A 72089-nucleotide genomic window follows, 5' to 3' on the forward strand; every position below is an offset into this window, starting at 1 on the left:
TTTTAAAATGTTAATTGCAAAGAAAATTCTGTGTGTAAACATATTAGCTAAAGTTAAAGAAGTATCATCCAGTTTTTCTGTGAACTGGACATTAAAGTAAAAGCATGACAGGTTTTTCTTAAAGCACCAACCTGCTCTTTAGCAAAAATTATAAAAGGTTAAAAAGAGTCTATAAAATCTTACCTTATGGCCAAACATTAAAAATTAGATAAATATGTCTACAAGGTTTTATTAAAATTAGGTTTAACATTAATAACACACTAATATAAAGATAAAATTTAGCTTATCTGGTATAAAAATCATATGAGAGGCCGGGCACGGTGGCTCAAGCCTGTAATCCCAGCACTTTGGGAGGCCGAGATGGGCGGATCACGAGGTCAGGAGATCGAGACCATCCTGGCTAACACGGTGAAACCCCGTCTCTATTAAGAAATACAAAAAACTAGCTGGGCGAGGTGGCGGGTGCCTGTAGTCCCAGCTACTCGGGAGGCTGAGGCCGGAGAATGGCGTGAACCCGGGAGGCGGAGCTTGCAGTGAGCTGAGATCCGGCCACTGCACTCCAGCCTGGGCGACAGAGAGAGACTCTGTCTCAAAAAAAAAAAAAAATCATATGAGAAGCACTGTTAAATGTACAATGGTATTTGGCTTTCTTTGGTTTAAAAACTAATAAAAATAGGTGCTAAAGGAAATTTCTCAGTAAAAAGGCAGTAGGGACTATAAAGTCCACTGCCAAGGCCCCCACATTTAAAACAAAAGGTCAATTATCTTAAAAATACGTGGTTTATCTTCCACTTTCCTTTCTCGCAAAAACAAAACAAAACAAAACAAAAACAAAAACAAAAACAAAAAAACTAAGAGTCTTTTAGCACATGTACCGCCCCTAGGATTTCCAGTAAACCAGCACCAGCCTGAAAATCACGTTCTCATTAAAGGATGGAAAGAAGAAAAACTCGACCCAGGCTGGGAACAACCCTACCTTGTGCTGCTAACCACCAAGACTGCTGTTCGTACAGCAAAAAAGGATAGACTCATCACACCCGAGTCAAGAAAGCGCCACCCCCTCCAGAGTCGCGGGCCATAGTTCCAGGGGAAAACCCTACCAAACTAAAGCTAAGAAAAATTTAACTCTTTTCATCTATTCTATTACTGTTTCTTCTTTCCTCATTCTATTGCTGGCCATCTAGTTATTAACATAACCAACTCAATTTTGCCTCAAACTATTGCATTTAATGCTTGCCTTGTTATACCCTGTGGGGACTTGCCAAGTCAAAGACAGCTTTCTACTTCAGAAAAGTACTTCTGTCCCTCCTGACTGTCCTCAGACTGGGCATTAGTAAACTAGGACCATTTATTCCAGGAAGATTTCGATAAAGACCCCAGTGCCAACCGGGAGTCTTGCCCCCGATGTACAGCTTTCATGCCACAGTTGGTCTAACGTTCTGTGGACCGCTGAAGAGCAAAGATGGACTGCCCCAACTGGTTTTTGTAATTTCCTAAAATCATACATTCATTTTACTAGAGGATCATAGAATTTAAAGACTTAAAACAAACTTTAGCAATTAAGACAGGATACCAAGATGCAAATGCCTGGTTAAAATGGATCAAATATTCCATCTGCATGTTAAATAAAAGCAATTGTTATGCTTGTGCACATGGCAGGTCAGAGGCCCAGATTGTCCCCTTTCCACTAAAGTGGTCCCCCAGTCGACCAGGTGTGGGCTGCATGGTAGCTTTTTTCCAGAATTCTACAGCCTGGAGTAACAAGTCATGCCAAGCTCTCTCTGCTATATCCCAAAGTCCAGCACCCTGTGGGTCAGCCCCCGAGGGCCATCCAGCCTCTGTCTCCCAACGCTAAGTTCACTTCATGTCTCTCACGACAAGGAGGAAACTTAGCGTTCCTTGGAGACCTGAAAGGATGCAGTGAGCTTAAAAATTTTCAAGAGTTTATCAATCAGTCAGCCCTTGTTCATCCCCGAGCAGATGTGTGGTGGTATTGTGGTGGACCTTTACTGGACACTCTGCTGAATAACTGAAGTGGCAGTTGTACTTTAGTCCAATTGGCTATCCCTTTCACCCTGGCATTTCATCAACCAGAAGGAAAAAAACATAAGACATCAAAAAGCGAGAGAAGCCCCTTATGGGTCTTTCGACTCTCATGTCTATTTAGATGCAAATGGAGTCCCACGAGGAATACCAGATCAATTTAAAACTGGAAATCAAATAGCTGCAAGATTTAAGTCAATATTTTGGTGGGTGACAGTTAATAAAAATGTAGATTAGATAAACTACATCTATTACAACCAACAGCAATGAGGTTTTCATGAATTAAAAGAAAAACTCACATTGGTCCCAGCCCTGAGGCTACCTGCCCTGACAAAACTCTTTACACTCTATGTGTCAGAAAGAGAAAATAATGGCAGTTGGAGTTTTAACTCAGACTGTGGGGCCCTGGCAAAGGCCATTGGCCTATCTCTCAAAACAACTAGACAGGGTTTCCAAAGGCTGGCCCCCAGGTCTAAGGGCCCTAGCAGCAATGGCCCTGTTAGCACAAGAAGCAGATAAACTAACCCTTAGGTAAACCTGAATATAAAGGCCCCCCATGCTGTGGTAACTTTAATAAATGCCAAAGGACATCATTGATTAACAAATGCTAGATTAACCAAGTACCAAAGCTTGCTATGCGAAAATCCCCACATAACCATTGAAGTTTGCAACACCCTAAACCCCACCACCTTGCTCCCGGTATTAGAGAGCCCAGTTGAACATAACTGTGTAGAGGCATTGGACTCAGTTTATTCAAGTGGGCCCAACCTCTGAGACCACCCTTAAACGTCAGTAAACTGTGAGCAACACATGGATGAGAGCAGCTTCCCCAAGCCCTGTAAAGTGACTCTGAAGAAGACGACAAGCCCTGCTGCAGTCACACCTGGAAGCTGACTGGTCCACACATGGCCGAAGCTTGAGGAAACTCATTGTGGAACTCATTTTCCTTAAAATTTGGACTTGTACAGTAGGGACTTCAACTGACCTTCCTCGGACTGAGGGCTGTTCCCAGTGTATACATCAAGTCACTGAGGCAGGACAAAAGGTTGCCATGGTCCTATTATTTTATGGTTGTTATAAGTGTACTGGAACTCTAAAAAGAACTAATTCGTATAATGTTATTCTATACAAGGTATGTAGCCCAGGAAATGACCAACCTGATGTGTGTTATGACCCATCTGAGCCTCCCATGACCACAGTTTTTAAAATAAGATTAAGAAATGATACGAGTAAAGTGTTAGCCAAAACAGAAAAAAAAAAAAAGGGTGCCCAAACAAGTCACCTTGAAATTTGATGCCTGTGCTGTCATTAATAGTAATAAGTTAGGAATAAGGTGTAGTTCTCTTAATTAGAAAAGAGGCTATATTGGCCAGGTGCGGTGGCTCAAGCCTGTAATCCTAGCACTTTGGGAGGCCGAGACGGGCAGATCATGAGGTCAGGAGATCGAGACCATCCTGGCTAACACGGTGAAACCCCGTCTCTACTAAAAAATACAAAAAACTAGCCGGGCGAAGTGGCGGGTGCCTGTAGTCCCAGCTACTCGGGAGGCTGAGGCAGGAGAATGGCGTGAACCCAAGAGGAGGAGCTTGCAGTGAGCTGAGATCCGGCCACTGCACTCCAGCCTGGGTGACAGAGCAAGACTCCGTCTCAAAAAAAAAAAAAAAAAGAAAAGAGGCTATATGGCAGAAAATAAGTACATCTGTCATAAATTAGGACTATGTGGAAATAAATGTAAATACTGGTCTTGTGTCATTTAGGCCACTTGGATTGAAAAAAAAAAAAAAAAAAAGAAACAAAATGAAAAGGATCCAGTCCATCTTCAGAAAGGAAAAAATGGTCCTTCCTGTATTAAGGGACAATGTGACCCTTTAGAGGTAGTAATAACCAATCCCCTTGATCCTTGCTGGGAAAAAAGGGAACAGGTAACCCTAAAAATTGATGGAGCTAGACTGGATCTTCAAATAAATATTGTGGTTTGAGAAAAAGTTTATAAATGCTGTCCTGAGCCAGTATTTCAAACCTTCTATGATAAACTAAAAGTGCCAGTACCAGAAATTCCAGGAAAAACAAGAAATTTGTTTTTGCAATTAGTCGAGCATGTAGCCGAGTCTCTCAATGTCACTTCGTGTTATGTATGTGGAGGAACTGTAATAAGAGATCAATGGCCATAGGAAGCCCGAGAATTGGTACCTACAGACCCAGTTTCTGATGAATTCCCAGCTCAAAAGAATCACCCTAATAATTTCTAGGTCCTAAAAGCCTCAATTATTGGACAACATCGCATAGCTAGAGAAGGGAAAGAATTCACTCACCCCGTAGGAGGACTTAGTTGTCTGAGACAGAAACTATATAATGGTACCACAAAAACAGTCACTTGGTGGAGTTCAAATCACACAGAGAGAAATCCATTCAGTAAATTCCCAAAGTTGCAAACTGTGTGGACCCACCCAGAGTCCCAGTGGGACTAGACAGCCCCACTGGATTATATTGGATATGTGGACATTGAGCTTACACCAAATTACCTGACCAGTGGGCAGGTAGTTGTGTCATTGGCATTATTAAACCATCTTTCTTCCTACTGCCCATAAAAACAGATGAACTCCTGGGCTTTCTTGTCTATGCTTCCTGCGAAAAGAGAAGCACAGCTATAAGAAATTGAAAAAATGATAAATGGCTCCCTGAGAGAATCATACAATGTTATAGACCTGCTACTTAGGCACAAGATGACTCTTGGGGATACCGGACCCCCATTTACATGATCAACCGAATCATACAGTTACAAGCTGTCTTAAAAATAATCACTAATAAAACCGGCAGAGCCTTGACTATTCTGGCCTGGCAAGAAACTCAGATGAGAAATGCTATCTATCAAAATAGATTAGCTCTCGACTACTTGCTAGGAGCTGAAGGAGGGGTCTGTAGGAAATTTAACCTTACTAATTGGTGCCTACACATAGATAATCAAGGGCAAGTAGTTGAAGACATGGTTAGAGATATGACAAAACTGGCACATGTGCCCATGCAAGTGTGACATAGATTTGATCCTATGGCTATGTTTAGAAAATGGTTCCCAGCGGTAGGAGGATTTAAAACTCTTATAATAAGAGTTATAATAGTAATAGGAACTTACTTACTGCTCCCTTGTTTGTTACCTGTATTTCTTCGAATGATAAAAAGCTTGATCGCTACCTTAGTTCACCAAAATGCTTCAGCACAAGTGTACTATATGAATCACTATGGATCTGTCTTGCAAGAAGACATGGGTAGTGAAAATGAAAGTGGGAACTCCCACTAATAAAATGAGTGAGAGTCTCAAAAGGGGGGAATAAGGGAGGAGACCACCCCTCATATTGTCTTATGCCGAATTTCTGCCTCCAAAGAAAGAAGAAGTAAAAACTAAAAGGCAGAAATGAAATCCATAGGCAGACAGCCCAGTGCCGCACCCCTGACCTAATCAGTTATGTTATCTATAGATTACATTGTATAGAAATGCACTGTGAAAATCCCTATCTTGTTTTGTTCCCATCTAATTAAAGATGCGTGCAGCCCCAAGTCATGTAACCCCTGCTTGCTCAATCAATCATGACCCTCTCACACACACCCCCTTAGAGTTGTGAGCCCTTAAAAGGGACAGGAATTACTCACTCGGGGAGCTTGGCTCTTGAGACAAGAGTCTTGCTGATGCCCCTGGTCGAAAAAACCCCTTCCTCCTTTAACTTGGTGTCTGAGGAGTTTTGTCTGCCACTTGTCCTGCTACAGTTTCACGTCTCCCTGTACCCTGGGTTGATCTGTCCACGACAGCATTGGTGGTAGGGCTACCCTGCCTCACTATGGCAGCAGCTAGCAGGCCTGCAGGCTCCTCCACAGGGAATGTGCTGAAATGTCATGATGTCCACTATGTCACAAAGATGACACTAGAAGGCAATGTCTTTCATTCTCCAATGGCCACTCTAGGTTGGTGTTGAAGCATGTGTGAAACCAGACCCTGGGCCCTTGATGGCCATACCCCCTTCACGTTTGGCCTTGCTCTCTCTCTCTCTCTCTCTCTGGAGTTTCTGTATTTTGCCCCCAACCCTTCACACCCAGTCCAAGTTTCAGCCTAAAGTGGGGGACTCAGGACCCTTGTATTTGGTGTCTTTCTACCTCCCCCACACTTGCTTAAAAAGCACAGGCTCCACAGCCACACGATCCATGCTCTAACCAGCGCTGTCCTATGTTTTAGCTGTGTGACCAGCACAAGTTGCTCAACTTCTCTGTGCCTTTGTTATTTTGAATGTAAAATAGTAGCTGCAGCTGTAGAGGAACAGATTCACTGGATGAGAGTGTAATGTTAAACGTGCCACGCAATATGAACATAATTTTTTATTATTTTAGGTGGCCAATTTTCAGAAGTGGGGTACATAGCTTTCCCTTCCTTTCTCAATTTTTCTTACCCCCCCATGTTTATTATAATTGAGTATTACAATAGTTAAGGATAAAAGGCTTTTACTTTTTTGAGACAGGGTCTCCTCTTACTATGTTGTTCATGCTGCAGTACTGTACCTATTCACGGGTGCAATAACAGTGCCCTGCAGCCTCAAACTTGTAAACCAAAAGTAAATTCTAAGCCCCACCCCCAACCAATGGCGTGGACTCCTCTTCTGGGCCAAGGGCATTCTAAAGTAAACCTGAAACACTAGTTCAGGCATGATGGGAATGGGTGGGAAGACAGGCCTCGTTACCCCCTCCTCCCTTTGGAATTCAGGCACAGTCGATCAGCATTAACATTAAAATAGAGACCTGAAGACTGACAAAAGACTCTTTGTAGCAATATGACAGCTAGCAGGCCCTGAAAAAATATGTATTTTACCCCCAAAATGTATTTCTTTGACATATTCTGAAATGGCGCTGCAAATCTGTCTCTTGAGGGGAAAATCAACATTCCATAGAGTTGATTTTCATCCTTTTCCAGGTCTTTTTCCTGATCCAGGAGAGAATTAACTAAGAGTCTAGTACCCAGTCTGATAAGAAGCATTTATAATCTATTCTCTCTGAAGCCTGCTACCTGGAGGCTTCATCTGCATAAGAAGAACCTTGGTCTCCATAACCTCTTATCTTAACTCACACAATCCCTTCAATTGATTCTAAATCTTTAGATAAACTTTCAACCAAATTGCTATTCAGAAAATCTTTGAATCCACCTAAGACCTGGAAGCCCCCCGCCCTTCGAGTTGTCCCACCTTTCTGTACTGAACCAATATACATCTTACCTGCATTCATTGAAGTCTTATGTCTCCCTAAAATGTACAAAACCAAACTATAGCCCAACCACCTTGAGCACATGTTCTCACAATCTCCTGAGTTCTGTCATGGGTCATGGTCATGCATATTTGGCTTAGAATAAATCTCTTCAAATATTTTACAGAGTTGAACTCTTTTCATCAACAAACTCTTGGGCTCAAGTGATCCTCTCACCTTAGCTTCCCAGGCAGCTGGAACTATAAGAACATGCCATCGTACCTGACTACGGAAAAAAGACTTTAGAACACTCAACTAACAAGGCCATTCTGACCCTGAAATTCTAGTGAAATTGAACTTAACACTGATCCAAAATGTAATACTTTTTCCCAGGATTTTTTTTTTTTTTAACTTCTGGATCTTTTTGGTTAACCTTGTAACCACTGGCTTAGATTTCCAGTTTCTGCAGAATTCTCATTATTTAATTTATAATATGATAATGAAGTTTATTTTTAAAATTATTTTTTGATAAATTATAATCATTTATTATTACGGCAGACACAGTGATGTTATATGTACACAATGTGGAATCATGGAATCAAACTAATTACCATATCCATCACCTTAAATACACATCATTTATAACATCTCCTCATTCCCCGCCACCCACCAGCCCCTGGTAACCACCATTCTACTCTCCGCTTCTATGAGTTTTAGATCCCATATGGAAATGAAAACGTGCATTGTCTTTCTGTACCTGGCTTATTTCTCTTAACATAATGTCCTCCAGGTTCATCCTTGTTGCTAGTAACAGAATTTCATTCTTTTTAAAGGCATTTTTTGAGTGGCATTCCATCATGTATATATAGCACATTTTCCTTATCCATCTGTTAATGGACAGTTAGCTTGATTCCATATCTTGGCTATCATGAATAGTGTTGTGATAAATATAGTAGTACAGATACCTCTTCGAGATACTGATTTCATTCCCCTAGAATACATAGCCAGTGGTGGGACTGCTGATCTTCCTTCCTTTTTCAACAGCAATCTGTCTCCAAAAAATACCCCACCTCCAAAAAGTACCCCACCTCCCACTTGTGCTCAAGGATAGCTGATACTGCTTTAATGGGGAACGACTATTTTTCTTGCCACAATTTGAGGCAAAGGAAGCACACACACTGAAATTTAGGTCCAAAGGACTGATCCTAGGCCCATATCCAAGTGCAGATTTTGACAGAGAAAGGTGAGAGGACAAATAGAGCAAGTGCGGGAGGAACTCGGGCAAGAGGGAGGGAGGTTGTGTAGAAAGGAAAATTAGCAGCACCAAAGCTTTCCTTCCTCTATTGCCAGTGCTTAGAGCTGGAAAACTGCAGGTAGGGCTGGAATGGATCCTGTTTGTCGGCGTCTGTTCTGCACTTTGCAATTTGACAGCAGGCTTCCCAGCAGACATGTGTCACCTTGCCTCAGCATTTTCACCCCCACACCTAGCACCCCCAGGAAAGGGCAGGGATGTGGGAGGTGCAGCCAGGGCCATGTACTCTGGGGGTAAACTTCAACCTCACAGAAGGAAGCCAGGCTAGGAGGACGCTGAAGGCCCTGGGTTCAGTTCCGCAGGGTGGAGAGACTCTGCTTTCCTGGGCCTTTCCACTAGTTCCAAGGTCTGGAAAGCTCCTCGTAAAGTGTTTCCATAATTTTCATTTTCTCTCCATTTGTACTTTGCCTTTAAAAAAAATTACTTAAGGGCAGCTATAATATACTAAAAAATATACCAAAAGCCCCATTTTCTTATCAAATGCCCATTTTTTTTCTGCCACTCAGAATTAACAACAGTGAAAGTCATGTCATAATTTCTCCAACTTCTTTTTAAATAACTGTTCTATTTAAATGAGGAAGGCAATCATGCTTGCATCTTCTGAGAAACAGTGTAGTTAAGGGTGGCGTCATTTGATTGTCACACAGCAGAGTCCTGGAGGACATTTTATAGCTTTTCAAGAATACCCACATTTTTGTCAGGGTCTTGCAGAGAAGGTTGGGTTCTCTGCAAAGGAGGTCAGGAACTCCCCATGATGCTACACATGCGAGCTGGGCCAGACATTCCCCTTTTCACAAAGTACCAACCTTTCTGAGCTGGCATGTGTGGACTCAGCTGTCTCAATATGCACTCCTCGTATTTGCCTCCTTCCTCTGAACTCCTGTGGCAATTACTCTGAATAAACCTTTTGTAGTTTCCGGATAATGATTTTATAATTACCTTGAGTCACTGAAGTGTGTTGCTATTTCTTATCATAATTTACTACTCTTGTACTACTTTAGAGTGTCTAATAAATGTTGATTTAATCTCTTAAAACAGTGGCTTCTAATGATTAACATTCCCCACCCACAGTAAAGGCTTCTGCCTTCAGCACTGCCTTCTCTCACTAGAATTAGATCCCTCCTGGCAACTGCCCACTCCCACTGCTCATTGAATGCTGTCTTCTAGAATGATGGGTTTCCAGCCATTCATCCTTGTGTTTCCCCACAGCTGGTGCCAAGAGTTCATTCCCTCAAGGTGTACCAAATGGAATGAACCTATTAAATCCCTCACTCTACTCACTAACAGATCACACCAAACCAGTAACGTGCCCTCTCTTAACGTCCATTTATATTCCTGTTTGGGAGTCATTCTGTGTTGCTGACCTCAGTCCGTTCAACCTGCATACTTAAAAGTACATAACTGGGCCTTCTCTCTTCCTCCCCCCATGCCACTATGTGAGGACACAGCAAGAAGGCTACCATCCACAAGCTAGAAAGTGATCCTTGACTGAGTGTGGTGGCTCACGCCTGTAATGCCAGCACTTCGGTCTCAGAAAAAAAACAGTGATCCTTCACCAAATACAGAACATGCTGGCACCTTGGACTTGGATTTCAAGCCTCCAGAACTGTAAGAAAATAAATTTTTGTTGTTTAAGCTTATAATTAAAAAAAAAAGAAAGAAACCTTCAAAAAAGTACATAACTGGGTGGGGTCAGCTTGTTTGTACTTCAGAAGATCCTCTCTGAATCATAAGTAATAGTTAGTTACTGAGGTCATTTATCAAAAGACAATGCTTTAGATACCTGTTCTTACAGGACAGTGAAGTATTAGAAAATCATGGGAAAAAGAAAACCACCGAAGAATTTTTTCCATTTTAAAATGCCACTGACTTTAAGACATTCTAGTTTTGAAAAAAAAAAAATCCTGAAATAGAATATGCACTTCAGAAGTGAAATGCAAAAAAATGCTGTATCTTAGAAATGAGATAATACAACTACTAAGCAAATAAAATAAACCTGTAGCATTCCTCCAATGAGATGGCCATGGGCCTGTTTTCTCTGTTGACTGTGTAAACACTCTGGACACATAGGTGAGAAAATCCACGTCAGCCATATGGAGGGTTAACTTGGAGGAATGATGGCCCACTGACACACCTGTGGGTCATCATGCCGCTTTTACAAAATTGCTCAGTGGAAAGCATAAATTGAAGGTTTAAAAACTACTAAACTTGTGTATACGGTTGTGAGAAAAAATGTCCATTCAGTCCTGCCAGAACACATCAATTTTATCTCTGAGTGTAGCCACAGGGATCCCCGCACTTCTATCTGTATCCAGGGAGGTTGTAACAACCTCACCACCCATCAAGCTCTCTATGGAAGGTGGAAGGCTGAGAGAAGTCCCCTGAGGAAGAAGACTGACATTGCACTGGGTGACTCTGATGCAAGCTGCAAACAAGGCGGAATAGGATGCTGAGGCTGAGGGGAAGAGCTTGTGCAAGGCCTCCCCTCATGCTAACTGGGCAGCAGCCCATGAGATGCGGGCAAGAATGGTCCTTATGATTCTCCTCCCCAACCAGTCTTCCATTTAGGTTCATTTTTGCTTCTGGCAAAAATACTCTCTTCATGGTTCTCAAATGTTAATGAATGTTCACCATCCATCTTCCTGAACCGCTTCAAAAAGAATCTTACTTTAAAGGCGCAAAGTCCTCAAGGTCGTAGCTTTCTAATCTATTCCTGAAAAATCGTTTCCATTTTGTGCTAGTTAAAAATGGAATGCATTTAAGGAAGGATTTCATGTTACTGATTAAATTGACCTTAAAAAATGGTTTGATTTGTAGCTCGGAGTGGACTGGGCAATACAACAAAGGACTATTTTGTACCCTAAGAAATAGATGTGAGGAAGGCACGATGATTTCCATTATCCTTCACTAAGGTCAATTTTTTTCACAAAAAACTAAAATGTTCATGTTCTATTTCCTTTAATTTACTCAGAATACTGATTCCCAAGATTTTAAAAGTGACTTACAATTTAATAGAACCTCAACCTATTTAATTTACATAGTGCTTCTGTAATTCTCAAACAAAATTTTACTTTTTCAACTTTTACTTTGGATTCATGGAATACCTGTGCAGGTTGTTACCTGTGTATATTGCGTGATGCTGAGGTTTGGAGTACCGATGATCTCATCACCCAGATACCGAGCGCAGCGTCCATTAATTTTTCAACCCTTGCCCCACTCCTTCCTCTAGGAATCGCCAGTGTCTACTGCTGCCATCTTTATGTCCATCAGTACCCAATGTTTAGCTCCCATTTGTGAGAACAGGAGGCATTTGGCTTTTTGTTCCTGGGTTAATTTGTTGTTTGTAATAGGATAATGGCCCCTAGCTAACTCTGTAAAGACAAGCTTGCTTTCTTTTATATGGCTATGTCAAACACGGTTTTAGATCTATCATCTATCTTCCCGGCATAACTGGTTAGGGAATTTGTCTGATTCTTCTTCCCAGCCATATGACCTTGTGCAAAGATCAAACTTTGGGCTAAGAGTTCAATTCAAACATCAGCTATTACTAGTGTAGCTGGGCCATCCTACCCCACTGGAATTATACAAGAATTGGGTATGACTCAGTTTCAGCACCTTTAACCTGGACACATCCCACCCAGATACAATTTCAAGGGAAACATGCCTACCCGTCTTCCTAGTTTTTTTTTTGCCCAGCAGGAGTGCAGTGGCACAATCGCAGCTCACCACAGCTTCGAACTGCTAGGCTTAAGCAATCCTCCTCGGTAGCTGGGACTTCAGGCATGCGCCACCGCATCCCGCTAATTTTAAAATTTCTTGTAGAGATGGGTTTGTTGTGCAGATTGGTCTTGAACTCCTGGGATCAAGCAATCCTCCTGCCTCAGCCTCCCAAAGCATTGGGATTACAGGCATGAGCCACCACGCCTGGAGGTTTTAACGTGTCAGGCAAAGCACACACCCGCAGCAAGTGGGAAATCCAGCTTCAAGACAATTTCCATTTCTTACCATCTTTTTCCACTTTGTCCATCTCTCCCTGCAACCCTCCTCCATCAATCATCCATTTTATAAAATGCCCATACTACCTTTTTCTATGTGCTTTACCTACTCTTACTCTCAGTCTGCATTTCATTTTGCTTACCTTTCTGTGACACTCATCCAATGGCCTATGGCCGTGTTTACACGGATTTGATATGCTTTAGAAGGCAATTACTTGTATTCATCATTGCCTCCCCTGGGCCCAGCTAGCACGGTACCTGTTACATAAAAAATTCATGTTTTCTGACTGTTCAGTAGATACCATTTTAAGCAACAACTCAAAGGGCCTTTTTCTTGGGATTATTTTAAAACGTTTCATTTATCCTTTAGTATTTCAGATGATGTCAGAAAATGAAAAATGGACATTTTCCTTTTTTACCTAAAGCCTATCACTTTGCAGGTCATTACACTTTGCTGTGAATGAGAAAAAACAAAACAAAACTACTCTGTGGTATGTTAACAAGAGCCAAGAAACTAGTGATTTTTTTTCTATTGCCATTTTACAACTAGTATATTTTACAAATGACCACATTTTATATATCAGCTTACCTTTTATATGTTATTTATTTTTTTGGAGACGGAGTCTTGCTCTGTTGCCATGCTGGAGGGCAGTGGCACCATCTTGGCTCACAGCAACCTCCGCCTCCTTGGTTCAAGCGGTTCTCCTGCCTCAGCCTCCTGATACCTGGACTATAGGTGCGCGCCACCACGCCTAGCTAATTTTTGTATTTTTAGTAGAGACGGGGTTTCACCATGTTGGCCAGGATGGTCTCCATCTCTTGATCTCATGATCCACCTGCCTCGGCCTCCCAAAGTGCTGGGATTACAGGCGTGAGCCACCGCACCCGGCCACCTTTTATATGTTATTTTACATAGTCTTCATTGGCTTAGCAAAGTCAGAAGTCCAATAACATAATGTCATTAACAACAACAACAACAAACGACCCAGGATGGGGGCAGTGGCTCAAGCCAGTAAAGCCAGCACTTAGGAAGGCCAAGGTGAGTGGATTGTTTGAGCCCAATTCGAGACCAAACTGAACCCCTCTACTTAAAAAAAAAAAGTAAAACAGTAAAAAACCCTTGGTTTTCTAGATAAACTGCCTGATACCATCACTGAAATTGTATCATTTTGTGTGTGAGTGATATTAATTTAAAAAAGACATAAACTTTGGGTTCTAAAAGGTGACTTACAGAAAACAAGGCACTTTAAGATCATACTGATATGGGTATCAGGATGGGGTGGAGAAAAACAGAAAATTGGCATTTACATTTTTACTAATAAAAAAAAGAGCATCAATAGCTAAGACTTATGTAATGCTTACTAAGTGCCTGCACATTTAACCGTAACCCTATAAGACAGGTTCCAATATATTCATTTTACAGGAGAGGAAACTGGGCACACAGAGGTTAAGTAATTTGCCCAAGGTCACATAAGAAATGAGTTGGGATTCAAATAGAGGTAGTCTAGCTACAAGTATCATGTACTTATCACATTGCACTATACTACACTGGCAAGAAACTAAGTTGCTTTCTTGAACAAATCCCTATTCAAATGGCATGCATATGATTCACTAGGAAAAATCAGACCCATCACCACCTGGCTGAAACCTTTGTTTCAGAAATAAGCATCCTATGTACTTGGAGATGATTATTACTTCTGGATTACTGTAATAAATATCTGTCAAAAATAGCAATCATCTCAGTCATCGTACAGACTTCTTTTCCTTCATTAAAGACATAAAGACTTCATAAAGACAAAAATAACTCTTCTGTATCAAAAAACTTACGAATGTCTCAAGAAAGTAATGGTGTAGCAGTGTAAGAGAAGTAAAATTCTGCTAGGGGAAACTAATGAAGAATTTCCCTCATTAAGCTTTTGGGTTGATATATTTCATTAAGACAGAATTAGTTCTGTGTGCTTTGCTTTTTAGTGCTAGTCTTAGAGGGAATGCAAGAAACCAAAAGTCTTAGGAGAAAAACTGCTTTCATAATTTCAAGTGTAAGCCACAAACAGGCTTTTCTATAAAGGCTTCAAAGCTTGAAGAGATGACAAAAGCAAGCTGTATTCAATTAGACAGTTCAATAAATATGCAAAAATAAAAAACACTTAGCAATCATGAGTATACTATTTGTATTCTGGAAAAAGCAACATATTTCATGCTTTGAATATTTTCTCGAGATTAGTTTTAAAGTTATTTCCTTTTGTAACATTCAAAAGTAAAACACACATATATAATTCCATCAAGGATTCTCTGTATGATTAACATTCTGTACTTTCCTAACAAGTCAAACATGACCACATCTATATTGGAAAGACAGCACTGAGAAGCAACAGCAGGAGAATGCATCATCTGTGTCTGTTTCAGGATTAACAGTTTTGTTAAGTTCAGCAGATAAATGTAACAATGATCATTTGTTTCCAAATACCCAGGTGTTTCTTACTGGCTCCTCACTAATCAATCACATACGTGATAAGACCTAAGTATTTAAAAAAAAGACTGCAGGTGACTCCTTCTCTCTGGTCCCTTTACCAAAGCTCCAAATCACTTATGACATTAATTACAATACTCTGCACTCCAAAAACTATGCAAACACAGGTTTGCTAAATTTTACCTACTTAGCAAACCTACTAAATTTTAAAGTAGAAAACACACTTACATTCTCATGATACAAACTTTAGTTTTCACATTCACTACAACGTTTTAAAATCACCCAAACATGAGAATTGAAAATATGTGTGCTTATTTGGGAGTCGATTACTGCATTTATTCTCCAGAAAAAAAAGCAGACCTGAGGCATCACATTACTGGAACATTTAAACATGATGACATGTTCTTATCTTCTAAACTTCAACGAAAGCTGCTTGTACGAACTATTTAATGCATATCTGCCCCATTAAACAAGCAAGATGTTTGATGTAGCAGAGAAGCCAGACGCTGAGTCACTTCATTTCTTTCTGTTGCTTCCAGTTGCTAGCATAGTTGCAACTCGTATAAATATATTTAATGTATCCATGTAGATATTCAGCATCCTAGAAAAGAAAATTATGCCCATTACATATGATGCAATTCTAATAGCGATGATGAATTCTTAATATACAAAAGAAGAAAAAGCAATACTATTTGTCTTAGTGATATAAAATGGAAATTAAAAATAAGATGTTTAACTGCCAACTAATGAAATCCTAGACCAGAATATAGTTAAGGTCTTCCTTTTGGCAGACTCATCTTTTAAATGTTAAACAGCAGTTTAAAAAAAATCATTATTTTGTTCTCTGACACTCTGCATATATCAACTTGCAAAGAAAACTAGGTGGCAGACAATGAAATAATCAAAACAAGACCAAAGAAACACTTTTATTAAAACCTGTTAGACACAAGTCTGGCATTTTTTAATATAAAAGACCCACTTCACCCCCTAAAGAAAACTTCCACAGATCTGTAAGCTTTATAGCAACTTTTTTACATTAAGTTTTATTTTTAGATAAAGAAAATCAAATTACTTTAAAAAAAATGTGACAGACACAATGAAACTGACTCAGGAAAATTGTTTAAATAAAATAACCTACTTTGGTAGACTCCAAGAAAAAAGAAAAAAAAAAACCATAATAACAATGCCAACTCAAGTTGCCTATCTCTGAAACTAGAATCTTTATACTGAAGAGTTTCTAATTTCTAGAAGTATAAAATAGGCTTTTCTATTAAAAATTGCAAGTCAATTATATACCTTTTCCAATAAATAATACTTGACTAATACATTTCTTCAGTTTTAAAGTCTGCAAAATACACTAACAAAATTAACTAACCAATAAGAGCACGTTATTTATTGTACCCTGAGGCTGGCTCACAAAAATAGACAAAATATTCTGATAATGGAATGCACTAAGTTGCAATATAATCAGAGGTTTTTTGGATAGTTTACTAAACAGAGAACAGACCAAACTGCAACAAAAGTAAAATAGGAAATCTGACAAAGCCATTGGTGTGGTTTAAGCTGTGACCCTCCTCCGCCCCCACAACAAAATATGATGAAATCCTAAGCCCCGGTACACAGGTAGAGCACGATGTGAAGATGGAGGCAGAGACTGGAATGATCCATCTACAAGCCAAGGAATGTCAAGGACTGCCAGCAGTAACAAGAAGCTGAGAGGCAGGGAACAGATTTTCCCTCAGGGCCCTCAGAAGTACAACCCGGCTAACACCTTGAGTTTAGATTTCTGGCCTCCAGAACTACAAGAGAATCAAGTTTTGTTTTAAGCCACCCCGTTTGCAATACTTTGTTAACAGTATCCCTAGAAAACTAATACGGCCATAAAACAAAACAGATCAAATACACACAAGCATCCTTATGTGACAGAGTAACAGTGTTAAGTAAAAAGCATTACTTACGAGTTAATGGGATCATATTTTTGAACTCCATACGCTGGTGACACTTCTGCACGCTTGATTACTTTCTGGGTATCATACAAGAGGAACATGCTGAAAAGAACTAATCCACCATACATTGCCACTGAGTAAAGAGTGGCACCGGCCACAGTGGTAGGTGGAAGAAACATAGATCCTGAAATCAAAATGCAAAAACAATTAAGATTTTTTTAAAAAAGGATTTCGAATAACTGAGTTTATGATTTATATTACTTAAAAAAAATCTCCTTGGTATACTGTGCAGGTAAGACGACATCTAGGTATACGTACTGTCTAATCTTATTTATATTAGTTCAAAATCCATGATACTCATTTCTCCAATGAGCCACTTGCCCATTTCACAGGAAGGTTCTTGCATCGCACCAGAACAATATTCATGTTCTCCAGACCAACTTTCCCATTTTAGATGTATTTGGTAAAGCCAGTAATAATGGTTGACCATGTTGCCATGATTTTTATATGATGCCAATAGTAAAATCCAGTCCAATTAGCATCAATCTTTAAAAAAACTTTTAAAATAAATGACTCGGTCAATTAGGATATTGGAGTATTTCAGGTTACAAGAAACTATGCACCAAGAATTAAGTGTTAAAACACAGCAGCTTACCCAGTGAGGACACAAAGACGAGACCCAGGCCCACTCCCAGGGGCGCACCCATGTTCAGAAACTTTTCACTGGGCGCACACATGGCCACAGTGGAGAGGCCTCCCACAATGCCAGCTGTGTACCATGCAGCTCTGATGAGAAGAGGACCCCCTAATATTGTCAGAGGAGCCACCACTGCACCCATCACACCTGGAGAAAGAGCAAGTGCTCATTAAGTATTTACTAAATAACAAGCAAAAGGAAAATATCACTTCTAACATGCCACTTTATATTATACCTTACTGTTTAAGCACTATGATTCAAAAAGTTCTGCCTTTTAGATGATACTACCCTCATCAAATTCTACAACTCAAACTGGTGACTACTCAAATTCTGTATCACAACATTAACACTATTCCTAATCAATCACACTCACAAGCAAACACTAATCTACTTATTTAATAACCATCAAATTCCATGCAGCTATTTGAATCTGATCTTACCACTAGTTTCTACAACATTCATATAATTGAGATAAAGAAGCTTAAAACAAGTAACTCAAGGTCAAACCTACTACTATCAAAAGCGAAAAGCATACGATGATAAACTTAAAGTGTGGGAACTTCTAAGACAGACACTGCTGTTGCTTTACATAATAAGGATTGCTAATAGCTTATAAATAATTTTAGTTGTCAGATATTTATAAATAATTTCATAAAAATTACAGTAAAAATTTTACCAATAATTTAACCAAGGTAAAGGAACTCCTTAACTGAAAAAAATCTTAGATAATGCATTATTTCAGTGCTAAGCAGAATAAGTTACCTTTTACTTAAATGCAGTTTGCCTCACAGACTAGGCACAAAGCTATCTTTATACTGAATTTTCAATACTAGTTTAAAGAGTAACATTTTTAGATCAAGCTATACGGTTAATAAGGTATACTATCTCATGATGATGAATAATTTAAAAATACTTTTTGCTCTAGGCAAAACAGTGGGTGAAATTTCTACACAGAACACTTCTATTAGGACTCCTCTCAGTTTTTTGTATTTTGCAGCAACATTGTTAGCACAACTTTCTCTATCCTCAGTTTTTAATTTTTCTAAATATACCAGACAAAAACAACTCTCAAATGATGCGTACTAGATATAAAGCCCTCCTGGTATTGAACAAAACACACAAAAGTCAATCTCTGCATATATTAGACTGTCAGAAGACACCAAGTTTCGTATTGAAGATGTCCATGGTCTTAGGAGCAAAATCAACCTTTCGAAGCAAAGGTCTGGCAAAAAGGCAGCCAGTAATGACTGAAGAAAATTGTGTTTTCTAAACATGAGGTTTAAATTCCATGTAGGTCATTTACAATTGGGAAGAGCCACCTAAAAAAGGTAGTAGTCAAGGTTGTCTCATAACAATTTAAAACAGAACATACCAGAATGTAGCAACCAGGCAAGATGTTTTGGGCCTGGACTCTGGTCATATGGTATTGATTGTACCAGCATTCCAGCTCCAATCATGGCTGCAAAGGTCACACCAATTGTCTGAAAGACAAGTACTATTAAGAAAAACTGATCCTTATATGAAAACAAAGCAGAAACCCACAGGTTTGAAGTCCAATTAGTTTTTTCTAATACATTAGTTGTAAAAATATTAAAGATAATAAATCAAAGCTTAAAGTCAGGTGTGGTGGCTCATGCCTGCAATCCCAGCACTTTGGGAGGCTGGGGCGGGTGGATCACCTGAGGTCAGGAGTTCGAGACCAGCCTGGCTAACGTCGTGAAATCCCATCTCTACTAAAAATACAAAAATTAGCCAGGTGCAGTGGTGCATGCCTGTAGTCCCAGTTACTTGGAAGGCTGAGGCAGGAAAATCACTTGAACCGGGGAGGTGGAGGTTACAATGAGCCAAGATCGTGCCACTGCACTCTAGCCTGGGCAACAGAGCGAGACTCCATCTCAAAAAAAAAAAAAAAAAAAAAAAAAAAAATCAAAGCTTTTATTTTTCTGCCACATTAAAAGCTCTGGGTTTATTTCACAGTTTTGGCTAAGTTAGCATGAGCGCCCCCTACTGCCACATATGAGGTTTTGCAGACGGCTTCAAATGCATGACTTAAGCTTGGACTGGCATCACATCTTTCAACAATTTTATTCTTGTTGGGCAGAGGTGAAACAAACACCCGTTAGGGACCCCAAGATAATTAACTCTTAATTAAAAAATATATTTTTGTATAGCACAAATAGGATTTTCTTTAAAATCAGTCAAGCATACAAATTAATTTTTTTAAAAAAGAAAGAATATATATAGCACATAGCTTTGAACTCCATATCTGCTAAATGAAGACTTGAAAAATAGAAAGTAGATATCACAGCACATGGAAAAGAAAAATGAGAAATAAAATTCTATACTTCTACCCTTCCAGGTTTATGGTTAATTTGGTCCTCATTCCTTTTCTTTGCCTATCTTAGATTTCCAGTGTTATAATGTTTAAATATTCCTCGTGTATGACAAGAAATGTACTAATGTGTAATGGAAAAAAGACAGTGCTAATCTTCAAGAAATTTAAATCAGAGATTGCAAACCTGTAGCCCTTGGAATCAGGCCACAGATGTTTTGTTTGGCAAACTATGTAAAAATAAAAAAATAATAAAAAAAAAGAAAAAAAAGAACATGGTGAATGGTTTTAGTCGAGAAGGCTACTCTAGATGTCAGTAACCTCTAGATGTCAACCATCTCCTGTGTGACACACCAGGCCTCCTCACTCACCTGTATCATCTGTCTCACCCATGAACATCAAATATTCAACCTCTAATATAAAGTACAGGTAAACAAAACAGTTGGTTTTGCCAAGAATGGGAAAATCTTAACACAAAAAAGCATACTGAGCTGGGTGCGGTGGTATGTGCCTGTAGTGTCAGTTACTTGTGAAGCTGAGGTGAGAGGATCACTTGAGCCCAGGAATTCAAGCCAAGCCTAGGCAAACACAGAGACCTAGTCTCTATTTTTAAAAAACATTAAAGAGAAAAGCAAAGCATATCAAGCTCCACTCCACCATTTTCTAATGAGAAATAATTACTACAAACTATTTCACACATCCTCTGTGGGCAGCACTTTTGGGATATTTACTGCAATTAAATTTTTTAAAGATCTTTTATGATCCAGTCTCACTCCAAACTCTTCATTCCAACCACACTGAACTGGCAGGGCTGCCAATATGACCCAAAGTTTCAGCCTCCTTAATTCAGTCCATCATGCCTAAGAATACCTCCACTTCCATATCTGGTCGACTTACTGAAGTATTGTCTCATCATCTCAAAAGCTTTTTCTAGTAGGTACCCTGGCTACCCAGGAGCAAGATCAGATACCTCTCCCCAGAAGCACTTGGGACAAACTTTGACATTATCTGCATGTCTATGTGTGTATTTGTATATATATGTCTGTCACACCCAAAAGGTTACATCTTCATGTCTGTAACACTTGTCTTTGTCTTTCCCGAGTATTTTCTGTATTACTAACAGTGGAAGAGGGTAATCTTTTGCCCAGAAGGGACTGGGATATGGCCCAAACACAAAACTTCTTTGAAGCCTCATTTTAGAGCCTAAAATTTTAGGTAAATATTGCCATGTTTATTACAAAAGTATTGTTTTAAATTATTTGCTTTTGATTAAAACTGACATCCCCAGTGAGAACATTATGTGCCTTTGTGAACCTCTGGGCTGGGAGATTCATGACATCTATGTGAAAAGCATCATCCTAAAAATACATAAATGTCCAAATGGCTATGCTACTGTTAATGGCTATCCTTTAGTAAAGTATAATACAGTGAAAATATTATGGATTTTGGTCCCTATGTGGGGAATCCGTGTTACATGAACTCTCCTAACTCTCCTTCCCCTCCAGTCTCACACTCTGCTCTAGTTCAGGTTCTTATCATCCCTCATTTCAGATCTTACAAAGGCACAGCTGGTATAGCTGCTCCATGTCTCTTCCACATTGGTTCTAAAAACTCAAATATAAATCACGCTTTTGCTGTTCCAGTATCTCCAATGGCCTCCGACTGCTTACGTTCTCTCCTCAGCTTGACAATCATATCCTTCCTAACGATGTCTTCTTCAACATCCAGACCTCAAACACTTGAATTTCCCTCTAATGGGATTGCAAGTCACTTCTAAAATTAGGTTTTCCTACCTCCTCTTCGCTTAAATTGGTAAAATTGGACTGCCTTTGTCTACTTAAATTTTTTTTTTTAAATTTTTAAAACTTTGTATTTATTTAAAAATTACCAACAGTGTCTCACTACGTTGCCCAGGTTGGTCTCAAATTCCTGGGCTCAAGCAATCTTCCTGCCTCAGCCTCCCAGAATGCTGGGATTACAGGTGTGAGCCACTACACTTGGCCCTCTTGTCTATTCTAAAATAAATGAAACATGTTAGCCTTCAACAACCCTGATTAAACAAACGTCTCCTTCATGGACCTTGCCTAACTGTTAAAGGCAGAAACTCTTGACTGACTTTGCACTTTCTTTTTTTTTTTGAGACGGAGTCTCGCTCTGTCGCCCAGGCTGGAGTGCAGTGGCCGGATCTCAGCTCACTGCAAGCTCCGCCTCCCGGGTTCACGCCATTCTCCTGCCTCAGCCTCTTGAGTAGCTGGGACTACAGGCGCCTGCCACCTCGCCCGGCTAGTTTTTTTTGTATTTTTTAGTAGAGACCGGGTTTCACCGGGTTAGCCAGGATGGTCTCGATCTCCTGACCTCGTGATTCGCCCGTCTCAGCCTCCCAAAGTGCTGGGATTACAGGCTTGAGCCACTGCGCCCGGCTGACTTTGCACTTTCTTACTGCGTATCTGTGCCACTTATTCCAGTTCTTCTCTTCTACCAAATAGCAGAATAGGGCACACATATTCAAATTCTCGTATCTAGCAAAATAACAAGGGCTCTAGAGAAACTCATTAAATATAAAAATCTTCTATAAGGTCAAGAATCTTAGGAATAGTAGCAGCAGCACTATTCTACCCTTAACTGCATAAAATGGCTAGGTTTTTGTAACGGGCATTTCCGTCTGACTTCTAAGATGATTTTGCATTTGCTTTATTTTTTTAGTAAACTGCTACAAATTAGAGGCTGTTTGATATCTGCTGCTAGACAAGAACATTGTCCTTGTAAGTTTGATTTCTAACTCCTCCGGTATTATTAGAATACATGTTTAATAAAGAATAATAGCTGACCTACCCAGAATGAACTTCCTACTTTATCTCAGCTGCACTAATACAGGTTGAGTATCCCTCATCAGAAATGCTTGGGACCACAAGTGTTTCAGACTTCAGATTTCAGACTATTTATCATTATACTTCATTGTTGTTAGGGTTCAGGATTCCTAATACAAAAACCCAAAATGTGAAGTGCTACAATTTTCTTTGAGCATCATATTGGCACTACAAATGTTTTGGATTTTGGAGCATTTCTGGATTTTAAATTAGGGATGCTCAACCTGTAATTCATACATTATTTGAACAAAAACTTGTTCAATACAGTATTCTTTCCATTTAATACCCCCTTCCCTCCAATATATTTTATGTAATCTTTTGATCTTCAGATGAAAAAGGAAAACAAAAACAGCTGACTTACCACCAAAGAGCCTCTCATCATGAAGTTCATGAGAATAGGCGTTCTGCTTATGGCTATGGCAGACAAAGCTGTTAAACCAACACTCCCTGCTAAGTACATATAGGTGGAATGAATTCTATCCTTCACATACTGAGGCCAAATTCTGTAAGAAACATGACATGATTAATTTATAAAATTACAGATTTGATTTCTGGTTGAGTCATATACTAGGTGGGCGACCTCGCGATAAATCATTTTCTACTTTAAATGTTATTCACTTCATTTATCATGGAAATAATTATGAATACCTGGGAATTACTGTAAGGATTAAATGAGATAAAATATACAAGCACATATAAAAAACAACATATTGGGCCGGGCGCAGTGGCTCAAGCCTGTAATCACAGCACTTTGAGAGGCCGAGACGGGCGGATCACGAGGTCAGGAGATCGAGACCATCCTGGCTAACACGGTGAAACCCCGTCTCTACTAAAAAATACAAAAAAACTAGCTGGGCGAGGTGGCGGGCGCCTGTAGTCCCAGCTGCTCGGGAGGCTGAGGCAGGAGAATGGCATAAACTCAGGAGGCGGAGCTTGCAGTGAGCTGAGATCCGGCCACTGCACTCCAGCCTGGGTGACAGAGCGAGACTCCGTCTCAAAAAAAAAAAAAAAAACACACACAACATATTTTTGGCTGGGCGCAGTGGCTCACACCTGTAATCCCAGCACTTTGGGAGGCCGAGGTGGCTGGATCACTGGAGGTCAGGAGATTGAGATCAGCCTGGCCAACATGGTGAAACCCCATCTGTAAAGACACAAAAAATAGCTGGGCATGGCGGCGGGCACCTGTAGTCCCAGCTACTCAGGAGCCTGAGGCAGGAGAATTGCCTGAACCTGGGAGGCGGAGGTTGCAGTGAGCTGAGATCGCACCACTGCACTCCAGCCTGGGTGACAGAGCGAGACTCCCTCTCAAAGAAAAAAAACAAAAAAAAAACCAAACAACAACAATGTATTTTCTCCTTACTTAAATACATATAACCTTACTAAAAGATTTTTATTTAGATTTGAATAAATAAATGTCAAAGAAGCAAGAAGAGATTCTTTATGTGTATACACAAAGACTGGACACAAAACATTCCAAAGTGACTAAAGATAGGAATGAAAAGAAAACTGGAATTTTTGTTTTAAGGTTGGAGTTGTTTAGGAACAATTTACTTACACAGCCTTTTCAATAGCTCCAATCTCATTAGACAGTCCCAACCCATAGTAGCACAATGCTCCAAGACCAACAGCAGCCCCTCCAGCAACAAACCATCTTCCCATCTGATCAACTGCAGAACACAGAAGGAAATGCAGGTTAGTACTGGCACATCTGGACAAAGCCTTCAAAATATTTATGAAGGGAATCAAATAATGTATCATATTTAATAACAGCCATAATCAGTGCATACGGGGCACAGAAACTGCCTCAATGTTAGGTAACCAGTAGAAAAAAAACACTCCTGAAACAAAGGTATAAAAATCAGTACCAAAAAGAAAGAATCAGACTTGGTGAATCTTCAACCTCACTCCAACAATATTTGAGGGGGCAGTATGTCTGTAGATGTGGAGCTACTTCTGTGACACACACTATTTTACTAATAAGAGGCTGAAGTATATTCACATGACATTCATGGAAAGTAAAAAATGAGAAGGAAATGTTAACAGTCATACCACACTGCCTGGTATTAACACAAATGATGCTTTACATGGAAATCAAGAAAAAACAGAAAGAAAATATAATCAGTGTTTATGCAGCAGAATCAAATGAGGAGGCTCCTGTTTTAGGGTACTGACAGACAACTAACTTATCAACTCTAACTCAACAGAGGTATTCATAAAGTGCATCTTATTCTTTTAGTCTAATTCGTTTACTAAGAATATTATACCAAGCTGTCACTACATAATTTGCATGATTTGGTCTCTAGGGTCAAATCAGAAAGAAATGACCTGAAGGATACTGATTAGGGCTCTTTCCCATTGTAAAGACATTTTGTAAGATTATTAAGGAGCAGTGGTATTCTTTGAATAGCTTTAGGATGATTAACAATCTAGTTCCTGAACTTGCGAAGCTGATATCCAAACTGAACCAAGCTGGCAATACGTTAAAGTACTGCCTCCTGAGGCCCTATGTGAGCAGTCAGTTAAAGGACTCTTCTTGGACAGCTAGGCTTTTACTAACATCTATGTGTTGGCGATTTATTCCTAATCTGAAACATATACAAATATTATATGCTTGAATGAGGATTCTACACACTTAAAATGAACTTTCTCAACAGACTATACCTTTTGGACTACGGCATATTAATAATCCTTTTCTTTAAAAAAAGGGAAAGTAAAATTTCCACTGGAATAAGTATGACTGATAACCACTGAATCCAGTGCAAAGTACCAAACTTTGCTGGATTGTCAGATCTCAGAATAATGATGTGGTCTTCCCAGAAAATGCACAAATACACACACAGATACACATATGTTTTTAGGAAGTTGTTCATGGACCTCTTAAAACATATCCATAGATTCTAGCTTAAAAAATAAGACAGCCACCTACTTTTAAATATTTTTTCCATCGATGGTTCAAATGCTGCCGCTTTGAGTTCTTGACCAGTTCTCCCACGCCGGATCCCAATTCTTGTTTTGGTGGCATATTCCTGACACACATGCAAACAAAGACATGGACCACCCACACGAAAACAGACATCAATAAAATAAAATGCAAGATCTCTTTACATTAGAAAACTCTAGTTAAAGAAAGTTGGTACTTTCTATATACGTAACTTCACTATGAAAATTTATTAGCCAACTTAAAAAACTAAATGCAAAACTAAATAAGTAAATGTATACCTTTCCTGGGCTCCACCTTTGGTAGTAATTCATTATATTCTTCTTAGTTTCAATTTCAGAAAAACTGTTTCTTTTACAAGCTATAGATTTACATACCTAGAATTATTTATTTTAAATCCTAACCAAATATCAAGATGAGAATCTATTAGCATTTTTAAGAAATGCATTCTATAAGCATTATTAGCTATATTTCGTCATCTGGGATATGCACTCAAGAAAGGCATCTTTCCTTAACACAAAGCCAAGAGGAAGAAAGACTACTACCTCCATTTTGGCTCTTTTTCAACAGCGGAACAGTTAATTTAAAAGAGAAAAAGTCTCCTTCTAGCTTCTGTATATTGTCCTCATTATCTCACTTTAAACCTTATAATTTGAATGCTAGAACATAAATCTATTATAAAGATGGGTTTCTTTCTAATATGGGGGGAAAAAAGAAAGATCAGACTGTTACTGTGTCTATATAGAAAGTAGTAGACATAAGAGACTCCATTTTGTTCTGCATTTGAGATGCTGTTAATCTGTGACCCTACCCTCAACCTTGTCCTTGCAAGAGACATGTGCTGTGGTGACTCAAGGTTTAACGGATTTTGGGCTGTGCCTTGTTAAACAAGTGCCTGAAGGCAGCTTGCTGGTTAAAAGTCATCACCATTCTCTTAATCTCAAGTACCCAGGGACAGGCACACTGCCAAAGGTCGCAGGGACCTCTGCCTAGGAAAGCTAGGTATTGTCCAAGGTTTGGGAAGGGAAAGACCTGATCGTCCCCCAGCCTGACACCCGTGAAGGGTCTGTGCTGAGGAGGACTAGTACAAGAGGAAAGAAGACCTCTTGGCGGTTGTTGGCAGTTGAGATAGAGAAAAGCATCTGTCTCCTGCCCATCCCTGGGCAATGGAACATCTTGGTGTAAAATCCGATTATATGCTCTGTTTACTGAGATAGGAGAAAACCGCCTTAGGGCAAAAGGTGGGACTTGCTGGTGCAATGCTGCTAAAAGGTTTATGGAGATGTTTGCATATGCATATCAAGGCAGAGCAGTTTCCTTTAAACTTATTCATGTCACAGAGATCTTTATTCCTATGTCTTACTGCTGATTTTCTCCCTATAATGATCCTATTATCCTGCCACTCCCTTATCTTTAAGATGGTAAAGATAATTATCAACAAATACTAGGGAACTCAGAGACCAGTGCCGGCGTGGGTCCTCTGTATGCTGAGTGCCGGTCCCCTGGGCCCATTTTTTCTTTCTCTCTACTTTGTCTCTGTGTCTCATTTCTTTTCTCAAGTCTCTCGTTCCACCTAACGAGAAACGCCCACAGGTGTGGAGGGGTAGGCCATCCCTTCATCTAATCTGACAGATATTATCAATCTCTAAAGAGATAATTTCTTTAATAATTTATTAATAAGCTATTGGCCAACTGGTAATATCCCTGAGTTCTTAAACTTCTGACTATGTGCTCCAGGATCTCCGTTACACCACATAACTCTCAATCCCTCACAATGTACTCTAAATTTTCTAAATGAGAAACTCCAGAAGCTGTAAGCAAAAGCAAAGTTACAGAAATTCATTTTCTTTTTCATATGGGATAAGGAGGGACCAGAATGATACAAACTAATGGGGAGAAAGAGCTGACAGGGATATTATCAGGGCCAATTGACATATAACACACTAAAGGCAGAGCAGCCACACTCTGCCAAAAAGAAAGGGCACAAATGGAAAAAGCAGCAATATAAAAACATTCAGATTATCTTTACCCTGCTGGGTGTTAACAGCCATTGATTCTTCGTGATGGAATTCTTCACAACAGGCGAGGCCTTGGTGAAAGCTGGGTGGAAAACCCTAGAAGGTAGTGTCCGGAGACACACAAGCCTTGCAGCCAACATGGTGGTGGTGCACCAGGTCTACCAAGCAGATCTGAAATGCTAGTAAAAAAAGGCAAAAACAACAAAAAGAACATAAAACAATCCACTAACCAATTAAGAGAAGGACATATGACAGTCAGAGTCAAGAAGGAACAAACTATTTTTTAGTAGAAAAGGAAATACAGCCACCTTTTTAATTTTCAGCGATGAATTCTTTGCCCAATCATCCCTTGGTAATGCAAGAAACCCATCCCAGAGAACACAGCTGAGGATGGAGGAACAAATTATGTTTAAGTCCCAGTTTGACCAATAATAAAATAGATGATTGCAAAAATTACGTGTAACACAGAATGGCTGTTAACTGGATGTGATTACACCCGGGTCTATGATGGCTTTTACAAATGTAGTTTTGGCTTAAGATTCATACCAGTATCCAGTGGGAAAATTTAAAAGAATCTACATAACTTTTGGTCAGAGAAATAGTGTCATCTAAAGAGACATGAATAGCTCTTCTGCATTACAAAGCTAAAACATATTAAAAGAAGCCAACTATATGAATTTCAGCTAATCATACCAAATAATACTTTCCTTCAACATAAGATATAAAAATATTCTAAGTTAACCTATTCTATATGTCCTACTATAATGCGTAAAGGGCATTTAGTCTTTCAAAGTAAAATCGGTTACCAACTAGGTTTCCCTTACATTAGACTCCCTCAATGGTGTCTTCAAAAGAAAAGCATGCTAAAAACTGGATTATCTTAGCTCCAGGGCACATTATACTAGATGGGTGGTCAACCAGAAGTCAGCGGATAGTGCTTCTGTAATGCTACAGTGAGGTGACTATGATAGGTCAGAATGAAATGACAAGTGCAAACCAACTGGGGCTACCAGCCCATCTCTGCCAATGATATGTAGTGAATTTCAGGCAAGTGATATCCTTCTGGGTCCATTTCCCCATCTGTAACATAACGATTCCCAGTGTTCAGACTACAGCGTTGACCCTTGGACTACCTGCTTGAAAGTGACCCAGACGCATCTTAAAATGTAGGCTCCTGCGTCTTTCTTTGCTCCTAATGATTCTAGCTCTAGGAATAGGACCAAGGATATGTGTTTTAACGAACACTCCAAAAGCTAAGAACTATTGTTTTAAGATACCCGAGCGTCCTCCGAGCTCTGCAACTGAACTGAAGGATCTTAATACTCGGCACCTGGCCTTTGGGAAAACACCCAGCGCTTCTGGAACTTTCGTGCCATTACATCATCTCAACCTATGGCTGTCCTGTATCTTTCTCAGTACTCAGTCCACTGGGTGGGGCCGAAGAGGTCCAGCTCAGAGTGACCTCCATGTGGCCTAACAGCCCAGAGTGGGAATCCCACTTCTGACACGTTAGAATTGATCTTGTGAGGAGTGTGGATCTCTAAGACTCAGATGTCTTTGCTACAAAATGGGGAAAATACTACCGACCCTAATCCAAGGGCTTATGCCTCCGTGAGCATTGGATGAGTTTGGGTGCCTGGTCCCCGAGAAAGTTCACCCAGCCCGCTAGATTCGGATGAGAACCTGGCAGCAAACCTCCACGTCAACCCACAACACTTCTGTCCGCGCCCCAGGTGCCGCTACCAGCGCAGCGGCTGTACGGCCTGGCCGCAAGGATGACTCAGCACCTTGTTGCCCCGGGACAGAAGCACAGCTAGAATAGCCCTTGCGCGCCTGAGCAGGGCCTTGTGGCCGCCGCCCTCTCCACTGGGTCACCCACAGGACTGCGACCCCAACGCGCAGGCCGACCCTGACGCACCCAGCAGCACCGCTGCTACCAGCCCTTCCCTCCGCACCCAGCGGTCCCGTGAGGGCGGCTGTCAGGAGCACCGGGGATCCCGGGCGCCCGCCAGCCAGCCGGAGCATTACCTTGGTCCCCGGTCACCTTCGCTGCGTAGTTTCCCTTCCGGGCCCCCAGCACGCTCCTTACGGTCTGAAAGCGCACAGTTCCGCCAGCGCACTGCATGACGCAACATCGAGAGGAGGTAAATAGTACGAGTAGCCAATCACTGGCAGGCCTCTGTCGGAAACGCGGGCACAGTGGGGGAGGAGGGGTTCCGGGTTACGGAGGCGGGGTTCCAAATTGGTGGGGCGGGGCCAGTTGAGGATTGTTGCAGGGAACGTCATAATCAGCGTCCATTTTGCGTGTGGGCATGGGAGTCGTCTCGGCCATCTTTGTTCTGGGCAGCGGAGGTCTCTTTTGCTTTTGTTTTAGCCTTTTCACTCGCCGCAGATATAAGAATTATGTAAAAATTGAAAGAAAGTTATGTTAGAGTTAAAAATTATTCCGTTTATTCCGTTCCTTTCTGTTTGAAGGACTTTTTGTCCCTTAATTTATTGTGAGATAAATATGGTTCCAAATGTGACTGCTTCTGAGCGGAGTCATCCGGTTTCTGGGGTCTCACGCAAAAGGTTAGATCGTGAAATCCAGAAAAGATTTTTTTCTAGATGGTTTTTTCATTGCTTTTTTACTTTCCCGTGTACACTTTCAAGTTTCACCCTAAACCTGTGTAATAGGCCTGATGACAGCTGCCTGCGCCTGGCACCCAGGGTTGCTCTGAGGACTAACATGTTTCCATTGCGTGTAATTTGATAGGTGAAGCGCTGGTTGTGGAATAAGAAAAGGAGTTACTTTCTTTTTCTTTTTCTTTTTTTTTTTTGAGACTGAGTCTGGCTCTGTCGCCCAGGCTGGAGTGCGGTGGCCGGATCTCAGCTCACTGCAAGCTCCGCCTCCCGGGTTCACGCCATTCTCCTGCCTCAGCCTCCCCAGTGGCTGGGACTACAGGCGCCTGCCACCACGCCCGGGTAATTTTTGCATTTTTAGTAGAGACGGGGTTTCACCGTGTTAGCCAGGATGGTCTGGATCTCCTGACCTCGTGATCCGCCCGTCTCGGCCTCCCAAAGTGCTGGGATTACAGGCTTGAGCCACCGGCCCGGCCAGTTTCTTTTTTTTTTTTCTTTTTTTTTTTTTTTGGAGACGGAGTCTTGCTCTGTAGCCCGGGCTGGAATGCAGTGGCCGGATCTCAGCTCACTGCAAGCTCCGCCTCCCGGGTTTGCGCCATTCTCCTGCCTCAGCCTCCGGAGTAGCTCGGACTACAGGCGCCCGCCACCTCGCCGGGCTAGTTTTTTGTATTTTTAGTAGAGACGGGGTTTCACTGTGTTAGCCAGGATGGTCTCGATCTCCTGACCTCGTGATCCGCCCGTCTCGGCCTCCCAAAGTGCTGGGATTACAGGCTTGAGCCACCGCGCCCGGCCCCGGCCAGTTTCTTTTTCACTCTCTATTTCTTTTTTTTTTTTCTTGATTTTATTTATTTTTATTTATTTTTTAAAAATTATACTTTAAGTTCTAGGGTACATGTGCACAAGGTGCAGGTTTGTTACATATGTATACATGTGCCATGTTGGTGTGCTGCACTCATTAACTCGTCATTTACATTAGGTATATCTCCTAATGCTATCCCTCCCCTCTCCCCCCTTCCCACAATAGGCCCCTGTGTGTGATGTTCCCCTTTCTGTGTCCAAGTGATCTCGTTGTTCAATTCCCACCTGTGAGTGAGAACATGCGGTGTTTGGTTTTCTGTTCTTGTGATAGTTTGCTGAGAATGATGGTTTCCAGTTGCATCCGTGTCCCACAAACTCATCCTTTTTTATGGCTGCATAGTATTCCATGGTGTATATGTGCCACATTTTCTTAATCCAGTCTGTCACTGATGGACATTTGGGTTGATTCCAAGTCTTTGCTATTGTGAATAGTGCTGCAATAAACATACATGTGCATGTATCTTTATAGCAGCATGATTTATAATCCTTTGGGTATATACCCAGTAATGGGATGGCTGGGTCAAATGGTATTTTGACTTCTAGATCCTTGAGGAATCACCACACTGTTTTCCACAATGGTTGAACTAGTTTACAGTCCCACCAACAGTGTAAAAGTGTTCCTATTTCTCTACATCCTCTCCAGCACCTGTTGTTTCCTGACTTTTTAATGATTGCCATTCTAACTGGTGTGAGGTGGTATCTCATTGTGGTTTTGATTTGTATTTCTCTAATGACGAGTGATGAGCATTTTTTCATGTGTCTGTTGGCTGTATGAATGTCTTCTTTTGAGAAGTGTCTGTTCATATCCTTTGCCCACTTTCTGATAGGGTTGTTTGTTTTTTTCTTGTAAATTTGTTTGACTTCTTTGTAGGTTCTGGATATTAGCCCTTTGTCAGATGGGTAGATTGTAAAAATTTTCTCCCATTCTGTAGGTTGCCTGTTCACTCTGATGGTAGTTTCTTTTGCTGTGCAAAGCTCTTTAGTTTAATTAGATCCCATTTGTCAATTTTGGCTTTTGTTGCCATTGCTTTTGGCGTTTTAGACATGAAGTCCTTGCCCATGCCTATATCCTGAATGGTATAGGTTTTCTTCTAAGGTTTTCATGGTTTTAAGTCTAACATTTAAGTCTCTAATCCATCTTAAATTAATTTTCGTATAAGGAGTAAGGAAAGGATCCAGTTTCAGCTTTCTACTTATGGCTAGCCAGTTTTCCCAGCACAATTCATTAAACAGGGAATCCTTTCCCCATTTCTTGTTTTTGTCAGGTTTGTCAAAGATCAGATGACTGTAGATGTGTGGTATTATTTCTGAGGGCTCTGTTCTGTTCCATTGGTCTGTATCTGTGTTTTGGTACCAGTACCATGCTGTTTTGGTTACTGTAGCCTTGTAGTATAGTTTGAAGTTAGGTAGTGTGGTGCCTCCAGCTTTGTTCTTTTGGCTTAGGATTGTCTTGGCAATGCAGGCTCTTTTTTGGTTCCATATGAACTTTAGAGCAGTTTTTTCCAATTCTATGAAGAAAGTCATTGGTAGCTTAATGCAGATGTCCTTGAATCTATAAATTACCTTGGGCAGTATGGCCATTTTCACGATATTGATTCTTCCTATCCATGAGCATGGTATGTTCTTCCATTTGTTTGTTTCCTCTTTTATTTCACTGAGCAGTGGTTTGTAATTCTCCTTGAAGAGGTCCTTTACATCCCTTGTAAGTTGGATTCCTAGGTATTTTATTCTCTTTGAAGCTATTGTGAATGGGAGTTCATTCATTCTCTATTTCAACAAATATTTACTGAATGCTCAACTTTGTACCAAGCTGTGTTCTAGAAATATATACAAATGAATCAGCCAGGCATGGTGGCCCAAGCCTGTAATCCCAGTACTTTGGGAGGCCACAGCCGGTGGATCATGTGAGGTTAGGAGTTCAAGACCAGCCTGGCCAAACCCTATCTCTACTAAAAATACAAAGTTTGCCGGGCATGATGGGCACCTGTAATCTCAGCTACTTGGGAGGCTGAGGCAGGAGAATCACTTGAACCTGGGAGGCAGAGGTTGCAGTGAGCCCAGATTCCGCCACGGCACTCCAGCCTGGGGATAGAGGGAGACTCAGTTTCAAAAAATCAAAATCAAAAACCAAAAAACAACAAATGAATCAAACACGTGTGTGCAACCACCATTTTAACAAAATAAAGTCCTTGCTCTGTGGCTTTACTTTCTGGTAGAGACAGAACACAGAAAAAATATAATGTGATAATACCGTGAAGAAAGAGCAGGTTAAAACCATGAAAGGGTGATAAGGTGATTAACAGCATGCAAAATTCATGAACCTTTATCTCTTAAGCAGTAGTTAATTGTGATTTATGATTCCTAATCATGTAAACCTTGACAAATATAAAGACCTGCCTTCTATGTGGATAATAAAAGAGTCTGGCAGCAACACAAGTCTTATCTCTTTGCACTGAAAATGGCAGGAAAACATTAGAGAAATCTCACTTATGAAACTGAACAGATTAAGCATGACCAATTTAATTTTTTTTCATCTATGCCCTATTTCATTAGCTAGCAAATAGGTTTTCTGTTTGGCTCCTTCAGTGGTAGTCTTTTGTTCTAGAACTTTTGTTATCAGCAGAGAGAAAGGATTTATAACACAGTACCGGAATAAAAATCTTGAAGTCAATGACTCAAGATTTCTTCGAGGTTCCTATTAAAGGTTATTTTCTCCATATTAGAATAAAAATGTCTGATTTCATATTTTCCTTTCTCAAGTAAAGGGCTTATATTTTTGTTTCCACAGGGGTCAAATATTTTGAAGCAGGGGAGGAATCTGATCACATCGTTGGAAAATATATGCTCTTGTGGCAGTGTAGGAAGGGAGAGGTTCCATGGACCAGGACACTAATGAGGAATTTATTGTAGTTGTTCAACCAAAAGGCGATAAAGGCTGGAATTAAGCCAGTAGAAAGACACAGAGGGGATTATGACAGAGATATATTGCTGAAGTGGAGTTTGCAGGATTGAGTGATTGATCAAATGTAGCTGATAAGAATGAGGGAGACTCCTTGAGTAATCCTTCTGAATTGGGTGGATAATTATATCATTAATTTAGCAATAGGATACAGGGAGAGATACAAGTGAGGGGAAGTAGATACATAAAACTTAGTTTGAAGTGTTAAATTGTTAAGTTCTCTGCTTCTAAGGTCTTAGAGCATAGGAGAGCGAAAAGGATGAGCCAGGAATGGTGGCACATGCATGTAGTCCGAGTTACTGGGGAGGTAACCCAGGAGCTTAAGGCCAGCCTGGACAACATAAGGTGATGCTGTCTTTAAAAATAAATAAGTAAATAAAAAGGAAAAGACATGATTCGTAAATCCCAATACCATATGTATGTCACGGTTTTTATTACAGGCTGCTGCTGAGTTCCATATTCCCCACTTGCTGGCTAAGTGAGATGTGCTGCGTTATAGTGGAGAAAACTCAGAGCCAAGGACAAAAGATAAAATAGTTTATTTCCTTTCAGTTTAAATAAATGCTGTCACCTTGCCCTACTACGCTTTCCCATCAGAAGATGTGGTGTGAGTGAAACAGAGTTGGAAAGGGAGTTTGCTGGGGCTTTAACCTCTGCCCTCCCTGATGGAGTCTCCCAACAAAGGGAAGGTGCTTCTTCCTGGAAGGTGGCAGATGTTTCTGAATGTAGGGATCAACTGGCACCTGCTTCTCATGTGGTTGCTAAGTGGCAGACAACAGAGCAGGTAGGAAAGGGACAAGATCTTCCCGGTCTTGGCCTTGTTTTCCCTTGGAATCCCCAAGGCCTAGATAAACACAAGAATGTGATTGTGAGCAAGCACCTGCTCGTCTGCACCCTTCGAGATGCTGCTCAGTAGTAAGGCGACACTAGAAGTATGCATGGGTGAGATGCCCAGCTGGGCACCAACAGACCATTTAGTGTACGACAAGGCAGAGTCATTTGACTCTGCTTGGGTGAGAGATCAAACCATGCCAACTTCAAAAGTTATATCCTGCCAGCCACAGAAAGACAATGAAGCCATGGGGCCTACTCCCTGTAGATTCTGCTGAACAGCAGCTGCATGACAATGCAACGACCAAGAAGTAGAGTGGAAGGACAGAGAACCTACACTTTTCCCCTCCTGTTAAATGCAAATGTTTCTAATCCAGGTGGGGCCCAGGATAGGAGAAAGGACTTTGAACTCCAATGTGACTGATGGTGATAAATCTTGAAACTGACAGATAAATTGTCAGACTGTTCTGAGCTTGCTGAATGGAATAAATAGGCTGTCTGCTCTAAACTGACTGGGGCCTTGAAAGTGACATCGATGGCAGTTTAAAGAAAAATGTAGCTCAATTTTGCATTCACCTAACTGACAATTTTCCAATATATACCCCTCACATATGTGCAACTAAATGCTGTAAGTGGGCTAAAGGACAAAGTCATTAGTGGGGTAGTATCTGTGGAGGGACAGACATTGGCAGAAAATTGAGAATAGTGCCATGCTTTCTGGTCAGGTTTCCAAGAGGAAACCAACACTCAGAAATCATAGTAGCTTTTGTTAAGAAAAACGTATTAGACTGTTCTTGCACTGTTATAAAGAAATACCTGAGGCTGAATATTTTATAAGGAAAGAGGTTTAATTGGCTCATGGTTCTGCAGCCTATACAGGAAGCATAGTGGCATCTGCTTCTGGGGAGGCCTCAGGAAGCTTCCAATCATGGCAGAAGGCAAAGAGGGGCAGGTACATCACATGGCAAAGGGAGGAGCGAGAGAGAGAGTTGGTGGGGAGGGGCCACACACTTTTAAATGACCAGATCTCCTGAGAACTCACTATTTCAAGGACCACACCAAGGGGATAGTGCTAAACCATTCATGAGAAATTCACTCCCATGATCCAGTCACTTCTTTCCAGGTCCCTCCTCCAATAACGGGGATTACAGTTCAACATGAGATTTGGGTGGGGACAAATATACAAACTATATCAAAAACATAGCAAAGTAAATGGTGGATCTGGGTCTAGAACATGCGATGGAGGCAAAAACTGGTACTTGAAGGATTAAAAAAAATATCTCTTTTAATATATAATGCATGGATATGCAGACAGCACATGTGCCAGTATAGCTGCGACATTAAGATGTCAGAGGGGAGGGAATCAGGCAAAAATACCTGAAATGAATTCTTAGGGAAGCAATCATAAAAGGCTGAGGAGCATTGGCCTAGAATATAGGACTTCTGTGATTCACTCTGATGTCAGGCTCATCAAAAAAATTTTGGTGTCACCCTCTATGATTCTATCAGTGAGTTGTTATTTGAGGTGATTTTGTGATCCTGAAGGAAATGAAAATATTTCATTCCAAAATATATTTTCTTGACATTGTTCAAGATGACTATTCAGAAAGGCTGGAAATAAAATAATAGCTAAAAAGCTATCTTTTGTGGGAGGGATTAGCATTTGTAGAAAAAGTCTGTATTGATAAAGTCCCTCATTCTCCGAAGGTCTTCCCTTGTCTGATCTAGGAAAGACTGAGAGTCTAGCACCTTAAAGGTCTGAGAGAAACATTTACTGTCTTTCTCTCTGAAGGCTAGTACCTGTGAAGTTACATCTGCATAACAGGATCGCTGTTGCTAGCCAACCCTCCTCTTCTCTCTCTTCCATAACCTGTCTTGCCACTCTAACCTGACTTATCACCATAATCTATTTTTGGCCATACTCTGAGCCCCCATTCTTTCTGTAACCTGGAGATGATGTATAATCTTTTGTACCCCATTGTGGGGTTGGGATTATCACTCTGTGATTTCCCCATGCATGTTAATAGACTTGTATGTCTTTTCTCTTTATTAATCTGCCTTTTGTCATCTTGTTTTTCAGGAAAACTTCAGAGGGTGAAGGAGGAATCTTCCTTTGGGTCCTACAACCTCTTGATAAATATTCCATAACTATATCCTTTGAGCTTCAGTATCATCTCCCCTCTCCTCCCCTCACCTCCACTCCCCTCCCCTCCCCTTCCCTTTCGAGATGGAGTTTCACTGTTGTTGCCCAGGTTAGAGTGCAATGGTGCGATCTAGGCTCACCGCAACCTCTGCCTCTTGGGTTCAAGCAATTCTCCTGCCTCAGCCTTCTGAGTAGGGAGGGTTACAGGCATGCGCCACCAAGCCTAGCTAATTTTTGTATTTTTAGTAGAGACGGGGTTTCTCCATGTTTATCAGGGTGGTCTCGAACTTCTGAACTCCAGGTGATCCGCCCACCTTGGCCTCCCAAAGTGCTGGAATTTCAGGCATGAGCCACCGTGCCTGGCCCCAGTATCATATTTCTAACTACATTAGGACATCTCTATTTAACATATCTGAGGACATCTCTATCTAGCATATTTGAAACCAAATTATAGCCCAGAATCTGAAATGGATTAGAAAGTATTTATTACTGGGAAATATCTCAGACTCAAAGGGTAGGAAGTACAGTTGGATACCATAAAGACTCAAGTCAAGAACTGGAAAGTCAGGAAACACAATCCCTGTATCAACTTTGATTTAATCAGATAATTTGGACTATTAGTATTATGGAATAAGGAATACATGAGAGAAATAAAACCTTGTGTAATTGTGGCAGGATCTGAGGAAGTAAAGATCCAAAATGCATCAGAGAAAAGTCACTGACAAGGCTTGGTGCTGTCAAGGTGTACAGGAAGGTAAGCTGGATGTGGAGCAAGAACAGGCAAGGACGACTTGGAAACCACTAGTACCTCTGAGTCTTTCCCTTATGGCCCTTGATCAGTGATGATCAATGGTGAGCATCATCTATTCAGCCTTCCTTCTGCCTCCTAAATCTTATCAAGTTTCTCTTGCAGCCAACCCTAACTGTGAACCATGTAGGGAGGGATTTTTTTCTTTATGGATCCTGTTTTGTATCTTTTTTTTTTTTTTTTTTTTTGAGATGGAGTCTCACTCTGTCACCAGGCTGGAGTGCAATGGCACAATCTCGGCTCACTGCAACTTCTGCCTCCTGGATTCAAGCGATTCTCCTGCCTCAGCCTCCTGAGTAGCTGAGATTACAGGTGTGTGCCACCACACCCAGCTCATTTTTGTATTTTTAGTAGAGATGGGGTTTCACCATGTTGGCCAGGATGGTCTTGAACTGACCTTGTGATCCACCTGCCTTGGCCCTCCAAAGTGCTGGGATTACAGGTGTGAGCCACAGCACCCGGCCCTGTTTTGTATCTTTTTTGCTGTATAAACTATATCCATGACTATAATGGCTTCCGAGTCTTGTGAGTCCTTCTAGTGAATCTTTAAATCTGGAGTCCATCTTGAAAACCACCGATACAGTAAGACATTGCATCAACCTGATTATTGAGAGAGTCCTCTAGTAGGCATATACATGATACTTAAATATGTCCATGTTCTGAGGCAGTTCTTGTAAGTCCATTTTATACCTCTCTCCCAGATCACCTAATGTCAATCTTCTTTTTTTCAAATTCTTACCAGTTGGCCAATCTTTTAGCCACTGTCCAAGCGTCAGTGTAGACCAGTATTTTAGTCCCTATCTCCTTTAGTGCAAATTGAACTTTCAAATGGTCTTTTCTCCTAAGCTCTACCCATTGGGAAGACTTATTTTCATCACTCTCTTTCAAGGCTGTCCCTGGGTTAGGGCTGTAATATAGTAACATGCAGACCCAACTATAGGTTAGGACCATGCTTATGCTCTTAGGTTAACTGGTCATAGAAAAAGGTCCATGAAATCATAGATTTTGGTTGAGGAAAAGGTGGCAAAGCAACAACAAAAGGTACCACGAGAGTCTCAGGCATTTCCCCAAGCAGTTATTTGTGTCCTCAAAACCTGCTTGAGCCTGTTCCTGTAAATACTATCTCCATTAACAAAGGAATAATGTTTGAATGTTCAATCTTATTGATTTGGAGGATCAGGCAACATTCAGTTTATGATCCTGGGTCCTGAAGTCACTTGGTATTCCTTGGCCATGTACTCATGACCTCTGCTGCCTTACCAAACAGGTGCCACATTTTTGCCTTGGCAACTAGATGCCACAATTATCTCCCAATTAATTTATCTGGACCTACACTTCCTCCCTCATCACTACCAGTAACAATTTGGGTAATTATGATGGCACCACATGTCTACAAAAGAAGTGATCTGTCCTCTAATCAAATGTGTGAGCAATTTTAGAATCCTCTTTTGAGGGTTTGTCTCCTGGGTACCACCTATTTTATTAGCATCTGGTAGGAAACAGATGGTACATCAAAAAGATACAATTGAAGGATGTCTAACAAAGTCACTATTGACAAATGTGTATGCTGGGATAACAGAAACAACAAGGGATAGTAAAGCACCTTGGAATTAGCAGCAGTGGGAAGCCATTACCACGTTGGTCCTAGAGGAACAACGGGTGGGAATAGTTAGTGGATCCTGGCAAGGATTGGAGGTATAGGAGAAGGATCACCAAACAGGTGCCATAACCACCATTCAACTATGGCATGGCAGGATGGGAACCAGAGGGATAAATATCCCAACCTCTCACCCTCTAATTTCCTCCCAATAACACCCAATGGTGTTAGAACCCAATTCTAACACAGAAGGAGCTAGGATAATACAGTTCCCAGGGGTCAGCCTCCCAAGGCCCAGGGTAGGGTGAAGAAGTAGATCTCAAGTTTCTCGTCTGTTGTGGACTGAATTGTGTCCCCCTGAAAACTCAAATATTGAAACCTTAACCCCCAATGTGACTGAATTTGGAGATGGAGTCTCCAAGGATAGAATTAAGGTTAAAGGAGATCATAAGGATGGGGGTTGATCCAATAGAACTGGTGTCCTTATCAGAAGATGAAGAGAAACCAGAGATCTCTCTCTGTCGAGAAACCAGAGATCTCTGTCTCTGCCATGTGAAGACACAGTGAGAAGAAGTTGGTCTTCTATAAGACAGGAAAAGACCTTTCACCAGGAACCAACCTGGCTGGCACCTTGATCTTGGCCTTCTAGCTTCCAGAACTGTGAGAAAAATAAATGTATACTGCCTAAATCACCCAGTCTGTGGCATTTTGTTACAGCAGCCTGAGCAGACTAATGCATCATCTATAAGATGAAGACTGTAACATGTGTCTCCTGAGATTCCTATGATGATTATATGAAGTAACATGGATTAGATTTCTAAATACAGTAGATGCATGAGAATCACTAATATTTATTACTTTTATTATTGGTATTCAGAGTTAAACCAGAGTCTCATTTCATGATATTTAGTTACGCCCTCTCTGTTTTTTCTTTTTATGAATTCAATTATCTTTCTTGAGGTGACTAAAATAGATCTTTATGCATTATAGATACTATGTGATCTGGGATACCTTTTTTTTTTTTTGAGACGGAGTCTCGCTCTGTCACCCAGGCTGGAGTGCAGTGGCCGGACCTCAGCTCACTGCAAGCTCTGCCTCCTGGGTTTACACCATTCTCCTGCCTCAGCCTCCTGAGTGGCTGGGACTACAGGCGGCTGCCACCTCGCCCAGCTAGTTTTTTGTATTTTTTTTTTTTTTTTTTTTTTTGAGACGGAGTCTCACTGTGTCACCCAGGCTGGAGTGCAGTGGCGCGATCTCGGCTCACTGCAAGCTCCGCCTCCCGGGTTTACACCATTCTCCTGCCTCAGCCTCGGAGTAGCTGGGACTACAGGCGCCCGCCACCGCGCCCGGCTAGTTTTTTGTATTTTTAGTAGAGACGGGGTTTCACGGTGTTCGCCAGGATGGTCTCGATCTCCTGACCTCGTGATCCACCCTCCTCGGCCTCCCAAAGTGCTGGGATTACAGGCTTGAGCCACCGCGCCCGGCCTTGTATTTTTTTTAGTAGAGACGGGGTTTCACCGTGTTAGCCAGGATGGTCTCGATCTCCTGACCTCGTGATCCGTCCGTCTCGGCCTCCCAAAGTGCTGGGATTACAGGCATCAGCCACTGCGCCCGGCCAGATCTGGGATACTTTCTTATATTCTATTTGTAACCTGCTTTTGTTAATGTCTCACTTTTTCCACCCTCTGTATCATATTGGATTAGTGTCTCATTTTAGCAGTTTATAATGTCTTCCTTACTGGTTTATAACAGATGGTTCTGAATTCATTACTCTGTAAATATAGATTATATATTTATTTTTGAAGTGAATTACTTTGTATCAGTCCCTGTTGAAGTTCACCTGCCATGTTTGAAAATGTTCTTGTCAAATAATAGCCCCAACACTATTTCCATTTTTATCTTCTGTGTTTTACATCTTGCTTTGCTTGTCTTTTTAGTACATAAATGCTTATGGGTGGAAAGCACTCATTTTATATTACCTTATATGTCAGTTTTAAGCATCAAGCACACTGATAATTTCAAAAAAATGAAAATCTTTTTAGTTAAAAAATTTCATATTTTAGCACAAGACTTCTTTAGATTTACTGGAATGGTGGGTGTGCTTGTAATGAAGCACTGTCATCTGGACATTTCAGTTCTGAGCCACATGATCAGAGATGCACAAGTGTGGGAACTGCATGGATTCTTCTTCTCCAGAAGATAGTACCTCCAGAAGAAACATGGCCTGGCTGAAACCATTTTAGACTCCAGAACTGTAAGATAATACCTTTATATTATTGTAAGTCAATAAGTGTGTCGTAATTTGTCACAGCAGCAATACAGCAGGTATTACTATAGAATCATCGATAAGGAGAGGGATGGTAATAGGGATGGCATGAGTGGTAGATGACATAACTAAGGAGGCAGTGACTGACCCCTGCACTGAAACGTTACTGGGGTTGCAGAAGGAGGAAGGAATTTTACAGTTGAGTCCCAGGGGTCAAGGTGAAAGACTTGGGAAAGGTGGAAAATTAATCAGATTAGGGTAGCCATGGAACTATGGTAATAGAGAACCTGGGGAGTTTGGGTTTCTGGTTGTATCTGGATAAACAAGGGAGAGAGGTAAGAGCCCAGAGGGTCTTTTAGCTCGAAGTACTGTAGTTTCATTTATAGTAGTGCCTGTTTATCTGTGGATTCACTTTCTAAGGTTACAGTTACCTGAGGTCAACCACAGTCTAAAAATATTACATGGAAAATTACAGAAATCAACACTTTATACTTTTATTTTTCTTTTTAAGAGATGGGGTGTTGCTACTTGCTCAGGCTGGAGTGCAGGGGTATTCACAGGTGTGATCATAGCACACTACAGCCTCAAACTGTCGGCCTCAAGTCATCTTCCCACCTCAGCCTCTCAAGTAGCTGGGACTACAGGTGCATGGCACTGCATTTGGCAACAATTCATAAGTTTCAAACTGGGTACATTTTGGGTAGCATGATGAAATCTTAAGCTGTCTTACTCTGTCTTGCCTGAGACGTGAACCTTCCAGTGTATTCATGCTGTAAATGCCTCCCGTCCATTAGTCAGTTAGTAACTGTCTAGGTTATCAGATTGACTGTCACAGTATCTCAGTGTTTGTGTTCAAGTAACCCTTATTTTACCTTATAATGGCCCCAAAGCACAAGAGTAGTGAAGCTGGCAGATTGTTATAATTGATCTATTTTATTAATAGTTATTGTTGTTAATCTCTTACTGTCTCTAATTTATGAAAAGTTTATCATAGATATGTATGTATAGGTAAAAACATACTGTATACAGGGTTTGGTACTATCCACAGTTTCAGGCATCCATTGGGGGTCTTAGAACATGTCCCCATGAGGATCAGGGGTGTCTAGCAGATTTACTCAACACATATTTATTAAACACCTACTCTCAGGAGGCTCTGATATGGATATGAGTGGTTTAGTGGCCAAAGGGTAAGCAAGTGCATCCTCCTGGGAACCCCAGGAATTAGAGGTGCTCCAAGCTGCTTGTTTCTGTTCTGGAGGCAAAGCAGTGTGATAGGGTGTGTGGGTAGAGGGGGAATGAGAAGGAATGAATGTTGATGGGAATTATGTCTTGCTTGGAAGTGGTAGCTTGGGATTTCCAGTTTTCTCTGGTAGTTTGATAGGCAAGAGAAAAGACAAGCAACCTAAAATGGAAGAAGAATCAGATTGGTGTCAGATTTCTTATCCACAGCATAGGATGCTAAAAGTCAGTTGAGCAGTGCCTTCAAAACTTTCAAGGAATAGAATTGAGAACCTAGAATTATATAACAAGCAAGAATACAAGTAGGCGTGCCAGTCTTTGGCCTCTGTGGCATAATATGAAATACACCTATTTGGTCTTTGTCCCATATTCCTGTCATAGAGCTCCTAAAACACCTGGAATTTCCTGAATAATAGGAGTATCTTTTGTTACTCTTAGTGGGCCCCTGTGATGACTCTTCAGTTTATGCTAATGAGATTAGTTAGGATAGGGCCAGTCACTGGAAATACCAAGTGATAAGAGGACTAGAGAGTTAGAGCTTTCAGCTCTACCTACCAGTCTCTGGAAAGGGCAGAGATGCAGGTGGGAGTAGGGGAGGGTGGAGATCAAGCTCTATGAAAACTCTTGAGCAAGACTCGATGGGCTTCCTTGTTGTGGAACACATGGAGGTTGCTGAACACTGGAGGTGCTGGTGAGGGAGGATGCACACCCAGGGAGGATGTGAGAGCTTTGCCCCACCACACCTCACACTATGTATCTCTTCATCTGGTTTTTTATCTGCATTCCTTATAGTATCCTTTATAACAGACCAGTAAATGTAACTTATGTTGGATATGAGTTCTAAATTTCTTTTCAAAGAGTGTGTCAGTATGTTCAGTTCTTTGTCTTCTACTTTTAAACTTAACTTCTTCATAAAGCAACCTTTTTTGATTACCTGCTCCACTCCGACTCCTTTCAATCACCTGCTCCACCCTAACTCATTCCAATTACCTACTCCACCCTGACTTATTCCGATTACCTACTCCACCCTGACTCATTCCGATTACTTACTCCACCCCAACTCATTCTGATTACCTGCTCTGTCATAACCATATTTCCCACCAAACCACTCACCCTCTCTCTTTAAATTAGCCAGTCAAAGGCCGGGCGCAGTGGCTCACGCCTGTAATCCCAGCACTTTGGGAGGCCGGGGCGGGCGGATCACGAGGTCAGGAGATCGAGACCATCCTGGCTAACACGATGAAACCCCGTCTCTACTAAAAATGCAAAAATTACCCGGGCATGGTGGCAGGCGCCTGTAGTCCCAGCCACTCGGGAGGCTGAGGCAGGAGAATGGCATGAACCCGGGAGGCGGAGCTTGCAGTGAGTCAAGATCGCGCCACTGCACTCCAGCCTGGGCAACAGATGGAGACTCTTGTCTCAAAAAAAAAAAAAAAAAGGCCAGGCGCGGTGGCTCAAGCCTGTAATCCCAGCACTTTGGGAGGCCGAGACGGGCGGATCATGAGGTCAGGAGATCGAGACCATCCTGGCTAACACGGTGAAACCCCGTCTCTACTAAAAAATACAAAAAACTAGCCGGGCGAAGTGGCGGGTGCCTGTAGTCCCAGCTACTTGGGAGGCTGAGGCAGGAGAATGGCGTGAACCCGAGAGGAGGAGCTTGCAGTGAGCTGAGATCAGGCCACTGCACTCCAGCCTGGGTGACAGAGTAAGACTCCGTCTCAAAAAAAAAAAAAAAAAAATTAGCCAGTCGAATTAGTTTAGCCTGTGTGGTCTAACCCTAGCCAGTAGGGGAATGGCACAGCAGCAGGGGCCACGTGCATCAGGGATAAGAACCCCTTCTCCTTGCTTGTCCAAGTGTGCCCTTGCCATTGCTCCCTCTGTAAAGGCACACCCTTCTATAGAAGTACCTTGCCTTGCTGATAATTGAAAGAAAATTTTATATTCCAGTGCTATTTATTTTGCGGCACAGAAACTTTATATATAACAATTTGGGGGCTTCCCCGTGATTACATTCCCCTCTGGGGAAGGTCTCTGGTTCTCTCTCCTGTGGAGGCGTGCCCCGCCCCCTTGTGGTGTCCTCAGGGATGAGAAATCAAGGCCTACCCAGTGCGAGGAATAACCTCACATGAAAAAAAAAAACAAACAACTGGCTAGCGACCTAGCTTAAAGGATCCTCACATACTGTGGTGATGACTCTGTGCACCGACCAAGGAAGGAGAAGCCATGGGAGCTGGTAAAGTATTTCCTTGGTCTGGACCAAGGTAAGAAAGCCGCGGGGTGGGTGGAGGCATGGAGCAGGGTGAAGTACTCCTTGGTTGGGGTGGCTTAGAGGTTAAAAAGATGGGAGACATCCCCATTGGGGAGAATTGAACCTCACACGAACCTCCAGTAGTAGAAAAGGAAGAAATTTCCAGTGGGGAAATTGAGCCTCACCCCAAAAGGCAAGAGATTTCCAGTGGGGAAAATTGAGCCTCACCCCAAAAGGTGAGAAATTTCCAGTAAGGGAAATTGAAGCTTGGACCTTACCCCAAAACCATCAAGATAGGAAATACCCCAAGCAGGACAGGTAAAAAAGGGGATAAAGATGGTAACACAGATATCACCCCAGGTACCCCCCTAGGTCTCATGCTAAAACACTGGAAGGATAATGAAAGGACTAAACATAGGAAAAAGCAACAAATGACAAAATATTGCTGTTTTATTTGAACTCAGGGACACATCCTCAAACCCTCAATCTTTTGGCCAAAGTTTAGTTCGAATGAGAATGTAATGTGTCAGTTTCTAATCTGATATATTAATGATAAAAGTCCAGTGTTTCAAGAAGAACTAGGCTATGCTCTTTGTTGGAGGCAAGGACCTGCCCTCCTTTTCCCCTTAAAAACAAATTGGGAAGAACCCAATCTGGCATCTCAAAATGAAAAGTCAGAGGAGCCAGCTCTCATGCCTAAAGACACTCAGTATCCCCAATCTTTCCCCTCAGACAACCACTGCTGCCACAGATGCCATTCCAAATTCCCCCTCTAAGTAGAGGGGGAATTATAACCCTGACTTTTGGGAATTACTGTCCCACCAGCCTGTTCCCCTCCCAACCTAAAGACCCTCTCTAAAAGGACTCCAGCGTGAGGTAGAACAATGTAAAAAAGATATTCAGAATTTCCCATTTCCCTCCATATCTAAGAGGTTAGCCCCGACCCTCTTCCCTTTGAAAGAGGTACTACAAGAAGCGAGGGCCATTGGCTTTGTAAATGCTCCCTTAACCAGTTCAGAAGTCTGGAATTTTAAAAAAGGAGCTTAAACTGCTACTAGATAACCCTTACGGAGTGGCAGACCAAACTGACCAATTCTTAGGACCTCAGTTATACACTTGGGTCATGTTAACGTCCATCTTAGGCATCCTCTTTTCAGGGGGAAGAAAGGAGTATGATTCATAGGGCTGTTATGGTAGTTTGGGAATGGGAGCACCCTCCCGGTAAAAACATTCCTACTGCGGACCACAAATTCCCCTCCCAAGACCCCCAGCGGGACAATGACAATGCAGATCAATGGGAAAATATGTAGGACCTAAGGGAAATAATAATAAAAGGATTTCGGGAATCAGTACCCTGAACCTGAAATCTTTCTAAAGCATTTGATATAAAACAGGAAAAGGATGAAGGGCCTATGAGATTCCTAGACACACTGAGGGAGCAAATGAGGCAATATGCAGGCCTCAATTTGGATGATTTCCTTGGGCAAGGAATGTTGAAACTCCAATTTGTCACTAAAAGTTGGCCAGATATTTCAAAACGGTTACAAAAGATAGACAATTGGGAAGACCTTCCTCTAAGTGAGCTTCTCAAGGAAGCTCAGAAAGTGAAAAGGGATGAAGAAAAACAGAAACAAAAGACAAAACTTATGCTTTCCACCTTCCAACAGATGGCTCCAAACCCAGGTACTTCTAGACAGAGTTTCCAGGGAGCCAGAAACTATAAAGGGTCAGAACCCTCTTTTAAAGGACCCCAGCCTCCATCTGGAAGACCAAGGTCCTTGTCTACAGGCCCCCTAAAGAGTATGGGGGAGCAGGGTTAAAGAATCCCAGAACAAAGAGAGAGAAAATGGGGTGGGGGGGTTGGAAGAGAGAGAGAGAGAGAGGGAGAAAAGAGAGAGAGGAAAGAGGGAAAAAGGCAGAGAGAGGAAGAGACAGAGAGACAAACAGGGAGTCAAAGAGAGAGAGAGACAGAAAGTCAAAGAGAGAAAGGAAGACAGAAAGAGAAGTAGTAAAGAGAAAATAATGTATCCTATTCCTTTAAAAGCCTGGGTAAATTTAAAACCTACAATTGATAATTGAAGGTCTTCTCCACGATGCTGTAACACTCCAATACCACCTTGTTGTCAGTGTAAACAAGGGCATAGCCTGAAAGCACTTAAGCCACTGACAACCCACAGCCTTCCTATCAAAAATCCTTAACCCAGCAACCTGCAGATGGCCCAAATTCATTCAATCTGTAGTGGCAACTGCTTCCCTAGCAGAAGAAAGTAGAAAAATAACTTTTAGAGGAAACCTCATTGTGAGCACACCCTTGCTCACCAGTTCAGAACTATCCTAAGGAAAAAAAAAAAAAAGGCGAAAAGGTAGTTTACTAACCCCAAAATCTTAAAGTATAGGGCTATTTTGTTAGAAAAAGAAGATTTAACATTAACCACTGATAATTCCCTTAACCCAGCAGGTTTCCTAACAGGGGATCTAAATCTTCATTAATTACCATAGAAAGGTCTGACCAAACCTAGGAGAAACTCCCTTCAGGACAGGACAATAGATGGTTCCTCACAGGTGACTGAGGGAAAAAGACACAATGGGTATTCAGTAAGTGATAAGGAAATTCTTGTAGAAGCAGAGTTAGGAAAATTGCCTAATAATTGATCTGCTCAAACATGGAACCTGTTTGCACTCATCCAAACCTTAAAGTACTTACAGAATCAGGAAGGAGCCATCTATACCAATTCTAAGTTAATATGGACTGAACTATGTCTTGTGCTAAAACACTGGAAGGATAATGAAAGGACTAAACATGTAGGAAAAAGCAACAAATGATAAAATATTGCTGTTTTATTTGAACTCAGGGACCCATCCTCAAACCCTCAATGTTTTGACCAAAGTTTAGTTCAAATGAGAATGTAATGTGTCAGTTTCTAATCCAATATATTAATGATAAAAGTCCAGTGTTTCAAGAAGAACTAGGCTATGCTCTTTGTTGGAGGTAAGGACCTGCCCTTTCAAAGAATAATTGAAATCCCAAACTTACAAGGTTTTCAATAAAAGTAAAATTTGCTAAAAGTTAACAGTGTAACATGTATTATCCTAACTTCTGATCTTGTGGCCTTAAATAGTCTAGTCCACAGAAATGAAGAAAGTTTGCTTTGGAAAAGAATGGTTATCATCTTCGAGAATAAAAAAAAAAAGGCGGCGGGGGGGGGGGTAGAAAATATGTAAAAAGGAATGTTATATGGTAAATTCTTGTCCTAAAAATAAATTAGCTGGTTGTTTAAAAAAAGGAATGTTTGCAACAAGTCAGAAAGTTGAGGCATGTCGAAGAATTGTCTGTAAAAGTTGTGAAAAAAATATTATAAAAGGGAATTTATGCAAGAAATGTTGTATAACTTAAAAGTAATTCAGTCTCCTGAACGTAAAACTATTGAAAAAAGTTTATGTCCAAGGTGTATAAGGAAAGTAAAATATACCTTTGGTAAAAGGATTATAAGGAGGCATAAGAATGTGGATTTTTACCTACGTTAAAAGGTTAGAAAAAAATTTGTTTTAACAGTTTAAGCTAGTTTTGAAATGTTAATTGTAAAGGAAGTTCTGTGTATAAACATATTGGCTAAAGTTAAAGAGGTGTCATCCAATTTTTCTGTGAACTGGACAGTAAAATAAAAGCACAACAGGTTTTTCTTAAAGCACTAACCTGCTCTTTAACACAAATATAAAAGGTTGAAAAGAGTCTATAAAAGTCTTACCTTATGGCCAGACATTAAAATCAGATAAATATGTCTATAAGGTTTTATTACAATTGACTTTAACATTAATAACACACTAATATAAAGGTGAAATTTAGCTTATCTGGTATAAAAATCATACAGGAATCATTGTCAAATACAAAATGGTGTTTGGCTTTTTTTAGTCTAAAAACTGATAAAAATAGGTGCTAAAGGAAATTTCTCAGTAAGAAGGCACCAAGGACTAGAAAGTCCACTGCTCATGTCCCCCCATTTAAAACAAAAGGTCAATTTCTTAGAAATTATATACTTGGTTTATCTTCCACTTTCCTTTCCCTCAAAACTGAAAGTCTTTTAGCGCAGGTACCACCCTTGGAATTTCCAGTAAACCAGCACCAGCCTGAAGATCACATTCTCATCAAAGGGTGGAAAGAAGGAAAACTTGAGCTAGCCTGGGAAGGACCCTACCTTGTGCTGCTAATCACTGAGACTGCTATTCATACAGTGAAAAGGCGATAGACTCATCACACCTGAGTCAAGAAAGCGCTGCCCCCTCCAGAGTCGTGGGCCATAGTCCCAGGGGAAAACCCTACCAAACTAAAGCTAAGAAAAATTTAACTCTCTTCCATCTATTCTATTACTCTTTCTTCTTTCCTCACTCTATTGCTGACCATCTAGTTATTAACATAACAAAGTCAATTTCGCCTTAAACTATTGCATTCAATGCTTGCCTTGTTATACCCTGTGGGGACTTACCAAGTCAAAGACAGCTCTCTACTTCAGAAAAGTACTTCTGTCCCTCCTGACTTTCCTCAGACTGGGCATTAGTAAACTAGGACCATTTAATCTGGGGAGATTTCGATGAAGACCCCAGTGCCAACCAGAAGTCTTGCCCCCCCCGATGTAGAACTTTCATGCCATAGTTGGTCCAACATTCTGTGGACCACTAAAGAACAAGAATGGACTGTCCCAACCGGTTTTTGTAATTTCCTAAAAGCATACATTCATTGTACTAGAGGGACAGCCCTTCCCCCTAACTGTCAGCTAAACCAGCACAATTCTATACAGGTTATTATCTCAAACCCTCAAAGTTCTTCCCCTTTTCTAAGCCGGTTCCCTTCTTTAAGCCAGTTTTATGGTATAGGGGCTGAGGTTTCAGGGACAAACCCTATTAGATTCGTTTCTTTGACCTCCCACCACCTGCACCTTCCTCTAAGCCTTCTTCTAAAACCTCTCACAACAGAACAATTGCTCCTCATCCATCTAACAACAAGACCAAGATAGCTGTCATAAAAGTTAAAGACTTAAAACAAACTTTGGCAGTTAAGACAGGATACCAAGATGGAAATGCCTGGTTGGAATGGGTAAAATATTCCATCCGCACGTTAAACAAAAGCAATTGTTACGCTTGTGTGCATGGCAGTCCAGAGGCCCAGATTGTCCCCTTTCCACTAGGGTGGTCCTCCAGTCGACCAGGTATGGGCTGCATGGTAGCTCTTTTCCAGGATCCTACAGCCTGGAGTAATAAGTCGTGCCAAGCTCTGTCTCTCTGCTATATCCTGAAGTCCAGCACCCTGCAGGTGAGCCCCCCCTGGGCCATCCAGCTTCTGTCTCCCAACACTAAGTTCACTTCATGTCTCTCATGACAAGGAGGAAACTTTGCATTTTTTGGAGACCTGAAGGGATGCAGTGAGCTTAAGAATTTTCAAGAGCTTATCAATCAGTCAGCCCTTGCTCATCCCCAAGTGGATGTGTGGTGGTATTGTGGTGGACCTTTACTGGACACTCTGCCAAATAACTGGAGTGGCACTTCTGCTTTAGTCCAATTGGCTATCCCTTTCACCCTGGCATTTCATCAACTAGAGGAAGGAAAAATAAGACATCGTAAAGCTAGAGAAGCCCCTTATGGGTCTGCCAACTCTCACGTCTATTTAGACACAATTAGAGTCCCAAGGAGAATACCAGATCAATTTAAAGCCCTAAATCAAATAGCTGCAGGATTTGAGTCAATATTTTGGTAGGTGACAATTAATAAAAATGTAGATTGGATAAACTACATCTACTACAACCAACAGTGATTTATTAACTACACTAAAGTTGCTGTTACAGGAATAGCTGAACAATTAAGGGCTACTAGCCAGATGGCTTGGGAAAATAGGATAGCTTTAGACATGCTATTAGCAGAAAGAGGAGGAGTTAGCATCATGATTAAAACTCAATGTTGCACCTTCTTCCCAAACAACATCACCCCTAATGGAAGTATAACAAAGGCATTGCAAGGTCTGACTGCTCTCTCCAATGAGTTAGCCAGCAACTCAGAGGTAAATGACCCCTTTACAGGATGGCTGAAAAAGTGTTTCAGTAAATGGAAAGGAGTAATAGCCTCAATTCTTACTTCCCTCACAGCCTTAATGGGTGTACTTATCTTGTCAGGTGCTATGTCATACCATGCATCCATGGGTCAATGCAGAGGCTCATAAAAATGGCACTTACTAAAACCTTCCTTAACTATCCATCACCTGATCCAGAGAAGCTGCTGCTTTTGAAAAATCAAGCAAAACAACTAAGCCAAGATATGTTTAAAAAGTTTGAAAAGAAAGCTGTAAGGAAATGCAAGGGGAGGGATTGTTAGATATGAGTTCCAAATTTATTTTCAAAGAATCAATATGTCAGTATTTTCAATTCTTTATCTTCTACTTTTAAACTTAACTTCCTCATAAAGCAACCTTTTTCGATTACCTGCTCCACCCTGACTCATTCCAATTACCTGCTGCACCCTGACTCATTCCGATTACCTGCTCCACCCTGACTCATTCTGATTATCTGCTCTGTCATAACCATTTTTGCCGCCAAACCACTCTTGCCCGTCACTCTCTTTAAGTTAGCCAATTGGAATTAGCGTAGCCTGTGCGGCCTAACCCTAGCCAATAGGGGAATGACACAGCAGCGGGGCCCATGTGTGTCAGGGATAAGAACCCCTTCCCCTCCCTTGTCCAAGTGTGTGTTCACCATTGCTCCATCTGTAAGGGCGCACCCTTCTATAGAAGTACCTTCTCTTTCTGAGAATTAAAATAAAATTTTATATTCGAGTGCTATTTCTTTTGCGGCACCAAAACTTTAACAGTTAAGTGTTTCCCTGAGTTCTGTGAATCACCTATTAAGTTATCAAACCCACGGAGAGAGGGTTGTGGGAAGCCCAATTTATAGCTCGTCAGTCAGAAGTATCTGTCTCCAGGGAGATAGTATCATAATTGAATTGAATTATAGGACACTCAGTTGGTATTGAAAGAAAGCAAAATATTTCCTCCCCAAATATTGAGAATTGTTAAGTTAAAGGAAAACACTGCATCAGCATCTATCTGCCTGATGGCAGGACATAGATCTTTCCTTACTGGGGACAACACTTGCTTATCAGCCCAGAGAAGGCACCAGCAGGTACTAGAGGAATCGGGAACACATTTTACTATCTTCCCACATTTTCCTTTCTTTTAAAAGACTGGAACTGCTCTCTTTTTTGTCTTGTCACCATGCAGGATTTATGGTTCTTTAACAGCTGAGGTTAATAAACCTCTGCTTGTTTTTCTTTTGTTAATCTGACTTTTGTTTTCAGGAGAGTGTCTCAACTAAGAACCTAAAAAGGGAAAGAAAAAAAAAATGTTTTCTCCCCTACAATTTGGCAATCCAGTCAGGAGAAACAGAGACACTCTGTAGCAGGCCAGATTTCTGTTAGCAACCAGAGCGGCCAGTTACCACTAACCCTTTACTATAATTCTGATGACTGCATAAGTTAAACATTAAAGAACTGGAGAAACTGGTGTCTGAGTATGAGGGCTGGAATGAAAAAACAAACACATTAAGACCCCATCTGGGTTTTTCTCAGACCCTAAAGTCTGATTGAATGATAAAAGCATTCTTACACATACACCTTGTACCATAGCCCACTTAAGACTAAGACACTTTCCAAAGCTCTAGAATGTTATATATAAAGTTTTGGTGCTGCAAAAGAAATAGCACTTGAATGTAAACTTTTCTTTTTAATTCTCAGCGAGGCAACATACTTCTATAGAAGGGTGCGCCCTTACAGATGGAACAATGGTGAACACACACTTGGACAAGGGAGGGGAAGGGGTTCTTATCCTTGATGCATGTTGCCCCTGCTGCTGTGTTGTTCCCCTATTGGCTAGGGTTAGGCTACACAGGCTAAACTAATTCCGATTGGCTAATTTAAAGAGAGCGATGGGGTGAGTGTTTTGGCGGGAAAAGTGGTTATGACAGAGCAGGTAATCGGAATGAGTCAGGATGGAGCAGGTAATCGGAATGAGTCAGGGTGGAGCAGGTAATCGAAAAAGTTTGCTTTATGAGGAAGTTAAGTTTAAAAGTAGAAGGTAAAGAATTGAACATAGTAACATATTGATTCTTTGAAAATAAATTTAGAACTCACATCTAACAACAAAAAACTTTCCAGACCACAGACCCTAGTTAAAGATTAGATGCAGATTGAATGAAACACTCCTGCTTGTAGTGCACTCCCACACGTTGGCATAGAACTTAAAATGTACGTAAGTATTGGAGCAAAACCTGTAACTTTGAGTTGGCCTGGTGAGTTTCCCTGATCTTCTCCCTGTAACCAGTTGCAGAAATAAACTCCCTTCTTACTCAGTCTGTTCGCTTCTTGTTACTAGACCAGGAGCACAAGTAGCCAAACCTTGTTTGTCCAGGAACAACTCCACTCACTCCATGATAGAATCCTGGGAGAACTGGCAAATACCAGCAGAAAACGGTAAGGTTGCTTTCTCATCCTTTCCTTTCCAGGTCGAGATTGACCAAAAAAAAAATATATATATATATATACACACACACACATATATGTATATATATGTGTACACACACACACACATATGTGTATATATATAATTAGTTCTTCAAATTTGTGACTCTTGTGGATTTGCCCACTTGGTAATCGGGATTTTTAGTTTTCTAACTATGGTCTTTGTTTTCCTTGTCTCTGTCTCTTTGTGTGGTTTGTCATAAGGAGGAAAATCATAATAAAATTTTTCTTTTGTCTTATTTTATTTCTTGAGAAGTGTGGCTTTGCAACCAGCAAATTTATTCTGTAGTCTCTGACACTCTGCCAGCATAAGTTCCTGGGCTTCTGTCAGGCAGCCAACTGAGAGTCCAGCTGGGGGACCGAAATGTCTGTCTAAATGTGCTGGCTCTTGGGAATTTGTCTTAATTGTCTCAAGCTTCATTGTCTTGCTAATAATGAGGGTCTTTACTTTCTTAGGCCATCTTTGGAAAAACTTCAGATCCTGAAAGAGATTGCATTTTTCCACCCTCTTTGGGGACATAATTGTTGTGTCTGGTTGTCAGTCATAAAAAGCTTACTGGTTTTAAGTCACAATTAAATTAGGTATACCTTTGGGAATTTAGGCTTTTGTATCTAAAAGTATATATATTTTTTTCTTTTTTAAAGAAAGCCCCCTCAGTTCCTTGGAGTTGTAAATCTTACCATGTCTTTGAATTGTTAACATCCAGGGCATTAGCTAAGCAGCATTCCTTCTGAGATCTGATTTAAAACAAGAGTTAATTTAAGGAAGCAAAAGCCAAGAAACAGGAATGTTTGCTCTTTGCCCAGTTAAAATCTGATAAAAAGACTTTTTAAGGAGCTCTATAGTTAAAAGTTTACTTTATTAAAAGCTGATACTTAGACTATATACGCATACATATATATTCTTAAGGCCTCTGTTCTCTCTCTAGAAAGGCTTCTCGGTAGACTAACTTCCTTTCTTCTTAAACCTTTGCCAATCATATGTGCTTCCTCTGTCTGTTTCTCCTCTTAACATAATTTTTGCCTCAAAGACTTGTTCTTCCATTTACTTCTGTCTGTCCCTCTTTCCTCTTGCCACCCTCCGTGCCACATGAGGTGACCTAAAGAAGATTTCTAAAAGCCCTGGTACCCCTTGAGAAAACAGAAAGAGCTCCACAGACTCTTCTTTTTTAGGAGAACTTCTGTTTTTCCTCATGGAATCCCAAGAGTTGTGAAAGGACAGGTTTCTCTTAGGTCTAAAGCTCCACTGTCTTTTATGTTGAACTCCTTGATCTCACTGGCTTTTAGATACACATATGTGTGATGGTTAATATTGAGCATCAATTTGATTGGACTGAAGGATGGAAAGTACTGTTCCTGGTGTGTCTGTGAGGATGTTGCCAAAGGAGATTAACATTTGAGTCAGCGGACTCGGAAAGGCAGACCCATCCTCGATCTGGGTGGGCACCGTCTAGTCAGCTGCCAGCATGGCTAGGATAATGCAGGCAGAAGAACATGGAAGGACTAGCCTTGCTGAGTCTTCTGGCCTTCATCTTTCTCCAGTGCTGGATGCTTCCTGCCCTCAAACATCAGACTCCAAGTTCTTCAGCTTTTGGACTCTTGGGACCTACACCAGTGGTTTGCCAGGGGGCTCTCCAGCCTTTGGCCACAGATTGAAGGCTGCACTATGGACTTCCCTACTTTTGAGGCTTTGAGACTTGGACTGATCCACCACTGGGTTCCTTGCTCCTCAACTTGCAGACGGCCTATTGTGGGACTTTACCTTGTGATTGTGTCAGTCAATTCTCCTTAATAAACACTCCCTTTATATAACTGCTGACCTCAAGTGATCTGCGCGCCTTGGCCTCCCAAAGTGCTGTGATTACAGGCATGAGCCACCATGCTCGGCCGAACTTAAAAAAAAAATCCTGGCTTATTTTAATTGATAAGCCCACATTTATCTTAATTTGGTACCATATAGACAATATACAAATGTATGTATAGACATATACATACATGTAGACATAACATATACATACATACATATATATGTGTATATATATATGAAGTCTTTTGTTAGTTCTGTCCCTCTAGAGAACCCTGACTAATACAATGAGTATTATAAATTAAATAAATAGGCCTGGATATTTTTTAAGTTTGGCTGGGCACGGTGGCTCATACCTCTAATCCCAGCACTTTGGGAGGCTGAGGCAGGTGGATCACAAGGTCAGGAGTTTGAGACCAGCCTGGCCAACATGGTGAAATCCCGTCTCTATGAAAAATACAAAAATTAGCCAGGTGTGGTGGTACATGCCTGTAGTCCTAGCTACTGGGGAGGCTGAGGCACGAGAATCGCTTGAACTCGGGAGGCAGAGGTTGCAGTGAGTTGAGATTGCGCCACTGCACTCCAGCCTGCACTACAGAGCAAGACTCCTTCTCAAAAAAGAAAAGAAAAGAAAAAACCAACAAAAAACAAAAAAACCCCACCAGAAACAAACAAACAAAAACCAAATATTTTTTAAGTTCGTATGATTTAGGTAAATCATTTGGTAAATAAGATGAGATTAGTATTGTTGGGGTTAATAAGGATAATTATGTCTTCTGGGTAACAGCAAAACATACATGTATTTGACTTTTAAAGTTCTTGCTTTTATAATACTTGCCTAACATACAGTCATATGCAAATGGCTAATGAAAAATTTAACTTGAGATGATAGCTAGATTTGTGTAATGTCTTATAAGAATTTTTAAACATAATTGTTAAATAAAGTAGATATAAATGAGATAAATAAACTACGTGGATATAAAAAGTTAAAGAAAGAGAACGAAAAATTTGTAAGAGATTATAAAAAGTTTATAGACATCTTATCTTGTCTGGTCAATGTTAATTAAAATTGGATGGGTTGGGTGTGGTGGCTCATGCCTGTAATCCCAACACTTTGGGAGGCCAAGGTGGGCAGACTGAGCCCAGGAGTTTGACAACAGCCTGGGCAACATGGCAAAACCCCGTCTCTATCAAAAACAAAAAAACGAGGTGGGGCGCAGTGGCTCACACCTGTAATCCCAGCACTTTGGGAGGCCAAGGTGGGTGGACCACCGCAGGTCAGGAGTTCGAGACCAGCCTGACCAACATGGTGAAACCCTGTCTCTACTAAAAATACAAAACTTAGCCAGGCATGCTCGTGGACGCCTGTAATCCCAGCTACTTGGGAGGCTGAGGCAGGGGGAATTGCTTTAACCCAGGAGGCAGAGGTTGCAGTGAGCCGAGATTGCACCATTGCACTCCTGCCTGGGTGACAAGAGTGAGACTCTGTCTCAAAAAAAAAAAAAAAAAAAGAAAAAACCGAGCCAGGCATGGTGGTGCATGCTTGTAGTCCCAGCTATTTGGGAGGTTGAGGTGACAGAATTTCTTGAGGGGAAGTCGAGGCTGCAGTGAGCCCTTATTGTGCCACTGCACTCCAGCCTGGGTGACAGAGTGAAATCTTATCTCAAAAATAAAAACAAAAAAAAAAGAAAAGACTAGATGAATTTGTTTGTAAGGTTTTATTAAAATTAGGTTTAATATTAATAATACTCTGATAAAAAGCTAAAATTAGGTTCTTCTTTTAAACAAGGTTTTTATATATATATAAAATATTAATAAGAGATAATAAAAAACTTAGGTTCACCTTTTGAGTAAACTGCAAAAACAGAAGAGGGAAGTGTTTGCTGCATGCTGTCTGTATTAGATCTTTTGTTTAAAAAATTGAGTCTTCTCTCTATCAAAGAGTAAAGGTTTTCACTTCCTGAAATTTTTAAATTATCACTTTGGCTAAATGAATGATTATTATGCCACAGCAACCTGTAATCCTATTTTGATCAAGAGTTTTAAACTTCTGATATATTTGACAGCCTTCCTAAAATCAAATTTCCAATTATAAATTAGATCTTTTTGACCTCAAACTAACTTTTGAACATTCAAAAAAAGAGCCCTTTGAAGTCAAAAGAGACATATTAGGATTATTTGGTATGTTAAATTGTATAGGAGACGTTGTCAAATACAAATCATGTTTAACTTTCTTTGAGTTATATTTGCATAAATGTGTTATTAATATGTGTTCCCAAACACATGAGTTTTCTAAAACAAAAAATTTTGATATGTCTTGGTATATGTTATCAGTTATAATTCTGATTGCTAAGTTAAATTATATGCCACAAAATTAACCAAATTTCCTTGTCAATTGCATCTTTAACTATAGCTATTCTAAGTCTTTTCTCATCTACAGACAATTATTGTTTTACTTTATTTTCCTCAAAAGGCAGTTTACAATTGGCTACATTCTAAAATTTGCTGCTTCTTCAAGGAAATTCATAGGAAAGGATCATGGCAAGTACTCTTGAAGTTAATTTTCAATAAACTTAGAAATCACATCATTAGACTAGGTAAAAACTTTCAGAAAGAAACTAATGGGTTCATAAAGATTACTAACCCAATGTGGAGCGAAACAAGAGTTAATTACATGGGACTTAACCAACAAAAGACCAAAATGATTTTTTTTAGGGACTTCTTTTTAGCGTAAATCATTGTTGATTCCTTTTATGGTTTGTTTTCCAAAGTCAAGAACACTTATTTTTATTTTTTAAAGCTATTTTTAACTATTTAAAAAAGTTATAAATTTGGGTGAATTACACTTTTTGAACAAACTTAGAATATTTACCTTTCTTTGTACCTGATCTCTCCAGAATTTAGAAATTATCTGTGAATATTTTTGTTTTATGACAATATAGTTATTTGCATAAGTTCAATAACTGTTTGCTTTTTTCATTGCAGAACTATTGGAAACACAGGTTACATTACCAAGGTTTTGACTGGGATGTCGTATTTTCAAGTATAACCATACTGCTTTAAGGAATTAAGGCCAACTTTAAAGAGCCATTCAAGCTCTTGGAAGACCTGTCCTAAGACCTTGTTTCCAAGATTCCCTTTCAAGGTTTCTAGCTTTGGAGTAAGTAAAAATGTCACTTTCTGACAGGCCAAGGAGCCCCAGAATATTTGGGGGACCTCAAAAAAATTAACCTAGATACTACAGGTAAAATCAAATGGTGAATTTATGGCGTAGCTTCCTAGCCTGGAGGGGCTTTTAAATGTCTAATCTGAGATTCCTTATGATAAGCTTCAGTAAAGCAGATTTAAAAAGAGCCTGTATAGCTAATTACTACTCTTGCTCCACTTTATACAAATAATCAGGCCAAGTAGGCCGGGCGCGGTGGCTCAAGCCTGTAATCCCAGCACTTTGGGAGGCCGAGACGGGCGGATCACGAGGTCAGGAGATCGAGACCATCCTGGCTAACACCGTGAAACCCCGTCTCTACTAAAAATACAAAAAACTAGCCGGGCGAGGTGGCGGGCGCCTGTAGTCCCAGCTACTCGGGAGGCTGAGGCAGGAGAATGGCGTAAACCCGGGAGGCGGAGCTTGCAGTGAGCTGAGATCCAGCCACTGCATTCCAGCCTGGGTGACAGAGCGAGACTCCGTCTCAAAAAAAAAAAAAAAAAAAAAAAAAAAAATCAGGCCAAGTAGAATAAGACCACAACTTGTTTTACAATTAAATTAGTCTTATTATAAATATATTTAGTAAAAATGGGGGTAATTGTAAAAAAATTGTAACTCAAAAGAAAACTACAGTACATCTGTCATTAGATTTTAGCCCTGTCATTTTTGAGTTTAATTATCTAGACTAAATCCTGAACTTTCAGTTTTCTCCAATATTTGGCTACAACTCTCTAAACTAGCATTTCTAATTTTTTTTCCCACTCTTCTGTCTTAAATTTCACTAGAAATTTAAACTATGCCTTTCCTAAAGCCATGTAAGCTAAAGTTAGACAACTTGATATAAACTTCGGAGAAAAGACATAATAATTTATTTTTAGATGGAAAGTTCACTAAAACATCTCATACAAACTACAATCCAAGAAAATCTGTCAGATTACCTTTGTTTACTTCCATTCCAACAAGATACTCTGAACACAAATCTAAAAATCTTCTCAGCTGAGTGACCTCCAGAATCAGATTAGTTTGTAGAGGGCTTCAGATATTAACCTTTGTTTTTCTTTTGCTTCTATAGAAGTACAGCTTTCTAAATGCTTGTTTGCCTATACCACATAGAAAACTAATATGATGATGGCCGGGCGCGGTGGCTCAAGCCTATAATCCCAGCACTTTGGGAGGCCGAGACGGGCGGATCACGAGGTCAGGAGATCGAGACCATCCTGGCTAACACGGTGAAACCCCGTCTCTACTAAAAATACAAAAAACTAGCCGGGCGAGGTGGCGGGCTCCTGTAGTCCCAGCTACTCCGGAGGCTGAGGCAGGAGAATGGCGTAAACCCGAGAGGCGGAGCTTGCAGTGAGCTGAGATCCGGCCACTGCACTCCAACCTGGGCGACAGAGTGAGACTCTGTCTCAAAAAAAAAAAAAAAAAAAAAACCTAATATGATGAAAACCCACCTACAACATCATCTCCTGGAATGAGACACAGCTTTTCAACTGAATTGACTGTTCTCAGGACTAAAAGATTTTTTCGATAGGGTATGGGACAATGTACCCAAACTTGTTCTTTTCTCTGGTTCCATGTTTTTTCCCTATTTGCCAATCCCTTGTCTCAAAACCTCTAACTCAAATCTCTCCAAAGCTACCAACTTAGATTTTTAATATGTAAAACTTTCTGAAAGTAACGTTTCAAAATGGGTCTGAAGGAAACTAAAATATTTCTCCTCCAAATATTGGGTATTGTTAAGTTAAAGACACTGCAAAGGCATTGGAACACTCTGTCCCAGCCTCTGTGTGCCCAATGGATAAATCTTTCCTTACTGAAGACAATACTTGCTGATTAACCCAGAGAAGGAGGCACAGGCACCAGGGGAACCTGGGAACAGGTTTTACTATTTGCCCACATTTGAATGCCTTTTAAAAGACTGAAACTGCTGTCTACTATGTCTATTCACTATATAGATTTATGTTTATTTGTTAAAACGCTATTCAAGCCTGGCCCCAGGCCACTGCCTTGTGAGAGAAATACTCTTGAATGGAGGCCTCTCCTGTGTGATGAGTACAGCATGTGTTAATACACTTCTACATGTTTTTCTTTTGTTAATCTGATTTCTATACTTTCAGGAGAGTGTCTCAGCTAAGAATCCAAAAGAGAAAGAAAAAAATATGTTTTCTCTCCTACAGTGTCTGCTGGACATTTGGTGTGGGAAGAAAACCCTCCACACATCTGGTCACAGAAGCATTCTGTGTTGAGTGTGTGAGTAGGAGGAGAAAAACTCTTCCTTTCAGAGCCTGTTTTCTCTGGGATGATTCTTCACCCTTCCTCTGCTCTGTATTGCAGGGGACTGGTCATGTGGGCTGCATTTCCTAGGCCTCTGTTTTACTGGCTTCTGGTCAGGTTCAATCAATGAAATATAGGAGGAATGAAGAAATCAGGGTATGAGTCTGCTATCCCCATGCCTCTAGTGGAATCTGACAGTGGCTGTGTCTTCTTTGTGGCTCCAGTTTCTTCTAGGTGACCTGGCCCATGTCTGGGATCTGCTAATATTGCCACCTGCTTTGTCCCTCAAGCCTAAGGAAGACTGTGAATGTCCACTGTCTGTAATGCCTGTGTTGCCTTTCACCCTTGTTTGGTTCTCATTTCTTCCATTATTTATGCAACTAATTTGCTCCATTTAACTCCCCAAGTTTAAACGCTTACAGTGCTTTCTGTTTTCTTCTTGGAAAACTGAATAGATTAGGACATTTTCAGGCATTCATGGAATCAAGTGGCTTATCTTTAGCATCATCCTTAGGAAGTGCCTTGATGATATGCTCTAGAAAAATTAGGAAGGAATTCCAAAAAGAGGATGAACCCAGTCCAAGAGGGCAAGAGGGCACAGTGGATCCAATCTAAGAGGGCAGTGAGGGGAAATCCAGGCAAGAGTCATGGATTTAGCATGGAGCACAGTTTATCTGGAAATAGCAGTACAGGAGGATCAAAAAAGGCCATTTGAAACCTCCCCCAAATTAAAAGTCATGTGAGACCACAAGTCACTGTAACCCAAACTGAAGCAAAATGAAATATGCAATGATTTTAACACAATTGGTAGAGTGTAAGGTAACCCATTTCACCTTGATGCAGGGGTCACGCTCCCCTCTGTGGCCCATGAATTGGCACTGAACTTGTAAAAAGGGAAATATAATCCTAGCATTATATTTGGCTTTGCAGTAAAAAAAATATTTAGAGTCATATTAATGTAAGTTCTGCTTATTGGTTTTTAGCTCTTAAAGTCAACCTAAGTAGAAAGAATGGAAAGCTTGGTTGTAGTTATAGCTGAGAATATAAACGTTAACAACCTTAGTACTGTGAAATGAAAGTGAAGTTGCAGAAGGTCAAGGGAGGAGAGTTGAGAGGGAGGGAATGAGCATCAATATTCTCATTTTGTGAAGGGAAAAATGAACCCACTAAAGTTGAACAAGTAGAGGACTACTACATTACTTAAAACTATTAAGGTAGCCAGTAGTAAAATTAAAAACAGTATTGTAATTGCAAACATTAGGGGAATGGGAACAGAAAATGTGCATTCAATAGATATTGCCACCAATTGTTAGATCAGAAGCAGGCTGTCTCTGAGTCAAGGAAGGTGGGAGACATGGTAAGGGAGGGAGGGAAAGCAGGGAGGGTGAGGTAGTCTGTGTTTCTTTCCAGTGTAAACTTTTTCTTGTTTTCTTTTCTTTTTTTTTTTTGAGATAGAGTTTCGCTCTTGTTGCCCAGGCTGGAGTGAAGTGGCAGGATCTCGGCTCACTGCAACCTCTGCCTTCTGGGTTCAAGCTATTCTCCTGCCTCAGCCTCCCGAGTAGCTGGTATTACAGGCATGTGCCACCACACCTGGCTAATTGTGTATCTTTAGTAGAGAGAGGGTTTCACCATGTTGGTCAGGCTGGTCTCAAACTCCTGACCTCAAGTGATCTGCCCGCCTTGGCCTCACAAAGTGCTGGGATTACAGACGTGGGCCACTGTGCCCTGCCCGGCATAAACTTTCTTTTATTCTTTAGCTTGTTACCGTGTATATCCATTACTTTAATACTTAGAATGTGTTTAGATGGTTTTAGAATATATTGGAATAAGTCAGAATAAAACATTGACAGTTTGTCTCTGGGAAGTGAAACTGTATTTGCCCCCTTATTTTTGCTTTATCTTTTATGTTATGAATATTTATTTACTTTTTCATAGAAGCATTTGTTTATGTTGAAAAAATGAGCAACTCTTCCACTTTTCTTCATCTTGGAGAAAATTAAGTTCGAACTCTGTATTATCAAGAGACAAGAGTGGGTGGTGGCTAGGAGTGTGGCTCAAACCTTACTAGCCATGTGATGTTGGGCAAGTTACCTAACTTCATAGTGCTTCTGTTTCTTATCTGTACAACATAGACATGAAATATTGTACCTGGTGATTAATGGCTATTCTGAGGATGACACGGGGGAATCTATAGTACATGTGCAGAATGGTGTCTGGCTTGTGGCAAACTCTCTGCAAGTGCTTACTATTTAATTGCTTTGACTCCAGGGTAATCTTCCAAATGTCTCTTTCTGCACTTGCTTTCTGAACTGTTTGCTGTTCTTCATACACAGATTTTGTCATCCCACTTTTCCCTTCTCTCTCAATCTCTTCATTTCCCAATCAAATTCTTCCTTCTAGGTCTAGCTCATGTACAACTTCTCCATGTAACTTTCTCTGATCTGCCCTGCTAGAAGTACCTTCTCTCTCTTTTATACAACATACCTTTCATCTATGCCGTGAGTCTTATGGCACTTCATACTTCTGATGTGGGATACTATTTTTTCCAATTAGGTCAGATGTTCTGGAGGATGGAGTATTTTAAATTACCTGGCAGAAAGTAAGTACCCCCAAAATGTTTTGAAATATAAATAAACAAGTTAAAGAAGAAAAGTACAAGCAGTGTTGTACGTTAGTTAAAATAAAAGGCTCAGTAGTCTTTCCCTCTCTGGTAAAATTGCTATTATGCTGGTTTCTCTTGGTTTTCTCTTACAATAAATAGTCTGGGATAAGACTTAGAAGAGGCCTTAATAATAAACCGTGTTTTCCATTTTCATTAAATCTTTTGTGGCTCAGTGCTGGGGCTCATTAGAGTACGTTCCTTTTGTTTATTGAACAAAGACCAGAGTTTTTTTTTTTTGTTTTGTTTTTTACTATACTGCTGACTCATTTCTTCATGACATTTGATCTAGTTCAATTGTTGCAGAAAAAGCCTATTCACTAGTAGCAGAATTTTTTATTGTTTCTATAGGTGGCGCTAACTGTGCATGTTAAAGTCACAAATTGGGCTAAAAATGAACTTTGCCTAGAAATAATTGAATATCCATTTGCTTTTCATTCTTTCTCTTAGTGGCGCTAACTGTGCATGTTAAAGTCAAAAATTGGGCTAAAAATGAACTTTGCCTAGAAATAATTGAATGTCCATTTGCTTTTCATTCTTTCTCTTAAGCTTTTTCTTCTTTGTATTTATTTACTCTTCAAAAATTTCCCTAAGCAATGTTCTACAGATGCGGCACTTGAATAGGTCATTAAAACCAGGTCCATTAACATGGGATCATTTTTAATATCTTTGGATAATTCAGGCTTTAAAGAAAAGAAAATATTAATAATGAAAAACCTTAAATTATTTATAGTGATTTTGAATCTCTTTTGCTGTAGGATTAATTTAAACAAATTATGTCTCGATCATTCCTGATTAAATGCTCAATGCTAATTATTAATATCAATGGAAGTATGCCTATTCTAGCAGTTCATATTCTATATTTCATGCCTAACCCTCCTGTAGCCTTATTATATCTCTAAGTAAAATGCTGACAGTTCTCCCTTCAATATTCCTTTTTTGTATTATGAGTCTGAACATTTAATATTATTAGGCTTAAGGCAATGTTTTATGTTTAAAAAATAATTTACAACAGAGACAAAAGGTGAGCATCTTGTGCTTTGGCCCATGAGTCCAAGGCCTAAACAGACCTGGTAGTGAGCTCAATGACACAGAGTAAATCAGAGGCAGTGTTCTCTACTTCTCTTTCCCTTTTTTTTTTTTTGAGACGCAGTTTTGTTCTCATTCCCTAAGCTGGAGTGCAATGGCATGATCTCGGCTCACTGCAACCTCTGTCTCCTGGGTTCAAGCGATTCTCCTGCCTCAGCCTCAAGAGTAGGTGGGATTACAGGCACGCACCATCATGCCCCACTAATTTTTGTATTTTTAGTAGAGACGGGGTTTCACTATGTTGTCCAGGCTGGTCTCGAACTTCTGACCTCAAGTGATCTGCCCTCCTCAGCCTCCCAGAGTGTTGGGATTACAGGCGTGAGCCACTGTGCCCAGCCTCTGCTTTACTTTTCAAAATATATTCCCCAGGATTCTTCTCACACACACACACACACACACACACACACACCCCGTTGTCTATGTGCAGGAAGTTGATCAGAGAAATTGCAGTGGATACATGGAGAGAAGTGCAGCCTGTATACACAGTGTGGCACTGACTGTGGGGAAAGATGTATAACATTTCTAGAAGTGAGGCATGTCTTCATGGGAATGCAACCTGTGCAGTCACCTGGAGCCCTCTGCTTAGAAGAACTCTGTGCTTGATTTAATGCTTTGTTTTTGCTGCCTTGAAATTTGTAATTTTTTAGACATTTTCATTTTGTGCTGAGCCCTTCAAATCGTGTATCTTGCCCTATTTATAGGTTTAATGGCTTTAAAAACAAGCTGCAGGGCTAAAGAATTACAACATAATATTATAATAATAGAATTAGTATTAAAATATTATAAAGAATTAGGCTACATTAAATAATTGTAATAGAATTATCCTATGTGACTATCTTTAAGGCTTTGAGATTGAGTGAAACAGAGATTCAATAAGAAATTCCTTGGAAATGGCCCCAGCACATTGTCAGTGGGCCATGGGGCAGCTTTCCCTGTAAAGCCTCAGCGGAAGGCAGCTGAAAACTCTGCTGCCAGCCTTTGCTCACCCAGATTTCAAAACGCACAATCAGCATGCTCATTCTGACAACTTTTTTTGTTAAGGATTTTTGACACTTTTCCAGAAATACTCGTATCACCTCCCATCGCATTCATTTCCTGTGTGGCTGTTACACAGAACATATTTTCTGATAGGTGGAGTGCATTTCCTTGCCAGGCCTGCTAAGTAAGACAATTAGCAAATATAGAATCAAGTCACCTATATATTTAGCCTAGTGCAATGGCAACAAACCTATAATTGCATTAGTAAATAGGGTGGTTTTAAAATTTGGAGCTGAAACTCATAACTACATTCTTGGCACCCTTTTGCAGAGAGAGAGAGAGAGAGATGACTTTATCAGCTGTTCACATGGCTGTGTTCATCAGCAGAAAATAAATGAGTCTGTGCTTAATACAAGTTCTCCTTGGAGTGAGCTTGCACTGAAGTTTTTAAAATTAGATCTGGGGAAGAAATCTGAGCCTGCCATCATGGCTTTGCCTCCTGCTATACATTCTAGATGCCTCTCTTGGTATGTTGTACAGGGTGTGAGGGGCTTATCTATTGCAGCTATTTATATTATCATATCTATTTAATAAGAAAATTTTCTCTGTTTCAGCCTTTATAATAAGCATTTTAACAGCAACACATGGAGACAGCATTCATATCACCATGGACTTGGCTCAGCAGATTTTCTGAGAACACTTGAATATTTAGCTTGTTGGGATTCTTGAGCCTTGTCCTTGAGAGAAAGTAGAATAATATTTAGATCCAAATCCCTTTATGTAGAAGCACTTATGTTCATTCATTCATTATCCATTTACTACTTATTCTTGGTTCTTGCTTTATAAATGAATATAAATTTGAAGGTTGAAGATTTATACCGGGCAAAGGCTCTAAGGCTGAGGTCAGTGATAGTTGGAGTTAAAAGAGATCTTAACATTCTCTTGTGTGGCCCTTCCAGAAAAAGGAAGGAGTTTGTTCAAAGGTAACAGATTAATTAGTATCCACTTGACATATCTAGCCTCCTTTGAGGCTATTTTCAAGGAAAGAAGTCATCATATATTTCAGAACTACCAAGCTTAGAGTAGATGGGAGCCATACAGCTTGCACACTAACCACAACATCTGCATTATTAAGATAGTGGGGAAGCAGCATTTGCTTCCTCCTGCCAGGTTGTGAGTGCCCATGAGCCAGGGCCTCCGAGAAGTAGAGCTGGGCTTTTGCTCTGAAGGGCTGATGACAAAAACTGTTTGGGATGTGATGTAGTTTGTCTGTGTTGCCACCCAAATTTCATCTTGAATTGTGGTTCCCATAATCCCCACATGTCGTGGGAGGGAGGTAATTGAATCATGGGGGCAGTTACCCCCATGCTGTTCTGATAGTGAGTGAGTTCTTGAGGGATCTGATGGGTTTTTTTTGTTTTGTTTTGTTTTTTGAGATGGAGTTTTGCTCTTGTTGCCCAGGCTGGAGTGCAATGGTGTGATCTCAGCTCACTGCAACCTCTACCTTCCAGTTTCAAGGGATTCTTCTGCCTCAGCCCCTGGAGTAGCTGGGATTACAGGCATGCTCTACCACACCTGGCTAATTTTTTGTTATTAGTAGAGATGGGTTTTCTCCATGTTGGTCAGGCTGGTCTCAAACTCCTGATATCTGGTGACCCACCACCTCGGCCTCCCAAAGTGCTGGGATTACAGGTGTGAGCCACCGCGCCTGGCCTGTGTTTTTTTTTTTTTCTTTCTGAGGTGGAGTCTTGCTCTGTTGCCCAGGCTGGAGTGCAGTGGCATGATCTCAGCTCACTGCAATCTCCACCTCCTGGGTTCAAGCGATTCTCCTGCCTCAGCCTTCTGAGTAGCTGGGACTACAGGCACCCACCACTAGGCCTGGCTAATTTTTTATTTTTAGCAGAGAGAGGGTTTCACCATATCGGCCAGGCTGGCCTCGAACTCCTGACCTTGTGATCTGCCGATCTGATGGTTTTATAAGAGGCTTTCCTCCTTTGCTCAGCACTTCTCTCCCCTGCCACCTTGTGAAGAAAGACTTGTTTGCTTCCCCTTCTGCCATGATTGTAAGTTTCCTGAAGCCTCCCCAGCCATGTGGAACTGTGAGTCAATTAAGCCTCTTTCCTTTATAAATTACCCAGTCTCGGGTATTTCTTCATAGCAGTGTGAGAATGAACTAATATGGGATGAATCAGATCTCTGCATCATTTTGCCAGAAATCAATTCTTTATCTTGCAGTTTCTGCAGGAGATCATGGTATTTAATTATAATTTTATGTAGTTTGAGGTCAGTAAAGCACTGCTAATACAATTGTTGTTTTATAACAGTTTAGGACTGAACTGAATCAACTGAAGGGTAGACTTCAGTTAATTTCAGATGTAGCATAGCAAATATTTGTAACATAAAAACTGGGAGAAAAACTAGCTTGTTCCTTTGTAGATGTGTGGGGATAGTGGTGAGAATTTTTGGGTTAAGTTTTTCTTCCTTATTTGGAGTTCCATTAATGTAAGGTAAAGCAATTTACCTTATGGTAAAGCAATTCATTTTTTTGTTGTAGTCTCATTAAAAAAAGAAAGTTTAACATAGCTGAGCATAGTGGCACATGTCTGTATTCCCAGTCACTTGGGGCTGACATCGGAGGATCTCTTGAGCCCAGGAGTTTGAGGTTACAGTGAGCCAAGATCACACTACTGTAGCAACAGTAGTGGGCAACAGAGTGAGACCTGGGCAACAGAATGAGACCCTGTCTGTAAAAAAAGTACAACATATTTTAGAAATTAAAAAATTTAAAAGAATAAAGGCCATATGAAAATATTTGGGTGGTAATTGTCAAATAAAATCAATATTTCTATAGAAATATGCACTAGAAGTTTATTCTTCTTTTTAGGACTGTGCCCAGATCCTGCTGAATTTTTTGTTGTTGTTGTTCCCACTTCGGTTTTTTTGTTACAAAATTGTAGGGCCAGAGGAAGCATCTCATCATTTGGTTTAATCTTTTTCCTAGAAAGGATGCTGCCCGTAGCTGGGGCTCCCGGTGAGTGACCAAGATTATCCTAGAGACTTGTATGAATTAAAAATGTGCTACAGAAGCAAAAACAAAACAAAACAACCCATCATTTCAGTGGTCAGAGATAAGTACTGTTAATACAATGGATATATACTTCTAGAACTTATTCTATTAATGTAGGCTAATCCCTGTTTATCTCTCTTTCTCTCATTTAACTATCTTTATATTCCCCCAACAAACATGTATCCATAAATTCATTTTACTGCCTTCAGGGCAGTTGTGTTTTTCAGGTACTCTCCTGTGCTCTTCCTGAGAGAGGGGCTGAGAACTAAACCTTCTCCTGGTCCATCTCCCACAATTTCTGTTTTGTTTGTTTGTTTGAATGTTTGCCTGCCTGGGAACTGCCAGCCACACCCATCCAAATCTGCAAATCTTCCTCTCGACTTTGGGAGACAGAAAGGTAGCTCCCACTTCAAGAGGTTAGAATCCTCAGACATGGCACTTTCAAGGAAAAGGGTTGTTTACCTGAGTGAGAAGAATTTCTTGAGGAGAGCTCATCACTAGTCGGTGTGTAGTTGCTGTGACTCTGTCTCTCCTGGCAGTTTCTAATCTGGTCCTGCCTGTGAATCGCAGAGTGCTCCATGGTGCTCTCCAGCACCCCGTGAAGAAAAGCCTGCGATGGGATTGCAGTCCGATCTGTCTTGCTATGATTGCTTGTCTGTTCCTGTGGCTTCTAGTGGCTCTTTTCCTTGCTGGAGTAAGAAGTTTCCTTTTTTGCTACTTCAACTTGCTATTTCTTAAAAAATAAATAAATAGAGGTCACCCTTTACTTCTACAAGCAAGAAATAGAGGAGAGAGAGCTCAGGAGATTGAGAAATAGAGAATTTCCCTTAACATTCATTACTTGTATTTCAGAACTTTCAGTCACCTCTGGGTCCATCTGTCTGTACTCTCTCTCTCTCTTTTTTTTTCTGCTGTCTCTTCTAAAGTATTAGCTTATACAAGTTTCAGGAATGAACTTGGAAACCCAAAACTCAATAGAATTCAAAGAATTGTCAACATACTTATGTGCAATAACCAATCTCAATCAATCTCAAATGAACAAGGCTAACACTTGTCTGTAAAGAAAAGCTATTTCAACTGTTTGCCAAATTATAAGTCTATGAGTCATTTTATTTGCCATCTTCACAGATGCCATGTTATTAAAGTCATTCACCTACTGGGAATATTTTTGAAAAACTTTATTCTCTCATGGGAAATTACGAAAAATTTAGAATGGCACATTTTAACTACTGAATATTAATGCAACCTTTCCTAACTACTAGTAAAAGAATCAAATCCCTGTTGCAATTAAGGAGTTGGACCAGCCTCTTTCATATGCACAAGTAATTTCTTCACTATGGTATTGATTTTTACTTCAGGATTTAGACAGGATTGTAATGGGACCAATGCAAGCAGAACTATGTAGTTTGTAAATGTGTGTAAATGTGCCCATCTTTGGCTTTATGAGAATTGATCGTAGTATTTGCATTTGAGATGAATGAGCCCAGAGTCCTTCATTTCCATTTGTGACATATACCATTATAGGGTGATATTTTCTGCTAAAAGATTCAGTTAAGCTGATGGTAAAATTGAGTTGACTACCTTGACTTAGCTATGACATGTCAAACGTCATAACTTGGGATCCCAATGAGTGGACAGGGATTATATTGATTCTATTAAGACCAGCGATTTCAGAATCAGGAAACTTGGATTTTAGTCCTATGTCTATTTTTTGAAGGTTTTTTTTTGGGAGGTGGGCAATCTTTCTTTCATTTTTTAATTTTTAATTTTTTTGGAGACAGAGTCTTGCTCTATCCCCCAGGCTGGAGTGCAGTGCTGTGATCTTGGCTCACTGCAACTTTCACCTCCTGTGTTCAAGCGATCCTCATGCGTCAGCCTCCTGAGTAGCTGGGATTACAGGCACCTGCCACCACGCCCAGCTAATTTTTGTATTTTCAGTAGAGATGGGGTTTCACCATGTTGGTCTCAAACTCCTGACTTCAGATGATCCACCCGCCTCAGCCTCCCAAAGTGCTGGGATTACAGGCATGAGCCATTGCACCCAGCCCCTTTATCCTTTTTATTTTTTTCCTTTTGTTATTATTTCTAATTGTCATATAATAATTGTACGCACTTATGGGGGATAGCATTATATTTCTATAAATTATACTATGTGTTATGATCAAATCAGGACAATTAGCATGTCATCATATGTCTATTAATAACAAAATTAGGCAATTGTGTTTGGGGTGTGTGTGTGTGTGTGTGTGTGTGTGTGTGTGTGCTTATTAAAAAAGTGGTATAAGGTTCTATGGTCTGAATGTTAGTGTCCCCCCCCAGATTAATATGTTGGAACCTAATACCCAATGTGATAGTATTGAAAGCTGGCACATTTTGGGAAGTGATTAAGTTATGAGGGCTCAGCCCTTATGAATGGGATTAGTACCCTTACAAAAGAGGTTGAAGGGAGCTGCTTTCCACCTTTCACCCTTCGAGGACACAGCAACAAGGTGCCATCTTTGAGGCAGAGATCTGGCCCTCACCAGACACTGGATATGCTGGTGTCATGATCTTGGATTTCCCAGCCCCCAGAATTGTGAGTACTAAATTCCTGTTGTTCATAAATCACCCAATGTAATGTATTTTGTTATAACAGCAGAAACAGACTAAGACACAAGGTAAGAAGTTTAACATAGCTAAAACATTGCAATTGTTGTGAGTAAGGGATAGAAGATGCATTGGACAAGTAGATCAGATCATGAAGATATTATATGTTATGCTAAGGAAATTGGATTTGATTCTATAGGTACTAGGGACACTAATTTTTAAAAATGTCTTAATTTGAAATAACTTTAGACTTAGACTTACGTTAGAGATGCAAAAATGTATAGAATCCCTATTGGTATACTCTCTACCCAGTTTCCTCTAATTTCAACATTATATATAACCACATTATAATGAACAAAACAAAGAAATTAACACTGGTATAATACCTAAATACCTAATAACTAAACTACAGACTTTATTCAGATCCTCACCAGTTTTTCCACTAAGATTCTTTTTCTCTTC

At 40.6% G+C, this 72089-nt stretch overlaps 1 protein-coding gene across 4 annotated transcripts; it reads right to left on the reverse strand.

Annotated features, from left to right (window-relative positions):
* Positions 1-14723: 14723 nt before the first annotated feature.
* On the reverse strand, positions 14724-30072 carry GHITM (growth hormone inducible transmembrane protein). 4 transcript variants are annotated; one of them, XM_025395738.1, is made up of 10 exons: positions 29867-29898; positions 28976-29045; positions 27850-28017; positions 25809-25908; positions 24438-24549; positions 23241-23382; positions 19053-19161; positions 17639-17827; positions 16996-17167; positions 15342-15638 (listed from the first exon to the last, which is right to left on the reverse strand). In XM_025395738.1, the coding sequence occupies exons 3-10, from the start codon at positions 27976-27978 to the stop codon at positions 15554-15556; spliced, it is 1038 nt and encodes a 345-aa protein (XP_025251523.1). In that variant the 5' UTR covers positions 27979-28017; positions 28976-29045; positions 29867-29898; the 3' UTR covers positions 15342-15553. The 4 variants fall into 4 exon arrangements, with proteins under 4 accessions (XP_025251522.1, XP_025251525.1, XP_025251523.1 ...); XM_025395737.1 differs by lacking the exon at positions 28976-29045 and having other exon boundaries at positions 14724-15638; positions 29867-30072; XM_025395740.1 differs by lacking the exon at positions 28976-29045 and having other exon boundaries at positions 15333-15638; positions 23241-23308; positions 29867-30072.
* Between the last annotated feature and the right edge of the window lie 42017 nt (positions 30073-72089).

Source organism: Theropithecus gelada, chromosome 9 (genome assembly GCF_003255815.1).
Source record: "Theropithecus gelada isolate Dixy chromosome 9, Tgel_1.0, whole genome shotgun sequence".
NCBI lineage: Eukaryota > Metazoa > Chordata > Mammalia > Primates > Cercopithecidae > Theropithecus > Theropithecus gelada.

Coding starts and splice junctions, on each gene's coding strand:
- GHITM (XM_025395737.1), bottom strand. CDS start 27,978: ATGTTGGCTGCAAGGCTTGTGTGTCTCCGGACACTACCTTCTAGGGTT. Junction 25,909..27,849: donor GGCTGTTAACACCCAGCAGG/GTAAAGATAATC, acceptor CATGTGTGTCAG/GAATATGCCACCAAAACAAG. Junction 17,168..17,638: donor CGTCTTTGTGTCCTCACTGG/GTAAGCTGCTGT, acceptor TTTTGATTTCAG/GATCTATGTTTCTTCCACCT.